Here is a 61,480-nt window from a genome sequence, read left to right as displayed (position 1 = left end):
CATATAATATATGCTAACACGTAACCGGTGTATTGAAAGTAATAATACGTAAATGAGAAGTGGCCTTCATTTTGCAATTCATGATAAATTCTACAGCTAATAATGATAATAAAAATAATAATCAGCAGCTATTTTAACGACGCTTAAATTAAGCGACCTTATATGTGGAAAACACCCGCAAGGGCTCATGGATTACAACATAACACGTTTATGATAATACGTTTACAAGTTAACACGTTTATGATGAACATAAACTAACAAGTAAATACGCTGTCTGCCGAACACATCCCTTTTTATTGCTAAATCAGGTATATCATACAATTTCATTACTATATGATAAGGTCAATTTCCCATGGACTCTAGTTTTTTTTTATGGTTCTTTCTCAAAGAAAAAGAAAACTATATCATGTAAATATAGATATGTCATAAAAAAATATAAAAAACATCCGGGGGATTTAAAACGTTTGACTCGATGCGTTGAATATGTGCTTTGTCATCAAGTTCGGGTGACAATCTTGTGATTAAAACTGTACTTTCACATCATGCTTCGAACCACTTGTACTGACAGTACGAGCAGTATGAATATCATTTTTCTATGATCGGAGAAGGTGGTATGGGAGCTGTTCGTACGGACAGTAGTGGTATAAGGTAGTTGAACAAAAGTTGACTGATGGTTACCTTGTCAAGCCCACTCACCCAAGTTTTCACTATTCAAACAGTCTCACTGCCTTACAAAAGACCCACTGTCGCCAGTTGGATCACTATAGGCCGGTTGCAATTTATGCCCCCTATGCCCCATCGATCTTATAATATATTTATTACTTCTTTACACGTATCTTTGCGGTATGCTTTACACATAGCGGCCCGTTGACAATATAAGCTTAGGTCCTCCGTTTTGGTGCGTTGCTATGGGAACTTACGCAGCTCAAATGTGTTAGTCATTCAGTATTTAGTTCACTGCGTAGACAACAAAGCTTTTGAAAATGACTCGACTGGTTCTGGTGAACCTGTGTCCTTGGAACTATGTCAACACAGTTTGTATAGTTTAAAATATAAGACTATAGGCCTATAGTTTAGCGTGTATTACGCCATGTAAATTGTCCTATCCATTTTGAAGCACTGTGTATTTATAAATGCCTGGAGGAATGGTATACTGCATTTACTCTCTACTGGTGTTGATAACTTGGGGATTATTCTGCTACATCGGTAAGTACTTACGTATTTTGTTTGTTTGCTACAATAAGGTAATTGGTAGACCCCACTTCTTGGTAATACTCCACGTTAGGCTGTTACCACCTAGATTATCCTCATATAGGCAAACCCCAGTGTTACATTAATTTTAGGTCTACATTAATCTGAAATGGGTCTCAATAAAGTAGACAGATGAGTGGCAAATATTGTTCAGGGCATAGATATCATCTAGCGTACAGGCTCTCCCAATGTTGGTCACAAGGTTGCTATATATAACATAAAAGATTCGAAACTCCGCGACCGTGACATATCATGAAAAGTACCGGTAAAATACGTCAATGTGTAATGTTTGTTGACCAGAATCACCAAGTATTACTTGCTAACTTGCCTGCCTAAATAATCGGCCAGAGCGAACAAGCTATGTAATGAACATCTTGTCTATTTATTTTGCCGATCAGTAGAGCTGTTTTACCAGATTAGGCATACTACAGGACCGTCGCAATGGGGGAGGGGGGGGGCAGAAAAGAATTTTGAAACCCTGCCCGAATTTTCGAAACATACTACACCAACCGCATGAAAGATGCTGATGCCGGTTGCGAGCAGGTCTTTATTGAAATTATCACAGTTTTAGTAAGCAGTGGTTTATTTGATGTAGTCAGTTATAACCACATAACGATATTTCCCAACCCACGGATGACGTGTGTAATGAAGTTCCATTCAACTTCAATGTAAAAAATATTTAGTTTCATCTATGAATTGTCCTTTCGCTTTTTTCTATACAGTTGCACATGCGCAATTCTCATGTTTTGATGACGTAATTATTGCAACTGATGACGTATGCGATTACAAGTGGGACTGTCCCTCGGGAGAAGACGAAACTGATTGTCGTAAGTACACACATGAACAGAACATATATATAAGTGTTGCTTGTCAAATCGTTCTTGCTTGATGAAGACGCAATCAAAAACTTTTATCTATCTCTATATTTTTGATTCGAAGAAAATAGACCCACAATTTGTTTTTGGACAAATTGGACCAGGCAAACTAATAAAACCCTCATCCTTTCATGTAGATCAAGAACGGCGTCTTTTGGAAAATTCAAATAAAATTAACCGCCACAACAATTGCAGCACAGTCGTATAGACGAGACTCAACTTACTACTACTACTACTATTACAGTTGCGGCACGGCACCGTCACGATGCATAGCCAGCCATCGTGGTGTGTTGGGGGGGGGGGTCGGTTAAGGAGGGGTGCATGGAAGAGGGGATGGATGAGGGGGACACAAAAAGTCAAGGAATTTCAATTCAATTAACGCCTGTATTGATATAACTTTCCATTAAACCATAAAGACGTTACTGTATCCTCTGTTATAAATTCAAATTGTACGGGGAGCGGCCGGGGAGGGGGTAACACTCAAGTTTGCTGATGATCGTTTTGGGGGAGGGGTCTAAGGGGAGGAGTCTAAGGGGAGGGATTGCCCTATCCATCTGAGATCGTAAGTTTTTTAGTACATGAACGTATAAAATTAGATCATCATTAACATCATCATATGTTGTGGTCCTTTTCGCGTTCCATACATGACAGACAGCCTTACCGAATCTCATGTCCAGATATTCGTAGATACTGGTCACTTGAAGTCGATGGGACCATGGAGCTATAACAGAGCTCCATGATAGAACAAGGGGCAAAAGAGCGAAGGCTACAATGTAGGGTACCATGATTTTGTTTATACCTATCACCCAAAACTGCGGTCAATGACTGTATAGACCTCGGCCGGTGTGCCTATAGGTAAGTTACTGCTGACTACACGCTAACGACCACGGATATGGCGACCGGTATAGGATGCATATACGATTCGCTATAAGAGATATTCGTCCGCAGTTCGCTGGCTGATTCCTCGAAGTTCATGATCAATTCCGTAGAGAGCAGAAAACAAGAAAAAATCACAAGAACTATGTAATCTAAAGGAGATATGTAAAGCCGCCATTTTGAAGCCAGTTAGCGTACGACAGTCAGTTCTCTTAAGTTATTTTTTTCTTCGTTCGTTTTGCTGATTAGTTTATTGTTAAGTTATACTGTGGTGTTTATGGCGTTTATAAGCGGTTTATTGTGGTGGGATCATTAAAGTTCCATCGATTTATTTGATTTGCTGTGCACATTTCCATTTATGTTAACGTTGTATAGTTATTTACTCTAATTATCACTTGATGTTCGGTAGCTTTAAAATACCTTTTATGAAGTTCATCGATACCACATACAGCCGGCATTCAAAACGTTTGTAATTGTCTTTTTTTTTTCTTTTTTTTTTGGTCTCTCTTTATTTTTTTTATAGAGGGTGACTTCTACTTCGTGACGAGGCATACATGTAAGGGTTTTTATTATTTCAATGAATGTCCAACGCACCTCTGCTCGCTTCATTGTCAAGCGTACGAAGTATTACTCTATAACATTGGAACTCGTTGCTCTGCACTGGCTCCCCATACAACAGCGCATTAAATTCAAAGTTCTTCTTCTTGCGTACAAAGCTCACCATAAACAGTCGCCAGCTTACATATCTGACCTACTACAGCTGCAACCGTGCACCACGCATACATGCTAATTAGATCATATACATCTTCTCCTCATTTGATCGTGCCCAGAACACGTGCTGTGTCATTTGCCAGATTGCTCACTCTCCTGCTATAGACCAAAAGAATGGAACACTCTTCCAAATCACATCAAGGATGCTCAGACTATTCATATTTTCAAGAAACTGCTCAAATGTTATCTTTTTTCAACAAGTGTATTCAGTGGCGTAGGAAGGTACTTTTGAGTGGGGGGGGGGGCTGAAAACTGATGGCCGGCCTGGGGGAGGGGTCTAAGGGGAGAGGGTGTCCCCCTCCCCTTTGGATTTTTTTGCATTTCCAGATAGCCTCAGATGCAATTTGGTGCAATATAGCACGCTTCAACACCCACTCCATTTTGTAAACTTAATTGTGTATTTTCACCAGGCCTTAGATGCAATTTGGTGCTCCAAATGAAACTTTTTTTCTCATTTGGAAATGAAAAAGGGGTTTTCTGACTTGCGAAGCGGGTGGGCGGATTGATACTTCCGCCCCTCCACGTTTTTCACTGGGGGGCTGGCGCCCCCAGGCCCCCAGTTCCTACGCCCTTGAGTGTATTGTAATTAATTTCATGTAACTGTCTTTTATAAAGCGCCTTTGAACAATTCTGTTGATTTTGGCGCTATATAAATGTCGTCTCATTGATTGATTCAATCAACGCCTGAACCTAATCTGAAGCATATATCGATAAGATGACATATGTGTGCATGTCATTTTGATGGGTTTAGGTGGTTAATGCAAGGAACAAGCTGCATCCGTGTGGCTCGTACCGAAACCTCACAGGCGCGTCTGTATATAATTATGAGCGGCCATATCTGCAAAATAATAATAATGGAAACCGCGAAATCAAACCATAACTTGTCAAACATATTTAATATATTGAGAAATCAAATAACTGTCCAACTGAAAGTAAAACAATTAATTTGACATCACAATCAAAGATAGGAGGCAGGACACACATAAATGTGGGCGTTACATTAAAGCATATATATCAAACATAAGTAGAAATACAAAAGAATAACAAGATAAAAGAAAAAATATAACGTTGCCATATCTATATCAACAGAGGATGATGTGGACGTCCCTGTAATATCTTGTCATGCGTCATGTATACACACTGGCAATTACACACTTTGATTTCGTGTTTTGTTATTTATTTCATTTTGGCGGCAATGGCCGTCCATAGACGTCTGTCATAATAACTGGTGCTGCTATGCGGTGTCGTATTCTTACTCAATCGACTCCATTCGACACTAGCACTACATTAAGAAGTATCAAAGTTGCTGTTACTATATTACTGAGAATTCCAACTGAATAACAGACCATCAATAACGAAATAATGCTTAATAATGCATATCCTCGTATTATAAAACAAATTACATTTTGGGGATTCACTGATCAATGAAACTATATACCCGTGGTATTAAGCTCTCCTATTTTTTTTTAATTCATTCTTTACATTTATTTTGTCAAGGCATCCAATCATTTTTGCTTACAATAGTATTTTATGATTAATCAGCCTATATAGGGCGCCACTTTTATTGTTTAGTTCTTTTCAAACAGTTGCGGTGTCGCCATTTTGATTTTCGTCTTCGTTTGTATATCTACTAGCGTCCATTTTCAGATCTACCGGTGCGTAGTTATATTTGCTCTCATTGCCATCGTCGTCGTCTGCGACATCACCTAACATGGCCCTCCATGGCTTCGGTAGACAACAGCAGAAGGACTTTACCCAAGGACTGATCAGTTTTGGATCAACAGGGGGATCGTTGGAGTTTGTCAACAAACTCACAAGAATCCCTACTATGATGGTAATGAAACACGTCAGAGGTGTGTAATACGCATGCGACAATCCGTACAGACGAGCTATACCCGTGCGGTCCATGGCACCTGTCATGGGAGCCATACTGGTGACATAAGGAGTGACGTCAGACACAAATTCTTCCATCCAATCAGTAGCGAGAATACTGGTGACGTTTTCAGTATCAACGTGACATTGGTCAATGAGAAGTGGAGGATCGTCTATGATTGGCGGGTAAGCCATGGCTCCTAGTTTTAGCCAAGTTCCTATTGCCATGGCGATTACAATTCCACATATGGCTCCCTTTGAATTGGCTCGTGGAAAGTAAGTTCCAAGACTGAAAACACCCAGTAACGGTCCATTGAGAATTCCGATGACACTCAAGGTCAATGGAAGAATCTCGCCTAGTACCGAGGCTAAGAACGCCATGCATATGCAACCCAGTCCGAAGAATATCGATACGCATTTCAGGATCAAGGTGAATTTGAAATCTTCCATATCTGGCCAGAAATATCGAATAAAGTCTTGGCCAGTCATGGTCGCGAGTGCGTTCACCCCCGATGACACCGTACTCAGCGACGCACTGAAGGCTGCGGATATCAAGAGACCGGCCACACCGGGTGCTTTCTGAAATAGCTCCACCATTATAAACGGCATCAACTGATCTGAACTTTGAATTTTACCGGAAGTCAAAGGATCACATCCGGCGAAATATGCATACATACTCATGCCGCATAAGACGGCTAGGAATTCTACTACACCGATACCGATAGTTCCTATACCAGCGGCAAGCTGTGACTGTTTTAAATTTCTGCAAGTCATGTACCTTTGTACGATGATTTGATTGGTCCCGACATACGACCCTGCGAGAAATCCATAGCCAATGAAAACGGACCAAAATGAGTGACGAATGGTTGGATTGAGACGGAAGTCTAAGAAGGTGTCACGCCTATCCCTCGCATTGATCTCGAACACATTCACCAGACCGCCAACCTGAATGGAGCTGGCCACGAGGATTACCAGGAATCCAAGCAACATGACAACGCTCTGAGAAAAGGGAAAAGAGATAAAACGTGTAAGACGCAGTGCTGTAGCAACGGGGTGGGGAATGGGGGGGGGTTTCCCCTCCAACACTCAAAATCAGAGAATTACTAACATTTAATACCACCAGCTAAAGAATAGAAAGCCCAATGCCCTAGCTCTAACACAAAAAAAGTTTTCCAATGAGGGAGGGGCGTCCCCTGCCCGTTAAGTAATTACAATGTGTAAATATTTTCCCCAAGGAACAATGATATGACATGGAAATTGTGACATAAGGAGTTAATCAACTGAATGCTGCTTTTAAGGTTAAATTCATGATCACGTGTACTTATCGGTGTATGCCTTAATGTTAATATTTTGTTTTATAAATCCCAAAGATATTTTCTTTTTACTTTGTATAAACAATAGAGCACCCTTGAATAACGTTCAACAACATTTGTCTTTGACAATTTTGTAACCCATTTTAAATATGTCATTTCAGGCCATAAATCCCCATTTGAGTTTTGTTATTGAGATATTTATCTGCTTACCTCAATATCTCAAAGTCACTTTAAAGCCTCCGTAGTTTTCCAACAGGCGATGAGCAAACACATTTTCTGTTCCATGGACACAGAGCGTGTGACTAACCTCTTATCATTTTTGAATGCTAGCTAAACATTGTTCAATTCAATCACATTTCCGTTGTGTTTATTTCGATCGTCCCCTTTGCCCCTTACCACCCACCCCTCACATCCACCCTCCCGACCCGGACAAATACAACAGGGGTGACGTCGAATTTACAGATAAACTTGAACATGTCGAGAAATTAATACTTACATTAAATCACCAGTGGAAAAATGAGAGAAAGACTAGTGAGGAGACATTTTTGGAACTTTGATATAAGATCTCGTGGGTTTGAGGTACCTCGGGGTAGGGGGGGGGGCGAGGTAGTCAACACGTTACTCCTGGATGAATGTAGCTTCATCTTGATGGGTTTATGTATATAGCCTCTGAATGTTAGTACTATTGTACACGGGACGCGGACTTTTATCTATCTAAAATGAACAATCTTTATTCCTACAGGTTAAGCGCAGGACTGATAGATTGGTTGTTAAGGCTTAATAGTCTTTTACAATTCTCTCTGTTAAGTGTGTTGGGTATCACACCGGTCAATTGCACTGTTGGCTTGAGTTTTTATATGGAGGCTGCATTTTACCTTTACCTGTGTTAGCATAGTAAATAAACGATACGTGTTTAATGGGATATTCCCTGGGCAGACGATGTTACAGTCACTTAGAATAGACAAATATTCCATCTTGTTAGTTGAAACTCCATCTCAAAACCTGTGTGTCCCGTAACAAGACATATTATGTGGTTGATTGAATGTATATATATATCTATATATATATATATATATATATATATATATATATATACATATATATATATATATATTTAAGTTTCGGTCTATAAGCCCTCCCTTAGTGCACCACAGAAAATTTTATGTGTTGTCATGATGGCGATATAGCTTGTCATTACAAACTTTGATTTGATGTACCATTAAAATGTGTTACCTATATATGAATTGATAACGTCATTGTCTATCCAAAATGCAACTTGTATCTTAAAATATTATTTTGCTCTAGTCGATAAAATGATTTTTTAATGTTCATATCAGAAATTCTGCTGATTTTTTACGATGTACTCATTCATTTTACTTTTGCCAAATGTTTTCCAGGAAATAGCAACCTAAGGTAATTGTTTCACCTTGATTAATATATACAGCTACTTTAATCTTAGAAGTCAAACAATTCACAGTTTGACATTATGTTCTCACGCAAACACTACCTGTAGTACGGTAACCTTTAGAATCGTCTTTCCACAAGTTCCCAAATTCAATTACAGTGAAACTAAAACCCACAGGAGCCAAATAAAGCGATACACCATGGAGCAAAACATGGAGATTTTACTTAGCAGGAGTTATCAACATTGAGTAAAGATTATATGGACATCTGTCACAAAGGTATATCCGTTGTCAGGGGGGAAAAACCTTAAAGAAGCCACCTATAGTGATCATGTGACTTGGTATGTGACTTGGCTGTTGTTCGACCCGCACGACACCGCCCTGTTTATTTTCGTTACTATAGCGATGGGTTTTACAAACACATATTGAAGCTCTTAGCACGATGATGTCATTGGTGTCAGTCTCAATCCACATGTTAACATTTTACCTTGAAAATATGACAAGAAAAACCAAGAGCAAATCAAAGATTTCAGATGGGATGGGAAGGATTTCTCCAAAGAGAAATCACCATCACTGGTCATTGTCCACCATCACTGGTCATAAACTGAAAAAGTCAGACACTGCACATGCTACTATGGACTTCACTAATTAACTCAATCAGTTTTATTGTAGATTTGACGAGATCGATTTTAATGAAGAACAGCTTTCTCTTCGTGCAATTCTATTTGATAAGTGCAATGATTTAAACAGGGTTATTTTATCAGTTGACGAGGTCCATACGCTATTTTCTCGGGTAAATGTACATAAAGCTAGCGGCCCGGATCGTATTAGTAACAAAGTAATTAAGTTATGCTCTGCCCAGTTAGCTCCCATCTTTACTGAAATTTTTCAAGATACAATTGATACTGGTGAGATCCCTGTTATTTGGAAAACTTCTGCAATCACCCCAGTTCCAAAATCACGTACAGTCATTACCTTAAATGATTATCGTCCAGTGGCACTTACTTCTACCGTAATGAAATGTCTCGAAAAACTTATCCTTGGGACTTTGTTAAATGAGAGTGGCGTTACCATAGATCCCATGCAATTTGCATATAGAGCTAATAGAAGTGTTGATGACGCAGTCCTATTGTTTTTGCATAAAATTTTTGAACACTTGGAAACTCCAAATTCTTTTGTTAGGGCTACATTTGTCGACTTTTCGAGTGCCTTCAACTCCATTTAGCCGCACTTATTAATTAATAAACTGTTAGCTATGGGTGTAAATTGCAGGTTACTGTTGTGGATCTTAAACTATTTAAGAGACAGACCACAGTTTGTTAAATTAAATGGCATTTGCTTTGATGTTCGATCCGTTAGTACTGGTGCCCCTCAGGGATGCTGTCTATCTCCTGTCCTTTTCTGCTTATACACTAACGATTGCAGATGTAAACACGATGTCCGTTCTATTATTAAATATGCTGATGATACAGTGATAACCGGTTACCTGCACAACGATGTTGTTACTCCGTATGAGAAGGAAATCGAGGATTTTGTTACTTAGTGCAACCAAAACTACCTAAAATTGATGGCAAAAAAACTAAGGAGATAGTATTTGACTTCAGAAAACAGCCACATGATCATGATCAAATCAGGGTTAATGATGAGATTGTCGAAAAGGTGCACCACTATAAATATCTAGGTACTATCATTGACTGTAAACTTAACTTCAAAGACCAGGTTGATGCAATTAGATCAAAAGCTTGCCAACGATTGTACTTTTTACGTAAACTGAAATATTTTAATGTCTACAACACTATTCTTTTACTTTTTTACCAGTCAGTGATTCAAAGCGTGCTGACTTTTAGTATTATTTTTTTTTACGGGCTGCTTACAAAGGATTCTTCGAATAAATTAGAAAAAGTTGTAAGGGCTGCCAGCCGTACTATTGGGAGGGATATTTGTTTAAAAACTATTAATGAACTCTACATTGATATGGCGCATCAGAAAACCCATGGAATATTAAAAGACCATACACATCCTCTTTTCGAAAACTATGTATTCTGCCGTTCAGGCAGCAGACTTCGCATGCCACGGTCTAAGCATAACAGATTCAGGTTTTCTTTTGTACCCAATTCTGTTTCTCTTTTCAACCTGAGGGCTGTTAGATAGGTTTCTTTTGGTCTATCTATCTATCTATCCATCCATCCATCCATCCATCCATCCATCCATCCATCCATCCATCCATCCATCCATCCATCCATCCATCCATCCATCCATCCATCCATCCATCCATCCATCCATCCATCCATCCATCCATCCATCCATCCATCCATCCATCCATCCATCCATCCATCCATCCATCCATCCATCCATCCATCCATCCATCCATCCATCCATCCATCCATCCATCCATCCATCCATCCATCCATCCATCCATCCATCCATCCATCCATCCATCCATCCATCCATCCATCCATCCATCCATCCATCCAACCATCCATCCATCCATCCATCCATCCATCCATCCATCCATCCATCCATCCATCCATCCATCCATCCATCCATCCATCCATCCATCCATCCATCCATCCATCCATCCATCCATCTATCTCTATCTACCTAAAGAGGATCTAGACTTTGCATAGCTGCTTGGATGAATTGTTCTTCACAACAACAACAATTGTATCTGTCGAAGTAGCTAAACATGATAGTTGGGTCCGTGTCTCACTTGTGTAATAGGAGAATTTATTCTCACCTGAAAGACATCTGTCCAAACGACTGCAGTAATTCCTCCGATCGTCGTATAGAATGTACAGACGAAACCAACAGCTAGTATCGAACCGGCCAGACTGATGCCCGTGACTGCATTCAATGCTAGGGCTGGGCCATAGACCACTATACCCATGTAGATCATCAAATATACAAAATTGATGGTTACACCCAAGTATCGGACAGCCTTACCGAATCTCATGTCCAGATACTCGTAGATACTGGTCACTTGTAGCCGATAGAACAAGGGGCAAAATGAGAAGACCACGAGACAGAAGGGGATAACTTTATTTAGGATCACCACCCAATATTGAGGCCCGTGGATGTATACCTCGGCAGGTGTTCCCAAGAATGTCACAGCGGATAGGACGCTCACGATGACAGATATAGCCACGGGTATCGGGTGCATGCTACGGTTCGCGAGTAGGTATTGATCTGCAGAGCGCTGGCGGTCTCCCCGTACGGCGTGGTAGACACCGACCCCGGCAGAGAACATCAGGAATATGATTAAAACAATGTAATCCAATGGTGCAAGGTACGCCATAGTTAACATTTAAAGAAACGTCGTCGCAGTTGTATGTAATTATCGGTACACCTGTTACAATAGTTGTATACAGAACAGCAATGGGATTAAAAACAAAATCAACGCACTGGGATACACACCCCCCATATGAAGACTACGGAAGCCCTATACCGTCATTGTTATTTTTTGTTTGTTTTTTGTTTGCAATGATAATAATAAGCCATGTCTGGCTGACTATAAATAGAATACTTTAGACACTTGCTGTGTCGATTGCTCTTTTAGTTTATTCGTTAGGCCTATGAATCGAATTAAGATCTTTTGGGTTATTTTGGTTAAACATTTCTCATCGAACGCACTACTCACCTGTATACATATATTCATCACGTCTTGCTGTTATCATCAAACTAGTTCTCGTGGCGAAATTAGATCCAATAAAATGGCCGTTTTCCTCGGGCATAAATTTCGGCCAGATTTGATCTACATGTATGATTCCATGAGGAAAGTAGTTTGAAACCTAAACACTATAACAGTCGCTAAAATAATTTCCGTTCACACAAAAGTTTACCTACAACAATGATCAAAGACGGCAAATTGATGATGATCTCAGAGAAAATGATTTTTTTGTACAATAGTTTCAGTAAAATCTATAAAATAAAATATTAGAATTGGTTAAGCTCCATAAAATATATTTTCAGAGAATACCTTTTGTAATTTAATTATTCATCAATTTGCAGTTATACTATTCAAAGAATATATTGATACGGTAAGCATTTTGTCATTGAGAAGAATTTTTCTATTTGACGTGTCGAAGGTACTTTAACATGTCCGCCGTAAAATGCTGCACATTCATTGCAGTGCCAGGATATTTATACAGTCTAATCTCTTTATGAAGACAAAATTACCACCCAAGCCGAAAAGGTGTGAGCTTATATTTGCTCTTAACGTGTAGCAGATGTTGCATTTATATGCCAGGGTGCTATAACACACTAACACGTGTTATGTTTTGGGAGCATGCGAGAGCTAGATATGTTAAAGATACAATACAGTAAATCGTAGTGGTATTATATATATATTTTTTTTATATATTTTTTTTATATATTTTTTATTTTTTTTATTTTTATATAATATAAAATATTTTTTATTTTTTTATTTTTTATATATTTTTTATATATTTATATATTTTTTAACACAGGCCGCAATAAAATGTGCCTCTAGCATCACACGTGGTATCATGTTATAACACAGATGCATATAAATACGCAATATATTCAAGTCGAAAACGCTATTATAAGCAACTGTACAATTCGGTTCGGGTGAAATTACATACAGGAGCTAACTCTCCTGACATGTTATACACTGTAAAAACACTTGGGTCATTTTTTGACCCAAATTTGGCCCAGCAACTTAGTGGAATCTCCACCAGCCCAGGTTTGGGTCAATTTGACCAAGGATCTGTGTCATTTTACATCTGACCTAAAACTGGGTTATTTTGACCCATACGCTACTTTGACCCATATGCTACTTTGACCCAGCTTTTGACCCAGTGGTTAGTGCAATCTCCACCAGCCCAGCAGATTGGGTCAAAAAATTGACCACGTAAATGGGTCAAAGCTGAATTTACATTTGCAGTTACAGGAAATCTGTAAAAGAAATGACATAAGACTTCGATTCCTAAAGATAAATTAATTTATTCAAATCACAAAGTGGTGTTACAATAAAGCATGCAATTTCTTCTATTTCACATATAATTATCGATATTGGTTTTGTTTTATTCCAACTAGAACATCATAGTAACAGTAAAAATCAGAGTAATGTGATACTCATAAAACTAAACAAACAATGAACACAAGAACATAGGCTAAGGCTAATGTACCAATTGAGAATCATTGGAAATTAAGCAATGTTCCTAAAAATCCTGACATACTTAACTGAAAAAAACTGATCATTTATTCATGTGCGCAAACTTTAGTCCACTGAGAAATTTGTTCTGTACTACTTGAAGGACTTTAATTGTTGATCTCACAGCTACGTTTGCTGCAGTGTTTGTAATAGAGACTGGAGCATGCACTCACTCTCTACTTGTATCCTTAGTCACTGTAGTAATTTGATTATTAGCTAGCATTTCTAATTGTTTTTAAAGAATATAAATAAACAACATTCCATAGTTATCAATTGTATAAAATGTTAGGTATACATAGAAGACATGTAGTACATCAATGGTGGCTGTAAGAAATCAAATATTTTGGAAAGCTCAATGTTTGGTGGGGGCTTTGTCATGGTCAAAAGTCAAAGACAATATCAAACATTTTGCAGTGGGTTGGTGGGGCAAGACAAACCCCCAGCTGCCAATTAATAAAATCTTGCGAGCATATCCCAAAAGGTGATAATTTCCTCAGTAGTTCTTGTACCAAAACAGCATTAGATTTGATTGAGGAAAAGCTGTTTATAACATACAGTACAAGACTTATAATCACTGAAAAGTCATCAATAAATGGAAACACTGTGAATGAATATTTTTGCACCACCAATATGTTACAATATGTATTAAATTTTCAGTTGCTCAGGCAAAAAATGTACATCAGTCATGCTTTTGGCTAGTTGTGCATGTATGATGTATGGTGGAACACTAGTTTGCACCACTGTTTGTGAGGCAGTTCTGCTTCTTTGGTCCCTCTAAACTTAACAATAACAAATACCATATGAAACTTAAACCCTTGTTCAAGGTAATATAACATGCAAACATAAATAGCAAACAACTTTGTCACATTATGTAAATTTAAAAAACCTCATGTAATCATCCCATCATGTTAATGACCATCAACTAAGTGTTAACCTAATGTTGCACTGCCCAAGGTTTACAGGAGATATGCTCATATCCCTTATATGTGTTTTAAGAAAATTCTACAATAAAAGGTTACAATGTATAAAAAACCAAATAAATCATATGAAACACTACTTTTGACAAAGTTGTTTACATACCTTTTTTTCTCTTAATGACTACTTAAAAAAGCATGTGGGCTTCTCACTGAAGGGGATGTTGAAACCTTTCCTTTCCCTTCACTAACCTTAATGTGTATAAATTCCCAGGTTGTTTGACACTGGCAGGGGTAGGCTATGTCAAACAAGTACAATGATTTGAAACAAATATCAAAAGCTGCAATCAAATCTGTTGCTGGCAGAGCAACCCCTTCGATGATCACAAATGACTGAGTCGGATACCTTCTATCACCAAATGCAAGGACGAATGGCTGCTTTCGAGTTCTATCTTGCTTAAGCTCATCTTCCATGAATTGAGGAAGAATGGTCCCAACCTTTGGAAGAAAGAAACTAAATTGCTGCTTTCAATGCACACTTAATTCTGTTGTCACTAATTTAAATAATTAGCAAATCTTTTCACTTGAATCATTACCATAGCAGATTTAAGATTCTGTTGACCTCAAATGACCTTGGACCTCCATGAAAAAATAGAGGGATCATCTACTCACAAAGGGCTACCTACATACTAAGTTTAAGGTTAAAGCAACTTAACTTGGCACCTGACTGTTATAAGTGGAAAATCATCATGACATTTTATGCGATTTAATTACATACCAGTAGGAATGACTGAGGATGTAGGAATATCAGTTACTTAGCCTACACAGTTAAAAGAAATTGACCCATATCCCTTACTGAGTATATTGTATGTAGACTGTTCAAGATAATGGTATTAGTACCTTTTGGATCTGTTTTTATGTTGAACTTTACAGGTGTAGGCTTCTTTTGTTCTTTCGGTGTTGCTTCTTGTTTCTTAAAGGCATGGGATCGTTTTCGGGCAATCTTTCCTCACGATAGTCTGTAGCAGGATGTTTCCCATGAGCTTTTGTGTACCATGCTACCTATAGTCCACAGATAAAAATATGACATATATAGTTAACTTCAATTGTTCAATTACACCGACTATAGTCTTGGCAAAGGCTGTTTGTTGGAGTATATCATATTTTACTGCAGTGGCATAACCAGTAGGGGAAATGCCCCCAATTGGTCACCCCCATCTGCCAAATTGACATACAAGTAAATTAGTAAGATAGAAATGATGAACCATTTTACATCTTGTCCACCCCTTAAATACAAGAATTTTATCCCTCCCCTTACACCCCTTCCCCATATCTTGTTCCCCTCCCCTTGCACAGACTCCTTGCTACCCTTCAGCTCTTCCCCACCCCCACTAAAAAGTCTGATTATGCTACTGTTTTACTACATTTAATAGCGCACTGTTAACTCTCTGTTCAGCAAGATAGCTATTAACAAGTAACATTATACTAGTCTTAGCCTCTAACGTTATATTTAGTTAAACTTACGTAGTGAGGTTAGGCCTATGCTTTATCAAAGACCAGGGATGAGACTGAGCCAGGGAAAAAAAATCTGAAATTTATCGATCGCCGTCCTGGGGGAGGGGTTTATGGGGAGGGAGTGTCCCCCTCCCCTTTAGACATTTTTTGTCAGGTAAGGAGGGCTTAGATGCAAAATGGTGGACTCTAGATGGAATCTATCATATCACGTAACTCGCCAAAACAGTGTGGAATTTCTGCTTGTATACTATCCCTTAGCTTTTTTGAACCAAAAAAAAGGCTTTTTTGCTTGCTTTGTGCTACTCGATTCCACCACTGGTCAAATTCGGTGTTCCTTCCCTTCACAGTCCAGCATGTTCGGCAAAAAAAAAAAAAAAAAAATTAAATAAAAAAAATAATAAAAAACGCGAATTACGAGAAAAAAACGCGAAAATGAAAAAAAAAAAAATCTGAAATCCGCGTTTCCGCGGAAGAGTCTCATGCCTGAAAGACCAAACGTTAGGTCTAACATTACAGCTATTTATGTATCACTATCACTGTGTCAGGGTAATTATGGGCTTGTCTGAATCACGGCGCTCGCAGCACTAATAACATGTTACTTAGGCCTAGCCTATCATCATATCTACAATGGCATACTATAATATAGTATTTAACTAATTAACGTTGCGAGCGCCTGTGGCCTGAACTAGTCAGCATACTTTGGCGTATATTTACCTTTGAATATTGGTATTTACATTGGCAAACCCCAGTCATCAAGGATGGAACTAACAAACGTGTCCATTTTCAGAGCCCATCAAAGTTTTTGATTCAACTTAGACTGCCTTCTTGGTCCTGAATTTACGTATGGTTTGTAGATTTGTGTGACGGTGTTCAGCTGTCGCCTACGAAAGGCGTCATGCAAAAACGCTGATAGTGGTCACATGACATAACTTATCCAATGAGAAAAGTCTTTGAGAGTGACCCAGTGCAAAAAGTCAAACTTTCATCGAGCTATTTCACAATTTCAAACAATCTTGCGTAATAACTCAACCAATACGACCCATTTCTGGGTACAGTATGGCTGACTCAGCAGATGGGTCACACAAAATGACCCAGGTGTTTTTACAGTGTATAGGAAACTTTGTTTAATAAACTTGTCAGGTTGTGCTATCGACGTACCACTCAGATCAATAGGCACACGGTCAATAACTCCTCCCTTCATTTTACTATACTCCATTAGTCTTGATTTTACTTTGACTTTTAAAATAAAAATATGGTATTTATACACATTTGATTTTTATAACAGTCGGGGGGTAATTTATCAATATTAACTCTAGACTGTAAAGACATATAATATATGTTAACACGTAACCGGTGTATTGAAAGTAATAATACGTAAATGAGAAGTGGCCTTCATTTTGAAATTCATGATAAATTCATGTGGCTCTCCAGAAGAGCCACACTGAAACGCCTGTCTACATAAAAACGATTTAGCAATTGCGCCTTCACTTTGTGAGTAATCCCTAGCAATTCAACTCGAGCATTTCTACGGTATAGAATTTCGGTCAACCACAGTTGATATGCTTAGCGTCGTTAGGGTCAATGCAATCACTCACGTAATTGAAACGGTAACTATTTAGCACATATTATCATGGCTAAATACTTCTAAGAGGCGTTAGACCTTCTTTTTATGGGCAATTTGACCATCCAGCCGTTGGAGAAGAAGATTCCGACGATGAAATTGTGATACGGTAAGCCGCATAGTTGCACACTGTATGTACTATGTATTGTGTATGTAGCGCAATTGGTATATATAGACTCACCGTTACGCGTGGCTACCAATGTATTACAGAATACATTTGTTTGTTTGGAGGGGGGAAAATCAGTCATATTCCTCACATTCAAACATCAAATTATATTTTACTTATGTAATAACATGTCTTGAACTCATCAAACTATCAAAAGTCCAGCAAATTTCATCAAAATAATTTCAAATGGGCAAAAAAAGTACATTGTTTGTATCATAACCTCATTTTACATATTTGCACATCTAATTAGCTTAATTAGAAAAAAAAATTATAAAAATTAAAACCTCATTTCAATACCTATCTGTCAATACTTGTGTCCCTATTGACAAAAATGAACAGATTTTAAGTAATAACAATGTGTAAATAGTTTCCCTAAGGGACAATGATGTGAAAAGCAAATTTTCTTTAAAAGTCAGGGGCGTAGCCAGGATTTGCAAAGTTGTATGCACGACTATCTGAGCGGAGCGCCACCATCGGTTGGCGCGGAGCGCACAAGAAAAATGTTGGTTTTACAAACCCCTCAGATGGCCGGAAACGGCCCTTCCCGAGTGTTCATTCTGGTTCCCTGGCCTCTTGCTAACTTGAGACACCTCAATTTTTATGTAGAAAAAGGGCACATTTTTAACCCTGAGGAAAAGTGGGGGGGGCACGTGCCCCCTGTGCCCCCCGGTTCCGCCGCCCTTGGGGGGGCAATTTTTTGGTCATCACAACAATATACCGTTAGAATTGATTACGTTAGATTTATAGCATGCATAGTTGTGAGCTTGAATGAAAGTTTTCTAAAAGCAATATGGCCGAACAAAGTAGAATGTGACTCCGATTCAAGAAAAGAAGAGAGATCAAAATAAGGAAACACGACAAAGAAGAATAAACAACACTTAAAAGGTGTGAAGACTCGCGCAAAAGGAAACGTCTAATGCCGGAAATCTGACCTAGTTTCGAATGAGGTGTAACAGAAGTGTTAGACACCACCATCGATCCCAGAAAATACACACACATCTTGCTAGTGTACAGTCCGTACATGATACAGCTTCGGTCAATACCCACAGCACAGTGTACAAACGATACAGCGATGGACATCTCAGGTCCAGCTAAAGATAACAAGGTATCACGTTTCATTACTGTCTGCATTTTGTAGCGACGCGAACAAAACGTCACTTGCAAGCAACAGAAAGCAAGGCCCCCCAGTGAAAAATGTGGGGGGCGGAAGTATCGTTCCGCCCCCCCCCCCGCTCCGCAAGTCAGAAAACCCCTTTTTTATTTCTAAGTGAGAAAAAAATCTCATTTGAAGCACCAAATTGTATCTAAGGCCAGGTGAAAATGCAAAATTCTTTACAAAATGGAGTGGGTGTTGAAGTGTGCTATATTGCACCAAATTGCATCTGAGGCCACCTGGAAATGCAAAAAAATTCCAAAGACCCCTTGGACCCCTCCCCCAGGCCGGCCATCAGTCTTCAGCCCCCCACTCAAAAGTACCTTCCTACGCCACTGACAGAAAGTTAACTTTTTCAGATAGCCGAACGTGGTTTGGGGCTAGTCTTCAATGCATGAACAACGAATAATTTAAGATGGCAAATAGGCTAACCGACAGTAACATTTGATGGCAAAAAGTTGGTAATAAACTGCATACTTATCTTATTATACTGAAGAGAGGGAGCGGACTAAAATTTTAAACTTTATAGTCAGAATATTAGTATTCGTAACTTATGATTCACCGGAAGAAAACATCATAGGAGGGGTGTCACAACTGCCGGACTAGTTACCACCCACCCCCTCCCCCCCCAAAAAAAAAATCATAGGCGCAGGAGGCGCGGCGAGTGGATCTAACCCCCCCCCCCACGGGTTAGATCCGTGAAATTCGGGCATATGCTGATATTCTTTCGAATGCCAACAAAAATAATGCAGTAATCTAGTCTGATCTTCCGATTGACAAACTGACGTCACATAATGTACATCGAAAGCAATGCATGAGTCGACGTTACCTGTAGATCTAACTTAGTAGATGACTAAGGACATGCCGATAACAATAACGTATGATTAGAACATTCGGGAAAATAAACACAAGTTTATCATTTCAAGAAGTTTGAAAGTAGTTAGTATACCCGTATCCAGTGTGGCTACAACTTGCAGCGGAGTAACTGGACCGGTGCGGCCTACCGGGGCCCGGACCACAGGGAGACCCGGTGACAAGTACCTGGAACAAAATATACTCCCTTTACGCAGAAGCCGATCGTACGGCGTGTAGTCATTAAACCAAATGGGCCCCATGTACTCTTCAGGACACCATGCTTATTCATTGAGATATCCATATGGACGGACCCCTTCTGCAATTTGTCGTCGAAAAGCATGAGAAAGCCACATTCGGGCGTCATATGTGCAAAAATATAAAACAATTGCCTCAAGTCAACTCTTCTTGGGCCCATTTCGGCGAAATAGGCTGCAAAAAAAGCACAATATCATTAATTTGTCAAAGTCTATCGCGTAACGTCCGTTTGCGCAGCAAAGCCTGCATTAATTGAAACGCATTGAAAGTCATGTTTATTTGAAATGATAAAATATTAGTTTACAATTTTAAAAGAACTTTAAAAAAGGGGGCTTAAACACCAGGGGTACAAAATAATACAAACGTGATCATTTCTACATTGATATGTATCATATTTAGCGAATCCTAACATTTATATGCAATGCCATTTAAAAACCGTGCCTTAATAGTCACAACAACAACAAATAAGAAAGCTTGCAAACTCATGATCACTTTAAAGCGATAATATTAGTTAGTTTTAAATGGAGGTTCGAGTAACATAACTTTTGCACTAAAAGTTGATATTGGAGTGATTTATATCTAATAATAGTCATGACACTTGTAATTAAAAGGGGGTTTAAAACAGCGTAAAATTTGTAAAATACTATGGAGGTTCAAATTAGTGTACATTTAAATATATCATAACCGTCTGCACATAAAGTGTGTATTGGATACGAAATGAATTAAAACAGTTGTCTATATGTAACAATAATTTTGAAAATGCAAGTCATATCAAAACTTAACCACAATCGCATATTTCAACTCAACATGACTGTCTTCTCAATTAGCATAGACTATGACGTAACTTTTTACGATTTTTGAGTACGACTACCCAGAACCCCTTAATTTAATGTTCACGCTCCCCCCCCCCCCTCACCTTCCTTTCAAAACGAATATGTATGCTGCCTCCGCCAGATTTTAGTTGTTTATTTGTTGACAATATATGAGACACGATATGTCATTCGCCATCGCTGGAGTAAACCGTAGTAGATGGACAAACCACCCCGACAGGGACCGCCAAAACATATTGCTGTATATAGTTTGTTGTAAAATCTGCAATTTTGGACCAATATCTCTTCGACAAACTCCACTATCCAACATTTGTTGACGACCGTCACGGTTTTAAAAGCAAACCGCTGTTCTTGTTATCTCACTTGCAGGGATAAAACCTTTAAAAAAGTTTGTTTTAGTCTGGTAGGTTCGAAATATGTTCAGATATGAACTGCAGATGCGCAGAAATCCTTGTATATATTCCCGGTAACTCTGGAAACGCGCAGAATATGCCGAACGACGTCACACCGACTAAATCCCACCTACCGTCGGAGTTTCGACACATCAGCGGTCCACCACTGTCACCCTGGCAAAAACAAAGACGATATGATATACACAATCGTGCAATAAGATACAGGGGCGGACCGACATTGATTTGGGCCCCTGCCAAAAAGATGGCCATTGTGCCCTTCCATACAGAAAGGCATACTTAGCTAGCAATACAAAAAGTGACATCGTGGTCGAGATTTTCGTTCAAATCTGATAACAAGGCACCAGTTTAATATAAAGTTTAAAGATAAAGTTGTACTTTTTACATGACCCACAGAGCCCCGACCGTGTCAGCGCTAAATACTCAACACGTCCCCAAAGAAACCAAACCATAGCAAGATATTTGTACGGTGATGCAAAAGCTTGAACGTGAAATGATAAAACAAACTAGAAAGTTTAAGCTTTGCATATGTTTGGATTTGCGGTTTCTTTACACTTTACTCTCATAAGGTTGTAGCAGCTGGTACTGCAAGTATAGAAATCGGCTTTGACTGGGAATTAATTTAAGCGAGTGGCCCCCACCGGTCCGGTCGCGGGGAACTGTCGGATTGCCGGACCGGTTGGAAAAGTCAGTACTGAGAATTATAATTGATGTCTGCTTTAGGTTGAAATGAAAAAAACATCTCAATTCCTGTATTAATTTAGATGGTCAGAACCTCAAAGGAATTACATTAAAATACTCAGCTAATTGGAATGTCACTACTGCTGCCATATTTCAATCATTTTGCAAATTTTCAAACACCGTCGCTATTTTATCGAAGAATTTTGTTTTATAAATAGTCTTTTCCATACATTTTTTGATACTTAATAGGCACCATTTTGTTGATAAATTAAAACTATTGAGATCAAGAAAAGACATGGAGTCTTTTCGTTGGAAATTGGAAAAATTGTGGACTTTTTGGTGATCGGAATTAATGTGTACTTATTGTTCATTTTGTCGTAGAAGATAACTTTTTGATTTCCCTCAAATTAAATCAAAGCCAAATGTCCCAATGTTTCCGCAATCCCCACCCCAACCCCCGAGATTTAACCATCTTCCCGTCGCCCGTGCCTATACTTACATTACAGCTGTCAACGCCTCCGTCGTGAAAACCAGCACAGATCATAATACTGGGATAGAATAGGTCACCAAGATAGTTTGAACACGTTGTCCCGTCAATAATGGGTACTTCAGCTTCTTGGAGCTTATCACTAGCCGATTCTGTGAATAACATAAATGGTTACTTCACTTTCAGATTAAAAGTCGGAGAGAAGGTGCTATGGAGTAGCGGGGATCTGGAAGGATTTGCCATATGAAGGATGAAGTTTTATGCTAGCTTATTAGATAACAGAAATCTTTCAAATATTTGATAACCCAAAAGAGGAAACCATATTTGCACGATACTTTGCCGTGGGGAGTGGGGAGACCGGGGGAGGGGTGGGGAGTCGATGGGCCGAGGGGACAGGAAAGAATGGCCGCTCCGTTACCAGTTAACTGCATGGCCATAACCATTGCCGAGAAGTATTTGGGAGGGATTTCAGCGGTAGCATCAAGATTAGATGGTTCACTCTTCTTCTTTTTTCAAATTGAGATTAGGGAAGTTGGTGGCCTGAAAGAAGCGGGCGAGAGTGCACAAGAAGATCCAGTAATTAGCTAATTAACTAAATTAGGAATAACTGCTAATGTGAATAATTATCAATATATACTGCGGCAAAAAAAAGTACAAGAAAATCTCACTGAAAATACCTGACCGAAGGTCTTTCACTCCCCAACCAGCGATTAAACATTCCTCATAAATTGACGTTTCATTCTCAAATTCTGCCAAACAGACTGGTCGGACGTAATCTGTGACGTTTACTGATCTGTTTAGATGCAATAAAGCGATGTCGTGTTGCAAAGTGGCGTAGCTGAAGTCAGGGTGACCGGAAGGGGTAAAGGTGACCCTCTGTTGGTAAGGAGAACTTTCCGATAGGAGAATATCGCCAAAGACGACCTCATGACCGCCCTGTCTGTCCTTACGATAGAAGAGAATTATCCGTCAATTAAAACAGATTATTGATTATTGGAACATGTACCGTATATCGTTTGACAACTCGTTTATGTAGCTCAGTTGCGTTACAATAGAGTGTGGGCGCCCTACAACTATGCTAGTTCAGTTGCGTTACAACAGAGTGTGGGCGCCCTACAACTTTGCTAGTTCAGTTGCTTAACAATACAGTGTAGGCGCCCTACAACTATGTTAGTTCAGTTACATTTCAATAGAGTGTGGGCGCCCTACAACTATGCTAGTTCAGTTGCTTGACAATATAGTTTGGGCGCCCTACAACTGTGCACGCCAGTAGTCGAGGGTTTGTCGATTACTTATGAGTTTCATTGCAGGTATTTTGATACGAATAGCCGAAAGGTTAATATATTTTCCACTCAAATCGATCGAAGTAAGATTACAGGCCGACCAACAATAACTTCTTATTTGTTTGAGTGGTCCAGAAAACTCGATAGTATAATAAATGAACAGCAAATAAGGAGTAAAATGTTCAAAAGTTAAGATATCTTTTGTTAATTATTATTTGATATGAAGTATGATAATCAATTAACGTAAACTCACTCAGTCGATCTGTTGGGAATTATTTTTATATCGAAATGACATCGAAAGGAAATTATCAAAATCAATGCCAAACTATGCCACCTGTTTTTTTTTGGCCCAGATGAAAATGAAAAGATGGAAGAAACCCTGTATTTGATTTACCCAATACAATGTCTTGCAGTAACGGCCCACTCTGGGTGAATTAATGACGCCGAACAGAGGTATTTGCCTGATGATGTCCTGATGGAACCGATCCAGGGCCAGTTACCCAATGATGCATCATTGCCTCCGATTATCCGAGAATTCACACCCTCCGCTGGACGATCTCCGCATATTTGAGGAGTAACAGGTATCTCTGTTATAGGGAAACATGGATTCCAAGGTTAATGTTGAATGGCTCCCTCATATCAGGATATGTACCGATCAAGAATTTGCCGTTATACGCAGCGTCGGCAGAACAGACGTGTTAACGTCATACGGTGGATACACACTGAATGCTCCATTGATGTCATGACTTGGGTATTTATAATGTGGACATTGACAACAATGGGTGGATACACACTGAAAGATCTATGGCTGTCATCTCACTGGGTATTATTAATGTGGACATTGACAACAATGAAGGGATACACACTGAAAGCTCCATAGATGTTATGACTTGGTATTTTTAATGTGGACATTGACAACAATGGGTGGATACACACTGAAAAATCTATGGCTGCCATCTAACTGGGTATTTTTAATGTGGACATTGACAACAATGAAGGGATGCACACTGAAAGCTCCATAGATGTCATGACTTGGGTATTTTTAATGTGGACAATGACAACAATGGGTGGATACACACCGACAGATCTACAGATGTCATATAAGAGAACCGTTATGTCACATAATACAGTCCGACGTCTGTCAACATACGGTGCTATAGCGTAGACGAAAACCGTGACGTCATATTGTAACAACACAGACGTTTGAAGGGTCATGCCAGGCTTTAGAAGACAATAATTAGTGACGCCATCTTGTTAAACACAAACATTTGACGTCATAATAGGCCTAAACAAGATGGAAACTATGACGTCATGGGTCATTTCTTTCAGCACAGTTTTGTGACGTTATACGCCGAGATGATATGACATCTTTACTTTGATTATCTTGTATGGAGCTTAAATTCGTACTTCCCATTACGGCAGTTTGACCTTTGCCGCTCCCAACGTATTTAAATATGTAACCATAAATAATAACATTTTGGTCAAATATGACATTCTGGATATTTATGTTCTTTTTTATGATTTTAATATAATTTTGTTATTGCAAACAATGGATTTTTACAAACCTATTGTAGATATATTGACAGAGAATCCTCGGGAGACAACAGAATAATCACTGCTAAAATGTAAACAGAGAGTATTGTCTTTGGTGGTTATCACATCCGGGACTTCAGACCCGCTGAACGAATAGTCAAAGACGTGATTACATTCCAAGCCAGCACCGACTTGTAACAAGTCGAAAATTGGTTCCGTTTCAAATGAGAGAAACTGTAACCGGAATGTCCAACCGATGAGTGTTCTTGCTGTCCAGAAGACATCGAGGTTATTGGAATAACCCGTTAGGTCAAATGGCGATATAACGATGTATGGGGATTCCGGTAAAATAGGGTCTACAATGCAAAGAGAGAGAGGGGGTGGGAGGAGAGAGGCAGAGAAGAAAATAGTTATACAGTTACAAAGCATTCCAAATTTGATGGGAACCATTTGAAAAATCATAGCCAAAGATGTAAGGTAAGTGTGCCTAAAAAGTCATTCAAAGACGCGGTATAGTGTACTTAAGGTGTAGCCATTTTTTGGAAGCCAGAGTACTCTGATGAAAGTGAAGACAGGTAGGTCATAAATGAATTTCACAGCTCCACTGATACCGGTAATGACATGGTTTGAAACAGTTAGACCGGTGGATTTCAAATGAAATATGTGTCTGGCAACCATGATCAACATGTCAATTTAAAACTTTTCATTGGTTTAGAGTAATCTGTCTATGCCGTTTGATGTGTATTGTTTCTTAATGATGGCGTCATAAATCGCCCATCAACTGATCCCATTGCTTAGCATAAGCATTACTACATTAATTGAGTACACTCGGGCATTAGTTTGCAAGAGGTGAACGAACAATGGTGACAAAATTATGGTTTTCCCAAGACATGATTCGTTGCGGAATGTTGGTTGATTTTATGATATTCACTGGTGCAGGAATTTGGCTCGATTTGTTTTCGGTTAGGCTATCATAGAAAGCCCTACAAAAAAAAAATAATGTAACTTGTTCACCATATCTTGAAGAAAGTTATTGCATACAGAATAACGCGCGAGTCGTCATGGTGATAAATTTTCTTACCGCAATTTGATTCATCCCTACCGTCTGGACAATCCCATTTCAAGTTGCATACTTCGTTCGGACGAATAATATCTCCTTTATCGCAACGCAAGGTATCTATGGAAACAAAAGATGAACTAAATTATGCGGACGCAGTGTTTTTATGGAAACAACATGAAATATATCATATAAACGCAGTGTTCTATAGAAACAACATGAACTAAATTATAATTATAGACGCAGTGTTTTTATGGAAACAACATGAAATATATCATATAAACGCAATGTTCTTATGGAAACAACATGAAGATCATAATTATAGACGCAGTGTTTTTATGGAAGCAATATGTAATAGATCATATATATGAAGCGTTTCCATGCAAACAACATGAAATAGATCATATAGACGCGGCGTTTCTAAGGAAACAACATGAAATAGATGATATCGACGCAGTGTTTCTATAGGAAATTGGTGTTATGACCCAAATCATTTTCAGGGCAATGCCACAATGGTACGGTGTCGTCACAGGCGTCAGTTTCAACACCATTGGATTCTGGTCCGACTCCTGCGAATTCGTAAATGTTTATTGGCGGCAAAAGAATAGGATGTTTCGAAGTGACAAAGACACTAAGAAGATATTTCTGCACGATGCCGTTGTATATTGTTGCAAGAGTTTGCGCGCGTCATTCTCGAATATAGGATCAACCCAAGGTCACTGTTTTAAATATTAAACAAAGGTTGTTCCCTTACCACCACCGCGTTTATTGATTTGTATACACTGGCTTGTTTGACTTTACCAACGTATATTTAGCATCTAGGGCAAACGAATCTATTGCAAATATACCGTATAGTACCATGTACTGCAATAAAAAATGAGTAAAATTTATTGTTATCATCAAACGTGGTTGTATCTCCATGATTTTATATGGTGATGAAATGTCGAGTGTCTGTTGTATCTCCATGATTTTATATGGTGATGAAATGTCGAGTGTCTGTTGACCAGCGACTTCACTGCACTCTATATATAGGAAATCGCGTTATTTCCGTCACTCAATAACAGACAATTCATTATTATAGAATAGACTGCATGGTCTCGTTTCAACGATAGTAGAGGCTTGGATATAACCCGGCAGTGGCGTCCACAACTTGTGACTAATACTGATCATCACGTTCATGGTCAGTCGGGGAGTCGGGGGGGGGGGGGATTAGATCAATGTTTTAGGGGTGTGCACCACACTTTTTTCAACTTCACACAAAGTATTTAATGGCACAAACTTGCCCTTAGTGCTATTGATATATACTTTAATTTATAGTCTAATTATGCCTCAGAGTGCATCATGTCCTACTTCTGGGGAAGGACACCCCAAATCCCCCTCCCCCACCTACATGTCAGTTAACCACATATGCAACACCCCTCCTTTATAAAAAATCTGTTATTTGTCTCTGACCCTGCATGACAAAAGTTCATTCCCCTATGGGGAAACTTTCAATTTGGACGACCCACTTCCCCACCTTTGAAGTCATATGTACAGGTATGCTACTGCAGCTCGGTATACGAGATTGCGTTAGTATTATGATGTCACGTGTGCAGGCCAATATTATTAGCAAAGAAGTAACGCAGACATGCTAAATACCTGTGGCATTCAGAGCTAGAACTTTTACAGAAAAGCCAACGCCATTTTTATCTCCATCCGATTGAAAACGAATCCAAATTTCACGATTGTACGTAACGAATGGTGATGGACCTTGAGAGCCACTGTATGTTAATAACTGGGATTCGGTTGAAGGACGGGTTCCGTGACCTACAGCCAGCGCATCGTACTTTTCTTCGATGTCAAAAGGTCCCTCAGTAGACAGGGCCAAGATGAGTCCTACGGAGGCTTTAACAGTCCATACCATATGTTGGTTGTCAGGGTACGGTAAGCTTTCCAGGTAACCTGTTGAGTAGACAGTTATCGACTGAAGAAGCTCTAACGTAGCTGAAGATATGGAACACAAAATAGTAGAAGCGGTTAATTGAGCTATATCTCGAAAATTTGAAAGAAATGTCAGTTATGATGATGAAGCACATATTAATGTATTTTTTGCCCTTCAGTTTTACAACTTTTGTTGCATCTTTCAACAATAGTTATATACTCTGTTCAGTTCTGTTACCGAGATGCAAGAGGGTGTTACTCTTTAAAAGTAATGAAATAGTACCAGCATGTGCTCAACAGGTGACATGAACCGCACCCCCCCCAAGGGGGATTTTTTTTACAGAATTCCCAAGCATAGCCTTTTGCGTTCATGGAAATTCTGAGATTTCTGTTTTATACGGTCAAGTGAAAATGTGTGTAACGGTTTTAAGGAAAATGAAAGTACTCCTCTTAGCTCGACAATGCAGCATATATCGCTTTCTGTTTGCCTGTGCGTGAGTAATGTGTGTGTGTGGGTGGGATGGGGGGGTGGGGGAGGGAGATGGTGTTTGGGTAATGTGTGTGTCGGGGAGAGAGGAGGAGGGAATGTGGGCAATAACTGGCAGACAGTTGAAAGTGATTGCTGAAAGTTGAAAGTGATTGCTGTATTGTACACTGCAGTGGCGAAGCCAGTGGGGGAGGTGGGGTTGGGGGGTGAGTGCAGGCGGGAGTTGAGGAAGTGTGCAGGTGTGATATGCTTCCCAATAGGTTCCAGCATTAGCCAATGCTAATCATGGAACGCGGTTTCTCTCTCTCTCTCTTAGCAATTTCACTTTGATTCAGTAATTGTCACTTCTATAGTCAAAGCTCCATGCCTGGTATGGAACTTGATTTGTTATCTTAAATCAATGCACAACATCCCCATTGGGTCAAAAGAGATATATAAAATACTTGCGTAAACCTACCCACACTTACGTGTATATATATGTAAACCTCTGATATCGTTTAATATATACATAGCCGTATCCTCTGGAGGCATTGGAATCACATGTCTCCAAATCTAAATGGCTTTACACTTTATAACACACACACGCAAAGTCACGTACGACACTAATAAACGATGGCACTATTTGGGATCTAAAACCCGAACCGAAATTTCCTCAGATGGATAGGGCAACCCCTCCCCTTAGACCCCTCCCCCAAAACGATCATCAGCAAAATTGAGTGTTACCCCCTCCCGGCCGCTCCCCGTGCAATTTGAATTTATAACAGAGGATACAGTAACGTCTTTATGGTTTAATGGAAAGTTATATCAATACAGGCGTTAATTGAAGTGAAATTCCTTGACTTTTGGTGTTCCCCTTCTCCACCCCACCCACCCTCCACCCAACACACCACGATGGCTGGCTATGCATCTTGGCGATGCCGCCGTGCCGCAACTGTTGTGACGTGAATCTTACGTTCATTCATACTTAGTAAAGATTCTTAAATCCTATTGGTCCATTCAGGTCAGCTGACCGTGGTTAATCCTGTGAGTAACGCACGGTAAAATTACGGGCATCACTTTAATAAATCTTTGGTTATATGTAACCAACAATGTTTTGTTTTATGATTTTTTTCCCCACACAAATGGTAGTGTATGAATGAACGGGGTTAATGAACGGTCTAGCGTGCGTTACTCACATGATTAATGCACTCCGGGTGTTAATGCTATCGCTGGATGCACTCGGGCTCCGCCCTCGTGCATCGCTTGCATTATCCCCCGATCGTGCATTAATCCTGTGAGTTACGCACGCTAGACCGTTGATTAACCCCTTATTTATTGGAATTTTCCAAAGGGCGCCGTTCTTGATCTACATGAAAGGATAAGGATTTAATTAGTTTGCCTGGTCCAATTTGGCCATAAAAATTGTGAGTCTATTCTCTTCGCAAAAAAAAATAGAGAGATAGATATAATTTTCTGATTGCGTCTTCACCAAGCAAGAACGATTTGAAAAGCAACAATTATATATATTATGTTATGTTAATGTATGTACTTACGACAATCACTTTCGTCTTCTCCCGAGGGACAGTCCCACTTGTAATCGCATACGTCATCAGTTGCAATAATTACGTCATCAAAACATGAGAATTGCGCATGTGCAACTGTATAGAAAAAAAGCGAGAGGACAATTCAGAGATGAAAATAATATTGTTTACATTGAAGTTGAATGGAACTTCATTACACACGTCATCCGTGGGTTGGGAAATATGTTGTAAGTATGTGGTTATAACTGACTACATCAAATAAACCACTGCTTACTAAAACTGTGATAATTTCAATAAAGACCTGCTCGCAACCGGCAGCAGCATGTTTCATGCGGTTCGTGCAAGGGCGTAGGAACCGGGGGGGCTGGGGGGGGGGGGCGCCAGCCCCCCAGTGAAAAATATGGGGGGCGGAAGTATCGTTCCGCCCCCCCGCTCCGCAAGTCAGAAAACCCCTTTTTCATTTCCAAATGAGAAAAAAAAATCTCAATTGAAGCACCAAATTGCATCTAAGGCCAGGTGAAAATGCAAAATTCTTTACAAAATGGAGTGGGTGTTGAAGTGTGCTATATTGCACCAAATTGCATCTGAGGCCACCTGGAAATGCCAAAAAATTCCAAAGGGGAGGGGGACACCCCCTCCCCTTAGACCCCTCCCCCAGGCCGGCCATCAGTCTTCAGCCCCCCCACTCAAAAGTACCTTCCTACGCCACTGGGTTCGTGTAGTAAGTTTCGAAAATTCGGGCAAGGTTTCAAAATTCTTTCCCCCCCCCCCCCAATTGGGACGGTCCTGTAGTATGCCTATATGGTAAAACAGCTCTACTGATCGGCAAAATAAATAGACAAGATGTTCATTACATAGCTTGTTCGCTCTGGCCGATTATTTAGGCAGGCAAGTTAGCAAGTAATACTTGGTGATTCTGGTCAACAAACATTACACATTGACGTCTTTTACCGGTACTTTACATAATATGTCACGGTCGCGGAGTTTCGAATCTTTTCTGTTATATATAACAACTTTGTGGCCAACGTTGGGAGCCCCTGTGCGTTAGATGATATCTTATGATGCCCTTAACAATATTTGCCACTTACCCGTCTACTTTTATGAGACCCATTTCTGATTAATATAGACCTAAAATTGATGTAACAGTGGGGTTTCCCTATATAACGATAATCTAGGTGTTAACAGCCTAACGTGGAATTGAATACAAGGAAGTGGGGTCTACCAATTACCTTATTGTTGCAAACAAACAAAATACCTACCGATGTAGCAGAATACTCCCCAAGTTATCAACACCAGTAGAGAGTAAGTGCAGCATGCCATTCCTGCAGGCATTTATAAATACACAGTGCTTCAAAATGGATAGGACAATCTACATGGCGTAATACACGCTAAACTATACAGGCCTATAGTCTTATATTTTAAACTATACAAACTGTGTTGACATAGTTCCAAGGACACAGGTTCACCAGAACCAGTCGAGTGACTTTCAATAGCTTTGTTGTCTACGCAGTGAACTAAATACTGAATGACTAACACATTTGGGCTGCGTAAGTTCCCATAGCAACGCACCAAAACGGAGGACCTAAGCTTACATTGTCAACGGGCCATTATGTGTAAAGCAGACCGCAAAGATACGTGTATAGAAGTAATACATATAGTATAGGTAAAGATCGGTGTGCGGTAGGGGCATAAATTGCAACCGGTCTAGTGATCCAACTAGCGACAGTGGGTCTTTAGTAAGGATCGAAGTGCGACTGTTTGAATAGTGTAAACTCGGGTGAGTGGGCTTGACAAGGTAACCATTAGTCAACTTTTGTTCAACTACCTTTTACCACTACTGTCCGTACGAACAGCTCCTATACCACCTTCTCCGATTTTAGAAACATGATATTCATACTGCTCGTACTGTCAGTACAAGTGGTTCGAAGCATGATATGAAAGTACAGTTTTAATCACAAAATTGTCACCCGAACTTGATGACAAAGCACATATTAACGCATGCGCATCGAGTCAAAAGTTTTAAATCTCCGGGATGTTTTTTTATATTTTTTTTTATGACATATCCATATTTACATTACGTTAGCTCAGTGGTTAACACCGGTGCCTTTCAATCATAAGGTCCCCGGTTCGAGTCACTCCCAGATTAATGTATGTCGTCCAGTTTACAGAGTTGTTGACAATTAACAATTCATAATCATGGACGCTAAATATGAATGTGAGAGACTGACTTCGGTCAGCTTGCGGCTTTGATAAGCCAATTAGGCTTCTTCGCGAGTTCCTGCTTGCAGGAGGATCTAATATACATACATACATACATACATACATACATACATACATGATATAGTGTTCTTTTTCTTTGAGAAAGAACCATAAAAAAAAACTAGAGTCCCTGGAAAATTTACCTTATCATATAGTAATGAGATTGTATGATATACCTGATGTTAGCAATAAAAGGGATGAGTTCGGCAGACAGCGTATTTACTTGTTAGTTTATGTTCATCATAAACGTGTTAACGTGTAAACGTATTATCATAAACGTGTTAAGTTGTAATCCATAAGCCCTTGCGGGTGTCTTCCACATATAAGGTCGTTTAAGCGTCGTTAAAATAGCTGCTGATTATTATTTTTATTATCATTATTAGCTGTAGAATTTATCATGAATTGCAAAATGAAGGCCACTTCTCATTTACGTATTATTACTTTCAATACACCGGTTACGTGTTTACATGTATTATACGCCTTTACAGTCTTAAGTTCATATTGATAAATTACCCCCGACTGTTATAAAAATCAAATGTGTAAATACCATATTTTTATTTTACAAGTCAAAGTAAAATCAAGACTAATGGAGTATAGTAAAATGAAGGGGCGAGTTATTGACCGTGTGCCTATTGATCTGAGTGGTACGTCGATAGCACAACCTGACAAGTTTATTAAACAAAGTTTTCTATATAACATGTCAGGAGAGTTAGCTCCTGTATGTAATTTCACCGGAACCGAATTGAACAGTTGCTTATAATAGCGTTTTCGACTTGAATATATTGCGCATTTATATGCATCTGTGTTATAACATGATAACACGTGTTATGCTAGAGGCACATATTATTGCGGCCTGTGTTAAAAAATATATAAAAATATATAAAAATATAAAAAAATATTAAAAAAATAAAAAAATATAAAATATTTTATATTATATATTATATAAAAATAAAAAATATATAAAAATATAAAAAAAAAATATATATATATAATGCCACTACGATTTACTGTATTGTATCTTTAACATATCTAGCTCTCGCATGCTCCCAAAACATAACACGTGTTAGTGTGTTATATCACCCTGGCATATAAATGCATAATATGCTACACGTTAAGAACAAATATAAGCTCACACCTTTTCGGCTTGGGTGGTAATTTTGTCTTCATATAAAGAGATTAGACCAGGGTTGTCCAACCTTTTGCAGAGGAGGGTCACATGGAATGATTATGATGAAGGAGGGGCCGCATGAACCCTACGCTCGATTTTTTACCCGAAGCCCAAGGCAACAAAATGTGAGCACTGCGCGCGGAGCGCACTGATTTATTTTCCTTCCTGATAAAACAGATGAATAAAGTTCAGCCGCCCCCCCTACCTCCGCTGAGAGAGTGTCACACAAACTGACCTGTATACAGTTTTTTGGACCCAGAAGGTTCGAATGACTGATTATATAGCTTCAAATTGCTATCAATAAATCTGCTCACTAAAATATCGCACCGTAAAACATCTCTGGCGGGCCGGACGCAACCCTGCGGGGGGCCGGACTGTGGCCCGCGGGCCGTAGGTTGGACAACCCTGGATTAGACTGTATAAATATCATGGTGCTGCAATGAATGTGCAGCATTTTACGGCGGAAATGTTAAAGTACCTTCGACAAGTCAAAGTAGAAAAATTCTTCTCAATGACAAAATGCTTCTATATATATATACTTTGAATAATATAACTGCAAATTGATGAATAATTAAATTACAAAAGGTATTCACTGAAAATATATTTTCTGGAGCTTAGTAATAACCAATTCAAATATTTTATTTGATAGATTTTACTGAAAATATTGTACAAAAAAAAAAAACATTTTCTCTGAGGTTATCATCAATTTGCCGTCTTTGATCATTGTTGTAGGTAAACTTTTGTGTGAACGGAAATTATTTTAGCGACTGTTATAGTGTTTAGGTTTCAAACTACTTTCCTCATGGAATCATACATGTAGATCAAATCTGGCCGAAATTTATGCCCGAGGAAAACGGCCATTTAATTGGATCTAATTTCGCCACGAGAACTAGTTTGATGATAACAGCAAGACGTGATGAATATATGTATATACAGGTGAGTAGTGCATTAGATGAGAAATGTTTAACCAAAATAACCCAACAGATCTTAATTCGATTCTTAGGCCTAACGAATAAACTAAAAGAGCAATCGACACAGCAAGTGTCTAAAGTATTCTATTTATATTCAGCCAGACATGGCATATTATTATCATTGCAAACAAACGAAAAAACAATGCCGGTACTATAGGGCTTCCGTAGTCTTCATATGGGGGTGTGTATCCCAGTGCGTTGATTTTGTTTTTAATCCCATTGCTGTTTTGTATACAACTATAACAGGTTCACCAACAATAACATACAACTGCGACGACGTGTCTTTAAATGTTAACTATGGCGTACCTTGCACCATTGGATTACATTGTTTTAATCATATTCCTGATGTTCTCTGCCGGGGTCGGTGTCTACCACGCCGTACGGGGAGACCGCCAGCGCTCTGCAGATCAATACCTACTCGCGAACCGTAGCATGCACCCGATACCCGTGGCTATATCTGTCATCGTGAGCGTCCTATCCGCTGTGACATTCTTGGGAACACCTGCCGAGGTATACATCCACGGGCCTCAATATTGGGTGGTGATCCTCAATAAAGTTATCCCCTTCTGTCTCGTGGTCTTCTCATTTTGCCCCTTGTTCTATCGGCTACAAGTGACCAGTATCTACGAGTATCTGGACATGAGATTCGGTAAGGCTGTCCGATACTTGGGTGTAACCATCAATTTTGTATATTTGATGATCTACATGGGTATAGTGGTCTATGCCCCAGCCCTAGCATTGAATGCAGTCACGGGCATCAGTCTGGCCGGTTCGATACTAGCTGTTGGTTTCGTCTGTACATTCTATACGACGATCGGGGGAATTACTGCAGTCGTTTGGACAGATGTCTTTCAGGTGAGAATAAATTCTCCTATTACACAAGTGAGACACGGACCCAACTATCATGTTTAGCTACTTCGACAGATACAATTGTTGTGAAGAACAATTCATCCAAGCAGCTATGCAAAGTCTTGCTCCTCTTTGGAGAAATCCTTCCCATTCCATCTGAAATCTTTGATTTGCTCTTGGTTTTTCTTGTCATATTTTCAAGGTAAAATGTTAACATGTGGATTGAGACTGACACCAATGTCATCATCGTGCTAAGAGCTTCAATATGTGTTTGTAAAACCCACCTCTAGTGACGAAAATAAACAGGGCGGTGTCGTGCGGGTCGAACAACAGCCAAGTCACATATCAAGTCACATGATCACTATAGGTGGCTTCTTTAAGGTTTTTCCCCCTTACAACGGATATACCTTTGTGACAGATGTCCATATAATCTTTAGTCAATGTTGATAACTCCTGCTAAGTAAAATCTCCATGCTCCATGGTGTATCCCTTTTATTTGGCTCCTGTGGGTTTTAGTGTCACTGTTATTGAATTTGGGAACTTGTGGAAAGACGATTCTAAAGGTTACCGTACTACAGTTAGTGTTTGCGTGAGAACATAATGTCAAACTGTGAATTGTTTGACTTCTAAGATTAACGTAGCTGTATATATTAATCAAGGTGAAACAATTACATTAGGTTGCTATTTTCTCGAAAACATTTGGCAAAAGTAAAATGAATGAGTACATCGTAAAAAATCAGCAGAATTGCTGATATGAACATTAAAAAATCATTTTATCGACTAGAGCAAAATCATATTTTAAGATACAAGGTGCATTTTGATAGACAATGACGTTATCAATTCATATATAGGTAACACATTTTAATGGTACATCAAATCGAAGTTTGTAATGACAAGCTATATTGCCATATTGACAACACAGAAAATTTTCTGTGGTGCACTAAGGGAGGGCTTATAGACCGTGACTTATATATATACATTCAATCAACCACATAATATGTCTTGTTACGGGACACACAGATTTCGAGATGGAGTTTCAACTAACAAGATGGAATATTTGTCTATTCTAAGTGACTGTGATATCGTCTGCCCAGGGAATATCCCATTAAGCACGTATCGTTTAATTATTTACTATGCTAACACAGATAAAGATAAAATGCAGCCTCCATATAAAACTCAAGTCAACAGTTCAATTGACCGGTGCGATACCGAGCACACTTAACAGAGAGAATTGTAAAAGACTATTAGGCCTTAACAACCAATCTATCAGTCCTGCGCTTATACCTGTAGGACTAAAGATTGTTCATCTTAGATAAAAGTCGGCGTCCCCTGTACAACAGTACTAACATTCAGAGGCTATAGTACATAAACCCATCAAGATGAAGCTACATTCGTTGTAATCCAAGAGAAACGTGTTGACTACCTCGTTTCCTCCCCTCAACCCCCCCCCCTCCCCCACCCTGAGGCATCTCAAACCCACGAGTTCTTATATTAAAGTTCCAAAAATGTCTCCTCACTAGTCTTCTCTCATTTTTCTTCTGGTGATTTATGTAAGTATTAATTTCTTGACATGATCAAGTTTATCTGTAAATTCGACGTCACCCCTGTTGTATTTGTCGGTCGGGAGGGTGGATGTGAGGGAGTGGGGGTTAAGGGGCAAAGGGGACGATCGAAATAAACACAACGGAAATGCGATTGAATTGAACAATGTTTAGCTAGCATTCAAAAATGATAAGAGGTTAGTCACACGCTGTGGCTATGGAACATAAAATGTGTTTGCTCATCACCTGTTGGAAAACTACGGAGGCTTTAAAGTGACTTTGAGATATTGGGGTAAGCAGATAAATATCTCAATAACAAAACTCAAATGGGGATTTATGACCTGAAATGACATATTTAAAATGTGCTACAAACTTGTCAAAGACAAATGTTGTTGAACGTTATTCAAGGGTGCTCCATTGTTTATACAAAGTTAAAAGAAAATATCTTTGGGATTTATAAAACAAAATATTAACATTAAGACATACACCGATAAGTACACGTGATCATGAATTTAACCTTTAAAGCAGCATTCAGTTGATTAACTCCTTATGTCCCAATTTCCATGTCATATCATTGTTCCTTGGGGAAGATATTTACACATTGTAATTACTTAACGGGCAGGGGACGCCCCTCCCCCATTGGAAAACTTTTTTTTGTGTCAGAGCTAGGGCATTGGGCGAAAGCTTTCTATTCTTTAGCTGGTGGTATTAAATGTTAGTAATTCTCTGATTTTGAGTGTGGGAGGGGAAACCCATTCCCCACCCCAGTTGCTACAGCACTGCGTATTACACGTTTTATCTCTTTTCCATTTTCTCAGAGCGTTGTCATGTTGCTTGGATTCCTGGTAACCCTCGTGGCGAGCTCCATTCAGGTTGGCGGTCTGGTGAATGTGTTCGAGATCAATGCGAGGGATAGGCGTGACACCTTCTTAGACTTCCGTCTCAATCCAACCATTCGTCACTCATTTTGGTCCGTTTTCATTGGCTATGGATTTCTCGTAGGGTCGTATGTCGGGACCAATCAAATCATCGTACAGAGGTACATGACTTGCAGAACTTTAAAACAGTCACAGCTTGCCGCTGGTATAGGAACTATCGGTATCGGTGTAGTAGAATTCCTAGCCGTCTTATGCGGCATGAGTATGTATGCATATTTCGCCGGATGTGATCCTTTGACTTCCGGTAAAATTCAAAGTTCAGATCAGTTGATGCCTTTTATAATGGTGGAGCTATTTCAGAAAGCACCCGGTGTGGCCGGTCTCTTGATATCCGCAGCCTTCAGTGCGTCGCTGAGTACGGTCTCATCGGGGGTGAACGCACTCGCGACCATGACTGGCCAAGACTTTATTCGATATTTCTGGCCAGATATGGAAGACTTCAAATTCACCTTGATCCTGAAATGCGTATCAATATTCTTCGGACTGGGTTGCATATGCATGGCATTCTTAGCCTCGGTACTAGGCGAGATTCTTCCATTGACCTTGAGTGTCATCGGAATTCTCAATGGACCGTTACTAGGTGTTTTCAGTCTTGGAACTTACTTTCCACGAGCCAATTCAAAGGGAGCCATATGTGGAATTGTAATCGCCATGGCAATAGGAACTTGGCTAAAACTAGGAGCCATGGCTTACCCGCCAATCATAGACGATCCTCCACTTCTCATTGACCAATGTCACGTTGATACTGAAAACGTCACCAGTATTCTCGCTACTGATTGGATGGAAGAATTTGTGTCTGACGTCACTCCTTATGTCACCAGTATGGCTCCCATGACAGGTACCATGGACCGCACGGGTATAGCTCGTCTGTACGGATTGTCGCATGCGTATTACACACCTTTGACGTGTTTCGTTACCATCATAGTAGGGATTCTCGTGAGTTTGTTGACAAACTCCAACGATCCCCCTGTTGATCCAAAACTGATCAGTCCTTGGGTAAAGTCATTCTGCTGTTGTCTACCGAAGCCATGGAGGGCCATGTTAGGTGATGTCGCAGACGACAATGACAATATCAATGAGAGCAAATATAACTACGCACCGGTAGATCTGAAAATGGATGCTAGAAGATATGCAAACGAAGACGAAAATCAAAATGGCGACACCGCAACTGTTTGAAAAGAACTAAACAATAAAATGGCGCCTATAGGCTGATAATCATACAATACTATTGTAAGCACAAATGATTGGATGCCTTGACAGAATAAAATATAAAGAATGAATTAAAAAAAATTAGGAGAGCTTAATACCACGGGTATATAGTTTCATTGATCAGTGAATCCCCAAAATGTAATTTGTTTTATAATACGAGGATATGCATTATTGATCATTATTTCGTCACTGATGGTCCGTAATTAAGTTGTAATTCTCAATGATATAGTAAGAGCAACTTTTATACTCCTTAATGTAGTGCCAGTGTCGAATGGAGTCGAACGAGTAACAATACGACACCGTATAGCAGCACCAGTTATTATGACAGATGTCTATGGACCGCCATTGCCGCCAAAATGAAATCGATAACAAAACACGAAATCAAAGTGTGTAATTGCCAGTCGGTGTATACATGACGCATGACAAAGTATTACAGGGACGTCCACATCATCCTCTGTTGATATAGATATGGCAACGTTATTTTTTTCTTTTATTTTGTTATTCTTTTGTATTTCTACTTATGTTTGATATATATGCTTTAAAATCTAACGCCCACATTTATGTGTGTCCTGCCTCCTATCTTTGATTGTGATGTCAAATTAATTGTTTCACTTTCAGTTGGACAGTTATTTGATTTCGCAAGATATTAAATATGTTTGACAAGTTATGGTTTGATTTCGCAGTTTCAATTATTATTATTATTTTGCAGATATGGCCGCTCATTATTATCAGACGCGCTTGTGAGGATTCGGATATACGAGCCACACGAAAGAAGCTTGTTCGTAAGACTAACCACCTAAACCAATCAAAATGGCATGCACACATATGTCATTTTATCGATATAGGGCCTATATGCTTCAGATTAGGTTCATGCAGGCGTTCATTGAAATATAAACCCTACATTTATGCCTCGTCACGGAGTAGAAGTCATTCTCTATAAAAAAAAAAGAGAAAACAAAAACAAAAGGAGGAAAGACAATTACAAACGTTATGTGTGGTATCGATGAACTAATTCGTAAAGAAGTGTTAAAGCTACCATCAAGTGATAATTAAAGTAAATAACTATACAACGTTAACATAAATGGAAAACTTGCACAGCAAATCAAATAAATCGATGAAACCTAAATATTCCCACCACAATCATAAACCTCTTACGCAATAAACACCTCAGAATAACTTAACACTAAACTAAACAGCAAAAACGAACGAAGAAAAGAATAACTTTAAAGAACTGACTATCGTACGCTAACTGGCTTCAAAATGGCGGCTTTACCTATCTCCTTTAGATTACATAGAATTGTGATTTTTCTCTTGTTTTCTGCTCTCTTCGGAGTTAATCATGCACTTCACAGAAAACCGCCAGCGAACTGCGGACGAATATCTCTTATAGCGAATGGTAGTATGCATCCTATACCGGTCGCCATATCCGTGGTCGTTAGCGTGTAGTCAGCTGTAACTTACCTATAGGCACACCGGCCGAGGTCTATACAGTCATTGACCGCAGTTTTGGGTAATAGGTATAAACAAAATCATGGTACCCTACATTGTAGCCTTCGCTCTTTTGCCCCTTGTTCTATCATGGAGCTCTGTTATAGCTCCGTGGTTCTATCGACTTCAAGTGACCAGTATCTACGAATATCTGGACATGAGATTCGGTAAGGCTGTCTGTCATGTATGGAACGCAAAAAGGACCACAACATATGATGATGTTAATGATGATCTAATTTTATACGTTCATGTACTAAAAAACTTACGATCATGTATACTGAACATATACGATGATGTACTAAAAAACTAAGATGTACATCAGACATAAAGGATGATGTAATAAAAAGATGTACATCAAAACATGCGAAGATGTACTAAAAACGTAAGATGTACATCAAAACATATACGATCATGTACTGAAAACTTGAGATGATGATGAAAAAGCGCAAGTTACAATAAAGTGGCTAATAAATATCCGTTATTGTCGTTTGAATACGCGTATGAATATCCATATATAAGGAATATAGGACTATCAAATTTGATACCGAAGCCCCGCCCCTAATGGTTCTTAATGAGTAATTTACACTGAATATTCATACTCGTATGCATACGCCACATATGAATATGCATACGCGTATGCAGACGCCACTTCTTTTGAACATACGATTATTAGTACATGATCGTATTTGTTTTGATGTACATCGTACGTTTGTAGTACATGATCGTATATGTTTGGTACATGATCGTAAATTTTTAGTACATGATCGTGTATTTCTAGTACATGATCGTAAGTTTTCAGTACATGATCGTATAAAATTAGATCATCATTAACATCATCATATGTTGTGGTCCTTTTCGCGTTCCATAATCATGACCTTTAATACAGTTATAGCACCTGTCAGTAATTTAGTGTCCTACATCCTTAGATGGAAAGCGGGTCTGGCTATAGGGTCTCAGAGGTCACATTAGTCCTGTCACTGTGCGACATTCCTTTCTGTCTGTGCTCGTTAAAAGCTGTCTAATGTCAGATTTGAGAATTTCTCCCTCAGTTATTCCTGCAGTTTTCTCATTACTTCAGTTGTTGTAGACAGTTTGTATTAGCAGGTTGTACATGTGTTGCATCCAGTTTTTTGGTTTCGATGATAATCGTATCCTATGCATTCATGCAATCATCATGCATTTATCTAATATTTGGAGTGTATGAGTACCGCATTGAATAGAAGAATCCTATTGTTTTGTGGGGAGGTCAAAAGTCAGTTGGGGTCACCAGGGCCAAATAGTGAAAACCTTGTAAACACGATAACTCAAGGAGGTAAACTTGGACCAACCTCATATTTCGTGAGTAGGAGGACCACATTTAGGAGCAAAAGCTTATAGTTTTGTTTTGTGGAGATCAAAGGTCATTTGGGTTCACCAGGGGTCATATTGTGTAAACCTTGTAAACACGATTTCTCAAGAAGAAAAGCTTGGATGGATCAATCTCGCATTTCGTGTGAAGGAGTAGGTCAAAGGTCAGTTGGAGTCACTAGACGCCAAATTGTGGAAACCTTGTTTTATAAGCTACCGTATCTCCCACCGACCAACATCAGATACCATGTGCGTTACGCCTCATACGATAAGGAGGCCATTGGCAATTGGAATGAGCTTATGGGCATCCGTAGAATCTGAAACTCAGACTGAAAACTCGAACATATTTGCATTGGCTTCAATGTGCCGCTCGGAAGCCTTACTTTGCGTGGAAAAAAAAGGAAATAAATTGAAATGATGAGACCACCCAAATGATCGGTTTATCATGATTAACTTACGCAGAAAAACAGTACCGTGCGAAAAGAAGGGATTAGCAGTGGGATATGGTCCTCACCTCCATCTTCAGTTGGGGGTGGGTGGTTTCAAATTTTTAAAAGTAGTTACGAACACAACCACGCGTTTAGAGCAAATTATTGCCCTAATTAATTGTCTAAATATGCCGCAGAATGAGCTATTTGACGTCTCAACTTTGATTTCTTTCTGCGCAAGGGGGGGGGGGGGATGGCTCCCCATCTAACATCCGCAGTTATTTAGCCAAGAAACAAACGACCACTACTACGAGTGGAGCACCCCCCCCCCCCCAATCCCTTTTCACATTACATTTAACATTGCTTATGTAGAAATAATTTATCGTCTAAGTATGCCTTAAAATGCAGCTTTAGATGTCTTTCTTCAAGAAGTGGGGGGGGGGGGGTGCAGGTTAAGGCTGTACTAGTAAGATTATTAAGATATGTGACTTCATCTAGTACGAGAGGCAGGTGTGTAATTTATTACATGAGTATTTCATAATTACATTTATTCAACTCTTTTTAACTCCTTCAAGTTTCTTGGAAATAATTGGTAAAAGAATACACAAATACAACTTTCTGTATTTACATGTATATTTATTTGTTAAACCTTTAAGCTCCCTTTAAGTTTCTTAGAATTACCCAGGGCAGTTCACCTACAGTTTGAGTCACACATTTTGTCTAATGCCTACTTTAGAGGGTCACCTTATAGTAGAAATCAGATGTTAATACAAGTATTAATTTATCTTGGAGTAAAAGCCTCACCCCTAGTTTCTGACATGCCTGGGTTGTATACCGCCCTCATTTCCCACACTCGAATACAGAGAATACGTTAAAAGGTTAAATTGCAGTAACAGCCAATGGAACACTTATCTTGTAGTGGTCTGGGTCAGTATAGGTTTATTAGCCTACCGTATAGTGTGCATACCCAATGGTCTACCGTGAGTTACAAGCTGACATCATTCTGTTACATTCAATCTGGTCATAGCTAGACTCCAGATTTGCCATTTATCATTCACTTATACCAGACTCTCTCTTTGACTTTTTTAAATACCTGAGCATGATAAACAAATTTGTAGAAAAAGAAATGGCCAGTGTTCATGCTGAAAGTAAAACTAAAAACAAGCAAAGAACAAAGTTCTGATTCTGGTCCAAGTCCATAATTTGGTTACAATGATATTTTTAAATAATAAGGAATTTTTTTTCATTGAAAATCAATGTACAGAAGCGCTGACCAATTTACAATATCTAGTATCTGCTAGGATTTCAATTCAATTCTTTCTGCGACATTATTAAAGTCTTCGACAGATTTGGAGTTAGCACACACAGATATGGCGATAGTTTGTGTGAATCGCATATTGGTAGAATTCAAGTTATTGGTTTTTCTTTCGTACAATTCCATCCTCCAGGAGCACCTATTGCTGCAGTTCGATAGTTTGTAAGTTTCGTGTACAAGAACTCTTCACTTGACTCTTGGTTTGGGTAATGCAGCTATCCCAAAATCTTTCAGAATCTCCAAAACTTGTGTTTATACCATCTTCATCCTGGAGATAGTTTTTTGCTATCAAGATAGATCTCTGTTTATTGTGAGGCCATTCTCATCTTCCAAGATTGACTCTATTCGTGATCTCTGTGAATGAAAATGAAAAAAAAATTCAGTGTCATATGCAACAGGGGCAGGGAATGAGGAGGGGGAAGATTGGATGGGGCAATGGGAAGGAGGTTGGGGTAGGCAAAAAACAAACCTTCAACATAGAAGTTATACAGCTGTACTTCCATTTTGAATGGACTTTGATCTGTATTACCACCAGTTATCAACTGAATTCTCTAATTTATAAAGTGAGGTAACTCACGTTCACAAGTTGGTGGAAAACTTTCGGCATACAAATAATTCTGACTCCAAGTTAGGGGTAGGAGGGTATTTAAAAATGAAAAAAGAAAAAATTTTGGGGTTCATAAATACCCCCTTATTTCCCCTCCTCTTGTTTTCCAGACTATGAACATTATTTAAAGTTCAGACACATACAGTACTGTAGAAATTGAAACATGTCATTGGCCAATTATAAATCAACGGTGAGCTCTTACAATTTAACATGTTGCAACACTCTTATCCATGGTACCCTTGAGTCTAATACCAGTGTTACTGTGTTCAGCAAGTTAAATAGATGGAGTGTGTAAGCCAATGCATGCACTGCACAGGTGTGGATCCAGGTGTTGGAGGGTGTACACCTGTTTCCTTGCAACCCACAAAAAAACTATGTCCAGTTATTAGGGCAAACTTTGGTAATTATCTAGATACAATTTAGTATGCTAAATATGCATCAGAATTTACTATTTCACATCTAAGATAATCATTTTTCTCCAGCGGGTGAACCCCCAATCCAATTTCACCAATCTTACAGGCATCTATAGAATATCTGTATCTTGTTTAGTTATCAGGAAGTTAAAGCTCGTCTTACCTCCAATTTATCCAAGCTATCGGCTGGACTCCCTTTCTCCGGTACGGGGGGCACCATGGCCTGTAACCTGACGGCTTTTATGGCCGTTGGCTGGCAAGATATCAGATGTCTTATTTCCTCCGCTCGATTATTCTGATAGTGGAGCCTCATGATCCTGAGCCGATTCCTAGCCTCAGCAGCTCTGGAAATTAATAAAATCAAAAACAGCGCCGGTTATAAACGTGTTTCCATTGGCACCATTGGCAACAACTCTTGCACCATTTTAAATGAAGGTAACATACGGGTTGCCCCATCGTAATCATCTTGAACACCACAATTATCAAACTAAATCGACGGCAAGATAAAAAAAAAAAGTTGTCTTTAGATCCAGCTATATTGGCGCCCCAAAACCAGCTCTTAGTTGACTGCGGGAAAGTCTAAATGTTTGATTTTCCGATCAATCTCACATATCTTTCTTGCCTCTTCTGTATGTGTGTTTTTTAAAGAGCTCACTCCGGCAAAAATGATTTTTTGCGCCCAAACAAATGCTGAAAATATTTGCCAAACTACCATTTAGGTTTCAAGGAAAAATCCAAAGCAATTTGTTACTGGAAACCAAAAGTTGCCTTGCCCTTCTCGATTCTTAATTAATTCATTAATTAAAGACCTGATTTTTGTCACACGTCATGATTTGAGTGACCAGACAATAAACGAAAGGTAAAGACATTGGCCAAAAAATAAAATTGTGAAATTTTAGGTCTGACTATAAAGCCTTCTTACTTGAGTTGTCCAATCAGCTGGCTGTATTTTTCCTTCTCCTCATCAACTGAAGTTTCTTTCTTCTTTCTCTCCTGGTCAGCTTTCATCTTCTCTTGCACTCTCTTTTTGGAGTTGGCCATTGCTAACGCTGCTGATTTTGGTGGTTCCTCATACTGCCAAAGAGTAACATCGAATACAATTTTAAATGGAGCTGCTTTGCTTTCCTGGCAAATATTTGGGCTTTGGCTGGACCCAGATATTATAACCTTCGGACATTCTCAGATAACAGTTCCTCATACTGCCAAAGAGTAACATCGAATACAATTTTAAATGGAGCTGCTTTGCTTTCCTGGCAAATATTTGGGCTTTGGCTGGACCCAGATATTATAACCTTCGGACATTCTCAGATAACAGATTCCATTTTGCACACGTCATTGAGAAGATAGTAAAAGCGAAAGAATTTATTAAGCAGTACTTATTTCGAATGAGTTGATATTGCAGAGTGTAGACCATATGGTTAGTTTTTTACCAATTGATGCAGGTTACTTTTTGAATGACACAGTTTATATAATTTTGGATAATCTATCAAATATTGACAGCTAATCAATCAATCAATCAATCGAAATACTATAAAAGTAATTGCTGATGTCACTGGTCAATAGAATATTACCTTGAGAAATGGTTCCATAACATAAGGCTGTATCTTACACATATTTAATAAATATGAAAGACCTTCACCAACTTCAAGACAGCCCTCCCCCCCCCCCCCATCCCATCCTTTCTTGATCAAGCTCCTGTTTACATCACAGAATAGAATTCCATTGACAAATTTGTTTTTTTTTAAATGTGACCATTTTCAATTTCTGGAATAAAAAGTACAAAAAAAAGAAATATATTCTTATCAAATATTAATGGCCATTAGTAAAGCAACCAAAATCTGCTATAAAGTAATGACATTTAATGTTCAAATGTTCAATAATCATTTCATTTGTCACCAGTAATGTACTTTCTCAATCGGTGACTTTCAAAAATATCATTATGATGTTTTATATTTTTATGATTAGAATCTCCGAGAAAGAAATGTGACCATTTTCCATTTCTGGCAAACAACTGCAAATAAAAGAAATGTATTATCAAAATAATTGGCATCAATAATGCATCCAAAATCTGCTATTTGAGAGTAATGATGGCTAATGTTCAAATCTTCAACAAATATTTCTTTTGTTACCAGTAATGTACTTTTCTCAATCGGTGACATGAAATATTTTTTTAAATATTTTTTATGATTAGAATCTCCAGGAAAATACCTTTGGATTTTTTTTTGCGGACTAAAATTTTGAGCCCATTGATACTTAAATGACCGTAAATAACCTTTAACGTATAGAAAACTGACAATGAAGGCATTTCCTTACCGCTAGATATTTACTCTTCTGTGAAGGTGCTAAGTTGTTAAACTCCCTTTGAGTGAGCTTTTTTCTGTTTTGTGGTTTAAATCTCCCTTCGTTGGATCCGGCATCGTCGTTCTGTAACCAGATAGATGATAATAAAGTGCACAATTAACAGTGTAATTAAAAAGCTACTAATCAGTTAATATATAGGTCATAGAAACACAGCTGAAAGAGTGATGAATTGGAAGAAGCATGAAAGACAAAGAAACTTCAAGTGATAACAAACACATTCTCCCCCCCCCCCCTCTCTCTCTCTCAGGGACGGTGGAAAAAACAATAAACAACTTGGAATCTACAATAAATCTTTACCCATAGGAGAGATAGAAAATTGCAGAAGCTGATGCATATTAATAGTCGTGTCTTACTTTACAAATAGGGCTTCAGGAAAATTTAGACTGAATTATGCAATTTTCAGTAGCTTTAGTCTCTTAGTCTTATTACTGTTTACTTCAATGCCACACACATTTCAAACAGAATCATGGGTCTACACTTTAACTGATCTAGCTAAGTAGCTAAGTATTTTTATTTAAATTATGAAAATTTCTATTTAAAGTATAGAGGTGTCTATTGACCCTAACCTTGTTACCCCAACATTTTTACTGTCACATGTAAACAATGTATGAGTTGTACTATATCACTACCGCAGGTGAACAGACTAGGCTAGTTTATGCGTACACAGGTTGAGTTTCGTTGGCAATTTCGAAATTTTTGATCACAGACCTTCACCAACCCTAGATTCAAGCAAGTGGTCATCTTGAAATGTTGCTATTGTATAAATTAGCCAAACTTGAGTCTTTACACTAACACTTAGGCAAAACCATATATTTTGTCCAAAACTGGTTAGGTTGACGTGGATATACTATAGTATAACTAGGCAAGTTATGTGATGATAGGGCCTAGCTTAGGCAAGTATTGTTATACGTTTGCAATTCAAGGCTAAAGCGTAATATTTAGTAATTTACCTTATCTGCCATAACTTTCTCTCTGTACAATACCACAATGATTTCGAATATATCACTTCTCTTCACAGAAAATGCTGACAATTTCCTTTCCTTCGCGTGCATCTGCAACAATTCAAGTACTAAGTACTACAAAGTTACATGTAGTTGTAAAGAAAAATCGATAGATGGCAACGACTGTACACAGCTCAAATGTTTACATTCGTCGCCAACGGATGCGACCGGTAGAAGGCCAACATTACAGGACCCCTCTCTCTCTGACAAGGTTCAGTTCGACGAACACTTGATGTCGCTCAACCAGTAATTAATTGGCCTTAAAGGTCTCTAAATTGTAAACTAGTTAAGTTTCTGAGTGATTAAATATAATAAGTCGGGTAAGTTCTCTATTATGATCTTTTGAAGAAAACCAATAACGATTCGGGTACTTTCGGCATGGTTAAATATACTCAAATTAAATGTTTCATGATGTCAACATGATATGGTTTGGTTCCGCGAAAGGAATTTAAAGTGTTACCACTGTACAGCCATTGGTCTAGGTTTATGACCAACAATGCCTCAGAAAATGGTTTGTTTGCTGAATTAGGTGTAGGATCGGCAAATAGAATGTAACAGATTAGTTCAAATAATTTAAATCTGAGTAACTTTAAGTATTTGTAGCCTATTGTGTAACTTTGCACAGGCCTAGTCTAGGCCTACTGTGTTATAGGCCTACCAATATATGCGACTGCACAGTACTGTAGTTTCAGTGTTTGTAAGTAGCCACTCTTTACTTCGCAAATTTAACACCCATTGCCTTGACAAACGGTTCAGTTTGAGGCAGTGAAGAGAGGAAATATAAATTTTGCTTTGAGCACTTTGACTCAAGAACTTCACAAGCATAAATTTATCATCTTCTCATGGAATTTGACCAAACGCCCAACAAAAGCGGGGGGACGTTGTGGTCAAGTGGTTAAGGCAGTGGACTTGTGATCCAAGGATTACAGGTTTGAGCCCTGGCTAGATCACTGCGTTGTGTCCTTGGGCAAGGCACTTTATCTCCATTGCCTAGTTGCGCTTATGCCCTATGGGTTTCTGCAACGTAAGAAGAAGAAGAAGAAAGCACATTGATGAAGGATAGAACTTAATCACAGAGGAAAAACAAAAAGATAGTGATTATGGCATACCCTTGTGCATTTGTGCTCATAGAATCACATAAATTTACCATAAGCCATCCTACATGTACCTACTACATACAATAGGATATTGTAATTTGCAGATCTACTGCCAAAATGTCAGAAACAATGGATGCTGAAAGACCAACCTTGCCAGGAAAGCCATCAGCTGTCAAAGATGAGCCATCAACACAGTACAATATGTCTGAGCGGCTGACCCACGAGGAAGTCATGACGTACTTGAAGGGTCAGCTGTCGGACGTTTTGACACAAGATCCATTACTGAGTGACCTTCCCAGCGATGTGACGCCTGAGGAGGTGAACCTCAAGATTGCTTTGGAACATGGACAGGCTATGACTGTTTTCGTCAGGAAAGCAGACGGCGAAGTTTTACGTGAGTGCCAGTCAACTGCTTAACCACTGTATGTGGAGCTCTTGGTGTGCTAATTTAGGCAGTTATTGATTGTGCAATAAGCAGCCATTAATGTTTTAGTTTCAGGTTATTTATTTCCAGTATAAATATTAATATTTATAAAATAACATCAAAAATTCAAAAAGTACATTACGAAAATTGAAGATGAATTAGTAAAAAAGTTCATTTCAACATAAACTTCAAATATGAATATTAGTATAGAAAATTAAATATTTAAACAAGTTAACTGAATATTAAAATTACAATAAAGGTTTAACTTAGCCATTTTGAATATACGAGGAATTGTGTATAAAATATTTTGCATACATGTACTGTAAGCTGTTCTTAAAATAAAATTCTAATCGTCAAGAGTTTTCTGTCGCTTGAAGGTGGCCGCACCATCGTTGAAACAGTTAGAACTTACAGGGAATGATGAGAGTTATGCCATTTCCACAAGTGTTACAATATTGTTAGAATAATTACTTGTGCATCTTGTATGTATCAAGTTGTTACCTTTAAAGTGCAGTGGTCATGTAACAGCTCTCTTTTTTTGTCTTCACCGACCACTTTAGCAATCGTTGTCATGCAGTCTGCCACAGTACGAGATTTAAAAAATGCTATCCGGCGCTACATGACGTTACAACTTCAAAGGAAGAATTGTAGTAAGAAAGTCAGCTGGTAAGTGTTGGAAGAAATAACAATACGATTACTTAAACAATTAATTAATACGATTAATTCAGTGGCGGAGCGTCCATACATTCAGAGGGGGTCGGATGCCCCGCCCCCCCTGACGGACTGCTGTTGCCCTTTGTAGCTTTTTACAACTTTATACTTATTCGCAATTATTGACTTTTTTATTGCGCTCTCAAATACCTATTGACATTTGTCACATTTTGTTGGTGTAATTTTCTGACAAAATGGCGATGACACCTATTTATTCTTCATTTTTCTGCAAATTAGCAAGGCCTGGAAGGGGTCATTTCCCGTAGTACACAAGAGCAGAAAAGGTAACTTGTAATTGATCTCTTCCAGCAAATTAACAAAGTTGTACTTTTCTGACATCTCGGAAAGGACAAAAGGCCTAGCTGTGACCCAACAAAAATTTTTGCTGTCCAGTTTTTGGGGGGGTCATCCCCAAAAGTTTGTAGCTCGTCTAGGGTTGAATATATTCTTGTGAAAGATCACATGTTAGACTTTAAAGAAATGAGCCAAAATGTATTTATGGAAAATATTTTTTGCAGATGGAATTATTAAAATAAATGTCATTTCAGGAGGTATATTTGGAGAACCTATTGGCTCTCATACTCTGGAGAAAAGTTGGCAAGCGACAAGAAAAGACTGAAAGAGTAAGTATGCTGTGATTCCTTCATGTTAGATTCGGCCAATTCTTTCCAGTTAACTAAGTTTGTACATCTTCAGTATGAATGAAGTCCATTCTACTAATTAGCTGTACTAATTTTATGTGAAATTCGGTTATCACCCTGGTGTGATTAAATTTACTACAGGGCAAAAATGACAATATTCTAAACTGGTTGTTGAACTTCCCACTTCAATTTCTTGTTTGTAACTATGGATACGTGCATTTTGAAGTGAATTTATGTTTAGAGGATAATCCCACATTTTGATAAGAAATAAACCACATTTGCAGGTCTGTGATGTCATTCCTATGAATGTGATTCCAAGGGAATTATGACTGAAGGGGACACAAACCCAACCAAAATTTCTGTCCATATTCCTCTTTTTGTTTCCATTCGTGTCTCATATGTGTGTGTTGTTGTACAGTATTTGTTCAACCCAGTCTGGCCATGCATTGATCCATTCAAAAGGCTAGGCTCAGTATCCTACCATACACTTAGTTGTACAGTTGTTATGGTAGCTCAGATTTTGCTAGTGACATATATTCTTGTTTTCCCCTGTGTAAATACTTTGTAATTTTTATATCAGGTGGATGATGACTTTAAGCACCAAATTCAATTTGATAATTACGTATTTGTCCTTGACAAGAGTTTTTTCTGCATTTCAAATATGTCATTTTATGCCATATATAGTCTTATGTTTCTCAACAAGTGTTTGAGTTGAATCTGAGGAACTGACCTTATGACCTGTTTATTAGACTTAGAAGTCCAGTCACTTTAAATAATTGATGAACCTGATGAACTGTTTAAAGGGTTAACTCTCATAAATTGCTGTGGTCAGCAATGTTGAGGTGGGTGTTAATTCTGTTGTTAATATGGAGTTAAAATAACAGGTTTCGGTTGAGTCCTATGAACATTGATTTACATTATTAATATTAAAGATCTGCTTTATTGGCTCCAATTATAGCACGCTAGGAAGGTTTTGTGATTACCTAATTGACCTGCCACGTTCGTAAATCGACCTCAGGCGCTAAGATTAGCCTGCATAGCTTCTTGACGCCATTAGGCTCTTTGAGTAAACACTGTGTGGAAATGTGTTCATGTCTACACTCTACAGTGTAGTTAATCATACAGCGTTCACACAAAGACCCTCATACAAGACAAAAATATGCTGCAGGCGTTGCAGACAGATTGGTAAAAAGGGGTCATTTTACGACCGAGGGATGTCGTTTACATAATCTCAAGGAACTTTTACATGATAGCGTGCTGTAGTTAGGGTCTTTACAGCAGACCTTAAAGGGCTGCAGCAAAGGAGATGATGTCATCATAAAGTTAACCTTAAAGGAGCACTCTACAGATTTAAGCCTATTTTAAAGGTGTATATCTTGAAAACCAGACTAGCTGTAAAACCATAAACACCAGTTTTTCTCGAAACAAACTTCAAAGGTTCTTCTTCTTATATGTGTAGCTATGGTGTGCAAAACCGTGCTGAAGTTTCTTACGTGAAGAGATTGCGCCGCAAGGGACAAGGCTATTGAAGTCACCAGCAGGATTCTGCTAAGATGCAGAGAATCTTAGGATAAACTTGAGGCTTCAAGGAGTGAAGATATCGCGATGACATGAGGAATGATATGGACCAGTCCGTGGAGATGATCACTCATCCATGGGGGTGTTAGTTGTGGTTATGAGAAGTCAGAAGACACTACAAGGAGCAAAGAACTCTGAGGATCGTTCTGAATTGGTGGATATCAATGTGACAGGCTGACAGTTCTAAGTGGTTGCATTTGTCATTGTCAAAACTGATCATTTGGTCTGTTTTCACATGATGAAAGAAAGAAGAGTGTAGACTGGTTGTGAAGACATGCTCTGCTATTGCTGAGCATCCCATCATTTCCTCCTACCAAAGAAAAAAACCTGATAATGTGTGATATTAAAGTTTTCTCAACTAAAGTGTGTCAATTAGGTGGGGTTATTTTCACCCAGATAGGGGGAGCTTGTCTCCTTGAGCAGGTCTAACAAAGGAAGAGGGCGAGTCTCTGCATCAACACACTGCCTCTGCAAAATAGTTGCCTTGGTGTTGGCAAGTTGGCATCCTGATAAAATGAATCTATGTAAATCTAAATGACAATTGATGCCGATGGACTTTGTGGGTATGTGCCTGGTCATGGGTTGTAGTGCCTGTGTCACTAATGATTTCATAGGGTCGAAGGTCAAATAACCAAAATCAGCATTGTGGCTGGGATTACACATTTTACCAAAATATCTATATGGTCAAATGATAAATACTTGATATTCTAGAAGGTTATCACAGACTGTATGTCTGCATTGCTGTAACATTTAAGTGTTGTAAATTATATGTGGAAGAATTGACACCAAGGCAACTGGTAATATATGCATTCTTTTTATATTTCAATATGTTTAACTAATCAAGGTACAACTACATAGTCCAGTAATTATGAAGAACTTATCTTGAGCAGGCGAGTGTTGTTCTGAATTGTATATGAGGTCAGGTAACTGGGTCAATATAAATATATATCTTGTTGGAGGTAATGGGCATGACAATTGCGGTATAGGATACATTGTGGTGTAGGATACATTGTGGTGTAGCATACATTGTGGTGTAGGATACATTGTGGTGTAGGATACATTGTTGTGTTGGATACATTGTGGTGTAGGATACATTGTGGTGTAGGATACACTGTGGTGTAGGATACATTGTGGTGTAGGATACATTGTGGTGTAGCATACATTGTGGTGTAGGATACATTGTGGTGTAGGATACATTGTGGTGTAGGATACACTGTGGTGTGGGATACATTGTGGTGTGGGATACACTGTGGTGTAGGAAACATTGTGGTATAGGATACCATGTGGTGTGGGATACATTGTGGTGTGGGATACACCGTGGTATAGGATACATTGTGGTGTAGGATACACTGTGATGTAGGATACATTGTGGTATAGGATACATTGTGGTGTACGTACATTGGCTGTAACTGACTTTTTCTGTCACCTGATTACAGTTATCAGCGCTATTTCTTATGCTTGGATGCTGACGACGATGAAACAACCCATGCAGTGGCGGAGCGTCCATACAGTCAGGGGGGCGGATGCCCCCCTGACGGACTCAAATGGACTGCTGGCGCCCTTTTCAGCTTTTTACCACGTTTTAATTATTCGCAATTATTGCCTTTTTTTTTATTGCGCTCTCATCTACCTATTGACATTTGTCATTTTTTTTTTGGCGACGACACCGATTTATTCTTCTTTTATCTGCAAATTAGTAAGCAAGGAAAGGGTCATTTCCGGCGATCTAGAGAGTATCTTTACTCAAAAATTTGGGTACGCTCCGCGCCAACCCGTGGTGGCGCTCCGCTTAGATAGTGTCGGAAGCGCCCCTACAGACCATTCTCGCCCCCTTGACCAATACCCCTAGCTCAGCCACTGAAACCCATGCCTACTGATGGTGTACAAATCGTGTCTGATACTCTTTGTTGATATTTGGTATTAATGATTACAGGCCACGAGACCGAAGGTCCGCGAGACCGAAGATCCGCGAGACAGAAGCTATTACTAGGCGTGATTTGTGTGTTTGTGCTAAAAAATTGTACAAATTTTAGGAAGTAAATTAGACGTTTGGTTTATTATGAGGAAACTGTTACGGGCTAGAGATTAAAAGTCGACCCCTAATTAAGCCTGATTTCATAGTAAAATGGGATAACAAGGGAACATGTTGCGGTTTTCGGTTCAATAAGGAGTCAAAATTCTTAAGACTGCTCGAATTTCAAATAATATTTTTGTAATGTAATGTGACAATGTTGAAAAAGTGTTCTAAATTGGGTTTAATCGCCCGTTCACTTCTTCAGATATTAGGAGGGGGTATACCCCCTCACCCCCCCCCTCCCCTGCATGCTTTCGTGACCTATGGTTTTTAAGGTTTAGGTCTTTTAATTACCTGCTTCTCTTTATCAAAAAGACAAATTTGAAACTTTTCACTTGAGTGAGAAAATACATGCAATTTTTCCGGAAAATGTTTTGTTCAAACAGTTGTTTCTTTCTTTTTTGCTTTCTTGCTGTTGTTCTGGTACGTGCACGGAGTCATAAAATGTTGTCATTTCAGGCTCCGGTCACTTGACTCGGACCTTCAGTCTGGCCGGGCTATCGATGGACCATCCATAGACCATCGGTCTCGCGGACCATCGGTTCGCGGAAATTCGGTCTCGCGGACCTCCGGTCTCGTGGAATTTCCCCGTATTAAGGACTTTGTTATCGCTCTAATAACAAAAAACCCGCTATTGACTATCGGTGATTTGATGCTTTTTGGTTGCTGCATTATTCTCTTTTTACTGGATTGGGATCCCAGAGGCGTCGAGAAGAGGACGGAGAAATACCTCATCTTCGTTCTGCGAAGGGGAGGGTGTGGATTCCTATCCCCCTCGGGGAGGGGGAGAAGGGGTGATTGAAAGTTAGGCTACGAAGCCTATACATGAATTCCCGATTGGCGATCACGCTCAGCATGAAAGTATTACCCTGAAACGTTCATTACCTCCATGCTCCAGATTATTTATTCTCCCTCTTCTTATTCTCTCTAATTAATTAATTAACATTAATTAATCACGATATGAAGCAATGTTATAATTTCAACCCAATTAAATTATACAATTAATATAAATGATTACGAGAACCATCTCATTCGAGTTAACAAAATAAAAGGCCAGATCCGACCGTAAATTCACCGTTGGCTCGTAGGTGACTTTACATAATATTATTATAATTATTATTATTATTATTACTATCATTATTATTTTTATAACTGATTATTATTATGATTACTTTACAAATTACTCCAGGGAGCCAATCACAAATGAACACTAGAAGGTCCCACGTAAGCCCAATCCATACAATCTAGTCATAAATTAATAGCCCCTTATTTAGTATCTATGTACACTCCATTTTCATGATATTTTAAAAATAACAGTTTATAATGAATTTTGTATCCGACGTACTACGAATCCATTATTTAACAAAAAATATGATTTCGTTACGAATTAATTACCAATACCAAGAAGAAAAAACGTCTGTCATATAGGCCTACAGGCTACTACATTTCACTGTCGTCGTTTAGTAACCGCACTCTGACGTACAATATCTTTCAAGTTACTCGTCTATACATAAACTAACAAATTCCGTTGTATTCGATTTCGAATCATTTTGTTCTGCTCGGCCGGTGCAAGAAATTACTTCGTCAATAAATAATTGCTAATATACCCAAAGAGTATGTCATACATAATTCATCATTACTGACCCTTGCCCGACCTGTTCAGCCGCATTAGGTGAGCGTATAAACGGAATTCGTCATGTGCGAATCTTGTGTACATTTAAGAGAAACACTTAAAATATTTCATTAAATTAGCATTAAGTTTTATCATAGCGATTCATCAGAATGTTCTTTTTTGTTGACATGGACTTCAAAGTTAAGTTCGTTCAATATTTTGACACCCTTAAAGGTCTGCTCTATATAGACCCCAACTATAGCACGCAATCATGGAAAAGTTTTGCGATTACGTAATCGACCTGCCTTGGTCCTAAAATGACCTCTTTTTACCAATTAGTCTGCAACGCCTGCCGCATATTTTTTTCTTGTACTATGAGGGTCTTTGTGTGAACGCTGTATGATCAGGGAGTTGTTATGGAATAACAACTCCCTGGTATGATTAACTACACTGTAGACATGAACATATTTCCACACAGTGTTTACACAGGGAGTTGTTCCATAACAACTCCCTGGTTTACACAAAGAGCCTAATTGTGTTAAGAAGCTATGCAGGCTGATTGTAGAGCCTGAGGTCGATTTACGACCGTGTCAGGTCGATTACGTAATTACAAAACTTTCCTGGCTATATACCAGGGTTGTCCAACCTACGGCCCGCGGGCCACAGTCCGGCCCGCCGCAGGGTTGCGTCCGGCCCGCCAGAGATGCTCTACGGTGCGAAATTTTAGTGAGCAGATTTATTGATAACAATTTGAAGCTATACAATCAATCATTCGAACCTTCTGGGTCCACAAAACTGCATACAGGTCAGTTTGTGTGACACTCTCTAAGCGGAGGAGGGGGGGGGGGGCGGCTGGACTTCATCTGTTTTATCAGGAAGGAAAATAAATCAGTGCGCTCCGCGCGCAGTGCTCACATTTTGTTGCCTTGGGCTTCGGGCAAAAAATCGAAAAATCGAGCGTAGGGTTCATGCGGCCCCCTCTTTCATCATAATCATTCCATGTGGCCCTCCTCTGCAAAAGGTTGGACAACCCTGCTATATACCATGCTATAATTGGAGTCAATAAAGCAGATCTTTAAATAACACTACGTGTCGTTGCAACTTCCACAGTCATCGATCACTGATCTTCGGACGACACGCTGTAAAATCAGCGATATAACTCCTATGCAAATATTGAGTATTATCATTGCTCCAAACACGTAGGTGAAAGAGCCAGAAATATCCAAAAGGGCTCCTGCAGGGGAAAATAGAACAAAAACAGATTGTCAATTCGTAACGGGACACTAGAAATGAATCTCTGCTATATTGCGTTTGATCATAACGCTAGTATTTAGAGAGCGTGGTGGCCAATTGGCTAAGGCGTCGGACTCGTGATCCATGGATTGCTGGTTCGATTCCTGCCTAGTTTATTACGTTGTGTCCTTGGGCAAGTTGCTTTATCTCACTTCCCTCTCTCCACCCAGGGGTTAAATGGGTACCTGTGAGGTAACTTGTAATTGTGCGCAGTATATAACTGCTGCCGACTGGAGGGATTGACTCTGGCATAGGTTATCATTGACCAGGGGTAATATAACGTCTGTAAAGCGCTTTGAGACCAGTGGCGGAGCGTCCATACAGTCAGGGGGGCGGATGCCCCTCCTGACGGACTCAAATGGACTGCTGGCGCCCTTTTCAGCTTTTAACCATTTTTTACATATTCGCGATTATTGAATTTTTTATTGCGCTCTCATCTACCTAATTGACATTTGTCACATTTTGTCGGCGATGACACCTATTCATTCTTCTTTTATCTGCAAATTAGCAAGGCCCGGAAAGGGTCATTTCCGACGATCTAGGGAGTATCTTTACTCAAAAAATTTCTGTACGCTCCGCGCCAACCTGTGGTGGCGCTCCGCTTAGATAGTGTCGAAAGCGCCCCTACAGACCATTCTCACCCCCCCCCCCCTGACCAATACCCCTAGCTCCGCCACTGTTTGAGACCTATCGCTGGTATAAAGCGCTATATAAAAATCAAATATTATTATCATTATTTCAACTTTACAAACGGTTGGTGATAGCTTATGAATGCATCTATAGCAAACAAACAGGAGTGAATGATGCCATAGACGCAATGGAGTTCTTTTTCTTTATAATATTTTACTATCATTTATGCGCTGGGTAAAATAACGTTTCTAATAAAACTGTTGTAGTAAAAGATATTATTTAAAAAAATATATAAATATTTGAAAACATTGTGAAAGCTTCGTATTAATGTTCCAAATTCTGCTTCAAATGATTAATGAACAAGATAATTTAACAAGGAAGTTAACGCTTTTGAAGAGCACTTCCATGATGACGTCACATACCACCTACATGTGTTGCAATTTCAGGAGTATGGGAGGCGGCGACAGGGCATATATATAGTCAGTCAATATTGGTTACATACCACTTTAGCGAGAGTCAATTGGTTAAGGCATTGTACTGGCGATCTAAGGATTGCAGGTTCGAGTCCTTGCCAGATCATCGTTGTGTCCTTGGGCATGGCTCTTAATCTCTATCGCCTGTCTTCACCCATGCGTATAGGCCAATATATGGGGACTTGCGAGGTAACTTGCAAATATAGTTGCGTGCAGCCGGTTTGCCGGCGGCTGCACCCTATAAAATACCTTGTGTTCTGTTTGAACGCCATTCCCACAATGCGTGCCTAGAATCTTGAGGATACACTTTACTGATTAATGAAATCAGAAGAAATGACATGAACTTTTCGTTAAAACTTACTGGAATAACGCATACTGTTCAGACGAACACATAATCGTAGGCCTTCTTTCACTAAGGAATGGGGGCAGCCTGTTCCCTCTGTCCCCCTCCCCGCAGGCTACTGCCCTGGGAAAGTCCTCCAGGGGACACGCTGATGTGGTGCACTGTAGTGCCCGGGAGGGATTGTTTGAATTGTGCACACTTTTGGTGTGTCGTACGTGTGACAAGTTACTAGTGACAAGACTATAGTGTTGTAATGTCGTGCGTGTGAGGGGGCCTTGGCATTGAACACGGCTGTAAAACTTTCAACATGAAGTGTACTTTTTATAGTTCAAAGGTCAAGATATTGAAATGAGCGTATGAACAAACATCGTGGAATTGGCCTATGTGTTGTGCTCCTAAAGTTACCTTTGACGTATGTCTGTGACCAGAATCTCCCTGTACGATGAATAATAACAGGCGTTTAACGCAAGATCAGTAACCGGTGATCATTATGTCGTCGGTGCCTCACGGAGACTTCATGGTTCTTGTTAGTATAATATGGATGTGAAATACACTACTTTTATCCCATATTTACCCGGATGCCATATTTGACCCTGGACCCCGGGACTGTGGTCCCGTTTAACCTCCCCCTCTCACTTTCCTCCGCCATTTCTTTAGGGCTATGATTATAACCATACCTGACACAGATCCTCCAAGTTGCATACAGATTCCACCGAATAGATAGTTGAGCGCTGTCCCTTGCCTGACGTGGGACTCACATACGTATCTTGGCAAAAGTCCACCCTGCCCAGAATCTGAATAAGCGATCGCAAAACCACAGAGAAAAGACGACGAGAGTAGGATGAGATAATTTTCGGTGAAAATGAAACCGGTCAGCCCGATACAGATAATACCCGCTGGTATCATACCGCCTGTGATTGCATTCATTTTATCAGCGCGAAAGACAATCAAAGCCAGGGTTTTACCAAGAAATCCACCGACTCCACCGGCAGTAGACCAGTAGACGACAGCAGCTGGGACGAAGCCGAGCGATAATCCGAAAGGGACGAGATATAAAGCCCACGCTGTGAACGTGTAGTAAAAGAAGGAATGGAGAATTAAAAACAGAGCAAACGTCGAATGTTTGAGAGCTGGTGATAGATTAAAGACTTTGAGAATTCTCATCAGAATGCTCAGCAGTCCAGTTCGACATATTCTCTGGGTGTGTTTTGCTTCAAGTTCATTCAAGTCTCCTCTCACAGTGCTCGTTAAATGGCCAAAGCATGGCTTCTCTTGTAACTTCAACTTAGATTTGGTTGTTACACAAGTTTTCCCCGTAGCAGGTTTTAGAAGAACTCCAGAGACGATGCAATGCGACGATACAGCACCGAGTAGAATATATGCCCCATGCAGGCCGTAAGTTGATCGAAACAATTCCAGTAATGGAGGGAAAACAGCGACACCGAGATAAGTACTCAGTTCTCGTCCACCGAATGCTACAGCAAACTTGTCTCGAAAATGTTCCAAGAAGGCCATGTAATTCGCAAACTGGAGGAAACCGCCTCCGATCGCTAAAAATTACAAAGGTTTTTAAAGAAGAAAAGAGAATAAAGGTTATGTTATCAAAAAAATCAAAACATATATGATACTTGAAGGGTATGATTGGGGTATCAAATTTCTAGTATAGGCATATATGTCACCAAAATAACTAGTATTGTTACTATATAACTATTTAACTACATATATGTTATTATATAACTATATAACTATTTATAATTATATATATATACATAGTTATAATAGTAATATATATATATATATAGTTATATATATATAGTTATATAGATATATAAATATATATATATATATATATATATATATATATATATAGTATATGTATTTAGTAATATATAGTAGTATATTACTATACATAACTATATATGGGCCTATATATTACTATATGTATATATAGTAATATATTACTTTATATAACTACATATATTACAATATGCATATATATATATTTATATATAGTAATATATTACTATAAACATTACTATATATATATATATATATATATATATATATATACATATATATTTAAATATGTATATTACTATACATATATTTATATAACTCTATAACTATATTACAATATAACTCTCTCTCTCGTTCTATATATATATATATATATATATATATATATATATATATATATATATATATATATATATATATGCTGGAATGTTTTTCACTGTTCCTGATTTTCCAACTCATTACGATGTTCAATTATATATATTCATTTGCCTTTGTCGTTTACCACCATTTCATTAACATAAAGTCTGTTCAAAGTATCTCTTTCGAGAACCGGCTTTAGGAATCACAAATGATTTCGAGTTGGTAAGCACCATGATTGATCTCTAGAGTAAGGCAAAATATGTCACCAAAACAGAACTAGTATTGTTCGATACAGGTGACAAACGCCTACAGTGGAATTACGACCTTCCTT

At 39.0% G+C, this 61,480-nt stretch overlaps 6 protein-coding genes and 2 long non-coding RNA genes across 14 annotated transcripts; 3 read left to right on the top strand and 5 right to left on the bottom strand.

Annotated features, from left to right (window-relative positions):
* Nucleotides 1–981: 981 nt before the first annotated feature.
* Nucleotides 982–3,447, top strand: LOC139984350 (uncharacterized). 2 transcript variants are annotated; one of them, XR_011799057.1, is made up of 3 exons: nt 982–1,206; nt 1,974–2,078; nt 2,778–3,447. It is a non-coding gene; the product is annotated as an uncharacterized lncRNA (long non-coding RNA). The 2 variants fall into 2 exon arrangements; XR_011799056.1 differs by lacking the exon at nt 2,778–3,447 and adding an exon at nt 2,264–2,364.
* Nucleotides 3,448–4,657: 1,210 nt separating this feature from the next.
* On the bottom strand, nt 4,658–12,161 carry LOC139984311 (sodium-coupled monocarboxylate transporter 1-like). The gene is made up of 2 exons (XM_071998176.1): nt 11,099–12,161; nt 4,658–6,644 (listed from the first exon to the last, which is right to left on the bottom strand). The coding sequence occupies exons 1-2, from the start codon at nt 11,663–11,665 to the stop codon at nt 5,352–5,354; spliced, it is 1,860 nt and encodes a 619-aa protein (XP_071854277.1). The 5' UTR covers nt 11,666–12,161; the 3' UTR covers nt 4,658–5,351.
* Nucleotides 12,162–13,033: 872 nt separating this feature from the next.
* Nucleotides 13,034–17,071, bottom strand: LOC139984347 (uncharacterized). The gene is made up of 3 exons (XR_011799053.1): nt 16,678–17,071; nt 15,349–15,510; nt 13,034–14,946 (listed from the first exon to the last, which is right to left on the bottom strand). It is a non-coding gene; the product is annotated as an uncharacterized lncRNA (long non-coding RNA).
* Nucleotides 17,072–20,965: 3,894 nt separating this feature from the next.
* On the bottom strand, nt 20,966–31,998 carry LOC139984315 (transmembrane protease serine 3-like). Of its 2 annotated transcripts, none has more exons than XM_071998181.1 (9): nt 31,481–31,998; nt 30,234–30,338; nt 27,933–28,235; nt 26,319–26,414; nt 25,270–25,593; nt 24,099–24,291; nt 23,099–23,361; nt 22,434–22,573; nt 20,966–21,409 (listed from the first exon to the last, which is right to left on the bottom strand). In XM_071998181.1, exons 1-9 carry the CDS (start codon nt 31,551–31,553, stop codon nt 21,239–21,241), a joined length of 1,668 nt encoding a protein of 555 aa, XP_071854282.1. In that variant the 5' UTR covers nt 31,554–31,998; the 3' UTR covers nt 20,966–21,238. The 2 variants fall into 2 exon arrangements, with proteins under 2 accessions (XP_071854282.1, XP_071854281.1); XM_071998180.1 differs by having other exon boundaries at nt 27,933–28,277; nt 31,481–31,995.
* A 2,867-nt stretch (nt 31,999–34,865) lies between these two features.
* Nucleotides 34,866–39,857, top strand: LOC139984308 (sodium-coupled monocarboxylate transporter 1-like). Its single transcript, XM_071998173.1, has 2 exons — nt 34,866–35,474; nt 37,828–39,857. Exons 1-2 carry the CDS (start codon nt 34,908–34,910, stop codon nt 39,121–39,123), a joined length of 1,863 nt encoding a protein of 620 aa, XP_071854274.1. The 5' UTR covers nt 34,866–34,907; the 3' UTR covers nt 39,124–39,857.
* Nucleotides 39,858–43,034: 3,177 nt separating this feature from the next.
* On the bottom strand, nt 43,035–48,254 carry LOC139984335 (uncharacterized). The gene is made up of 5 exons (XM_071998215.1): nt 48,066–48,254; nt 47,068–47,178; nt 45,677–45,828; nt 44,918–45,098; nt 43,035–44,088 (listed from the first exon to the last, which is right to left on the bottom strand). Exons 1-5 carry the CDS (start codon nt 48,165–48,167, stop codon nt 44,023–44,025), a joined length of 612 nt encoding a protein of 203 aa, XP_071854316.1. The 5' UTR covers nt 48,168–48,254; the 3' UTR covers nt 43,035–44,022.
* A 5-nt stretch (nt 48,255–48,259) lies between these two features.
* Nucleotides 48,260–56,362, top strand: LOC139984336 (U11/U12 small nuclear ribonucleoprotein 25 kDa protein-like). Of its 5 annotated transcripts, none has more exons than XM_071998219.1 (5): nt 48,260–48,382; nt 49,318–49,607; nt 50,198–50,303; nt 50,897–50,971; nt 52,449–56,362. In XM_071998219.1, exons 2-5 carry the CDS (start codon nt 49,331–49,333, stop codon nt 52,516–52,518), a joined length of 528 nt encoding a protein of 175 aa, XP_071854320.1. In that variant the 5' UTR covers nt 48,260–48,382; nt 49,318–49,330; the 3' UTR covers nt 52,519–56,362. The 5 variants fall into 5 exon arrangements, with proteins under 5 accessions (XP_071854320.1, XP_071854318.1, XP_071854319.1 ...); XM_071998217.1 differs by having other exon boundaries at nt 48,289–48,436; nt 52,449–56,359; XM_071998218.1 differs by having other exon boundaries at nt 48,309–48,436; nt 49,301–49,607; nt 52,449–56,361.
* Nucleotides 56,363–57,107: 745 nt separating this feature from the next.
* Nucleotides 57,108–60,536, bottom strand: LOC139984329 (uncharacterized). The gene is made up of 2 exons (XM_071998208.1): nt 59,670–60,536; nt 57,108–57,487 (listed from the first exon to the last, which is right to left on the bottom strand). The coding sequence occupies exons 1-2, from the start codon at nt 60,505–60,507 to the stop codon at nt 57,339–57,341; spliced, it is 987 nt and encodes a 328-aa protein (XP_071854309.1). The 5' UTR covers nt 60,508–60,536; the 3' UTR covers nt 57,108–57,338.
* Nucleotides 60,537–61,480: the final 944 nt, after the last annotated feature.

Source organism: Apostichopus japonicus, chromosome 17, assembly GCF_037975245.1.
Source record: "Apostichopus japonicus isolate 1M-3 chromosome 17, ASM3797524v1, whole genome shotgun sequence".
Classification (NCBI taxonomy): Eukaryota; Metazoa; Echinodermata; class Holothuroidea; order Aspidochirotida; family Stichopodidae; genus Apostichopus; species Apostichopus japonicus.
Note: the sequence above shows the minus strand (reverse complement) of the source record. Positions and strands in the feature narration are given on the sequence as shown.

What these genes read in the sequence shown, in the direction of transcription:
- LOC139984329 (XM_071998208.1), bottom strand. Translation starts at nt 60,507, where the DNA reads ATGGCCTTCTTGGAACATTTTCGAGACAAGTTTGCTGTAGCATTCGGT. An exon ending in ACTTGGAGGATCTGTGTCAG is followed by an intron (nt 57,488 to 59,669) that starts GTATGGTTATAA and finishes TTTCCCCTGCAG; the next exon opens with GAGCCCTTTTGGATATTTCT.
- LOC139984315 (XM_071998180.1), bottom strand. Translation starts at nt 31,553, where the DNA reads ATGCCTGCAGGAATGGCATGCTGCACTTACTCTCTACTGGTGTTGATA. An exon ending in TCTAGCTCTGAATGCCACAG is followed by an intron (nt 26,415 to 27,932) that starts GTATTTAGCATG and finishes TTGTTTCCATAG; the next exon opens with ATACCTTGCGTTGCGATAAA. An exon ending in TGTCAATATATCTACAATAG is followed by an intron (nt 24,292 to 25,269) that starts GTTTGTAAAAAT and finishes TCCCTATAACAG; the next exon opens with AGATACCTGTTACTCCTCAA.
- LOC139984308 (XM_071998173.1), top strand. Translation starts at nt 34,908, where the DNA reads ATGTTAACTATGGCGTACCTTGCACCATTGGATTACATTGTTTTAATC. An exon ending in TTTGGACAGATGTCTTTCAG is followed by an intron (nt 35,475 to 37,827) that starts GTGAGAATAAAT and finishes CCATTTTCTCAG; the next exon opens with AGCGTTGTCATGTTGCTTGG.
- LOC139984336 (XM_071998216.1), top strand. An exon ending in TGTAGTAAGAAAGTCAGCTG is followed by an intron (nt 50,304 to 50,896) that starts GTAAGTGTTGGA and finishes ATGTCATTTCAG; the next exon opens with GAGGTATATTTGGAGAACCT. An exon ending in GACAAGAAAAGACTGAAAGA is followed by an intron (nt 50,972 to 52,448) that starts GTAAGTATGCTG and finishes TTATATGTGTAG; the next exon opens with CTATGGTGTGCAAAACCGTG.
- LOC139984311 (XM_071998176.1), bottom strand. Translation starts at nt 11,665, where the DNA reads ATGTTAACTATGGCGTACCTTGCACCATTGGATTACATTGTTTTAATC. An exon ending in TTTGGACAGATGTCTTTCAG is followed by an intron (nt 6,645 to 11,098) that starts GTGAGAATAAAT and finishes CCCTTTTCTCAG; the next exon opens with AGCGTTGTCATGTTGCTTGG.
- LOC139984335 (XM_071998215.1), bottom strand. Translation starts at nt 48,167, where the DNA reads ATGCACGCGAAGGAAAGGAAATTGTCAGCATTTTCTGTGAAGAGAAGT. An exon ending in CAGCTGATTGGACAACTCAA is followed by an intron (nt 45,099 to 45,676) that starts GTAAGAAGGCTT and finishes ATTAATTTCCAG; the next exon opens with AGCTGCTGAGGCTAGGAATC. An exon ending in ATAGCTTGGATAAATTGGAG is followed by an intron (nt 44,089 to 44,917) that starts GTAAGACGAGCT and finishes TTTCATTCACAG; the next exon opens with AGATCACGAATAGAGTCAAT.